This window comes from Mobula hypostoma, chromosome 4, assembly GCF_963921235.1.
Source record: "Mobula hypostoma chromosome 4, sMobHyp1.1, whole genome shotgun sequence".
In the NCBI taxonomy this organism is placed as follows: domain Eukaryota; kingdom Metazoa; phylum Chordata; class Chondrichthyes; order Myliobatiformes; family Myliobatidae; genus Mobula; species Mobula hypostoma.
The window spans coordinates 172374046-172446134 of NC_086100.1; positions in this window are offsets into that span (position 1 = coordinate 172374046).

Here is a 72089-nt window from a genome sequence, read left to right on the forward strand (position 1 = left end):
CTGAATACCAAATCAGTGCCGCGACAGTGTTTTAGATGATTTACTTTTCCTGCTTAATAATGGTATTGCAAATGAGTTTTACAGTCAATTACTATGTTAGTGCAGCTAGAGCAGGCCAAGTAGTCTGGGTGTCTGCAAAACTTTCCTCATGGGAGAGTTTTATGCAATAATTATTTGCACTGTAATAGTTTCCAAAAAATAATGAGTATATTTACATTTACTGTTTTGTTAATGTATAAACAGTAGCACGTTGCCGGATATAGCAACACTGAAAGGTTTGAGCTACTTTGCCCTTGTTGTGATTCACCAGTACTGCAGTGGAACTCATTGAACAGTGCTATATTTGGCATCTGTAAGAAAAAGAAAGGCAGCTTTCCCTTCTCAGGTGAGGGTCATACAGTTCAGTGGTCAAGTGGCAAGACTCTCAGCCAACACCTCGCCACATGGGCTATAAGGACCACACGTGACCAGTCCTTTACTTAGCCAGAGAAAGTTGCAGTGAAAAAGAAGGGTGTATACTTCATCATAACAATTTTTTAATTTCAAAATATACTTTATTCAAAAATAAAATTATGTACAATAAACCATTCAATGACTCTCAATCCTTTACATATGTTTCCCTTAAAGGCATCCGTTAGTCTTGCAAGACCATGGATCTGCGCCTGGAAAGTCTTCACTCTCCAGGGCGCAGGCCTGGTATGGAAGGCCAGCAGTTGCCCATGCTGCAAGTCTCCCCTCTCCAAAACACCAATGTTGTCCAAGAGAAGAGCATTAGGACCCATACAGCTTGGCACCAGTGTCGTCACAGAGCAATGTGTGATTAAGTGCCTTGCTCAAGGACACAACACGTTGCCTCGGCTGGGGCTTGAACTCATGACCTTCAGGTAGCTAGTCCGATGCCTTAACCACTTTGCCACGTCCCCACTTTTGTAACTGGTGTTTCCCTTATGGTCTGCATATATCCATACTTTTGGCCACCCACGTGGCACTCTGTTGGTTCACCTTACCACACCATTGTTGAGGGGTACACTTCCCGCCACAACCCCTCCCACTCCCGCGGGAGAAGAACCTTAAACCATGCTCCTTTCCACCGGGCCCTTGCGGTGGCTGCACCGAGTTTCAGTGCGTCCCTCAGCACGTACTCCTGCAGCCGAGAATGTGCCAATCGGCAGCATTCTCCCACGGACATCTCCATGTGCTGGTAGATCGTCAAGTTTCGGGCCGACCAAAGAGCGTCTTTCACCGAGTTGATGATCTGCCAGCAGCACCAGATGTTGGTCTCCATGTGTGTCCCGGGAACAGCCCGTAGATCAGAGAGTCCTCTGTTACGCAGCTGCTGGGGATGAAACGTGACACTAGCCCATCAATGAACTAGAAAAGGGTCTTTCAAAATTGATCGCACTTTACAATTCTGGGACAGCAGGCCATGCTAGGTGATCACTTATGTCCTTTTCAGATATGATTAAAGGTTTCTCCCTTTATTTGCTTTTCTTGCAAAGTTCCAACCCCGACTAGATTTGAGTGAAAATGTTTGCCTCTTCTATTCCTTCTACCAAATCTACACAAAGTGGCCACTTTGGTACAGTTGTACATCTGCATCTTAATATAACTATCTATCAGCCAATCATGTGGCAGCAACTCAACGCATAAAAACATGTGGACATGGTCAAGAAGTTTAGTTGTTTTTCAGACTAAACATCAGAATGGGAAAGAAATGAGATCTAAGGTACTTTGACCATGGAACGATTGTTGGTGCTACATGGGGTGGTTTGAGTATCTGAGAAACAGCACGTCTCCTGGGATTTTCACACACAACGGCCTCTAGAGTTTACAGAGAATGGTGTGAAAAACAAAAAAAAAGTCCAGTGAGCCGCAGTTCTGTGGGCAAAAATGCCTTTTTAATGAGAGAGATCAGAGTAGAATGGCCATACTAGTTCAAGCTGACAGGAAGACAACAGTAAGTCAAGTCACCATACATTACTACAGGGGTGTGTAGGAGAGCATCACAGAATTCACAACACGTCAGACCTTGAAGTGGATGGGCTACAGCAGCAGAAGACCATAAACATACACTCAGTGGCCACTTTATTACCATAGGTGCAGGTATGTTACCTGAGTGAACTGTATGTTACCTGGTTATTTTTCTCTTTGTTAAATGAAACTTATCCCTTTTATTCATCCTATCTAAGTGAATCATAATTTTATACTTCCCAGTTAAACCTTACCTCTGACTATCCTATTCCAAAAGAAACAGCCCCATAGTAGTCTCTCCCAGCAATAATTCTCCAACCACGTTTAGCAATGAACAGGAGCTGCTGATCGATCTTGCCGTAGCCTTTGAATATTACTTGCCTCACTGTACTTTCTCTGTAACTGCAGCATCATATTCTGTTCCCATTTTACCACTTTGATTTTATTACGTAGGGAATGATCTGTCTGGGTGGCATGCAAAATAAGACTTTTCTCTGAATGCTGGAGAAGTTCAGCAGGTCAGGCAGCATCTGTGTAGGGGAATAAGCAGTCGAAATTTTGGGCTGAGACCCTTCATCAGGACTGAGAAAGAAGGGAGCAGAAGCCAGAATAAGAAGGTGGGTGAGGGAAGGAATACAAGCTGGCAGGTGATAGGTGAGGGAGGTGAGGGAGTAAGAAGCTGGGATGTCATAGGTGGAAGAGGTAACGGGCTGAAGAAGAAGGAACCTGATAGCTCAGGGCAGTGGACCATGGAATAAAGGAAAGGTAACCTGTCTATATGCTACCTGCTATCCTGCTAGGGTTGGCCACCAAGATATGAGAGATAGCCAGTCAGATCAAGGTTCCACCTCACTCTTCTTCTCTGCCCACAGATGCTGCCTGACCTGCTGAATGTCCCCGGCATTTTTTAAATTTTTATTTCAGATTTCCAGCACCAACGTTTTTCTTTTATTTTCATGGTGCCCACAGGCAGTGGTCACAGATCTGTCATCCTGTTATATATTTCTCTGTTTTAGTCATTATTTTATAAGCTGCATCCCATTCAGAGCTGCACAGTATAACAGGAGGTTACTCTGTCCACTAAATCCAAAGCAAATCCTAAAGCCTTGCTCACTTTGCACCATATTTTCAATTAGTTGCCCAATTTTCATTCATAGAGAACAGTGCCTCAAATGTGTCAAACCATGCTGTCCATGAAACAAGAATGTGTCCTAATGCCTCTCTGCGCTGGTTCATTGGTGATTTTAAACTGATTTTCTAAGTTAATTTAATCATCTCAAGTGTTGCCTGACTCTGACCCTGCCTCATTATTTTTTAAACATTACCTTTACTTGTTACATGTGCATCAGAACATACAGTGAAATGTGTTGTTTGCGTTAAATCAAATCAGCGAGGATTGTGCCGGGGCAGCCCACAAGTGTTGCCTTGCTTCTGGCGCCAACATGGCATGCCCACGACTTACTAACCCAAACTGTACGTCTTTGGAACGAAGAAGAAAAATGAAGCACCTCGAGGAAACGCACACGTGCAAACTCCTTACAGCAACGGGGATCGACCCTGATCTTGCAGCTGGTGCGTTGTAAAGTTTTGCATTGCCTGCTACACTTCTGTGTTGCCCTATGTTATTGAATCCCTCATCCACAGGGCTTTGTTTCCTTTAGATGACCATTCCAGTGCCCTTCCAGCTGAAAATTGGTCCTCTACTTAAATAGATGGTGGTCTTCCAAATTTCTGCTCGCTTTATGCTTCCTTCACCCGTTGCATCGTTCAATGCCTCCACTCTGAAAACATCACAATACTAAAATCTGTCTCCTTTCTTTTCAAATCACTACATTCCCAGCACTTGCCTCCCAACTGCTCACCTTCCTTTCCAATCTCACCTGCCACCCCCGCACACCTCACCTACACCACTGAGGAACATCCTCCCATCCTGCAGGCCTTTCAGAACTCACTGCTCCTCTTACTGTAGGTGCTTATATTCACTTTATTCTAACTGTCCTAGCGGTGGTAGACTTGCCTTCTGTTAGCCCTAGGATGTGGGCTTCTGACCCCAAAACTCTCCACCTTTCTAACTCCCTGTCATCTTTAAGACACCTTCTAATACCTAAGTCATGTTTACTGATAGCTCCCTTTGCTTTTAAACGTTCGTCTGACCTGGCATGCCAGTGATGCAAAATAATACAACTTGTTATTACTTTTTTTCCTTTTGGCTTCACAAAATCAGTTAGCCTTTTCTTCACATTGGAATTAAGCTGATGAGAAGCTTGAAATTTATTTTCTTGTTTCCCTTATATTTATCATGTTTGGGAGATGAAAAATAATGGGAATAAGATTGAAAACAGACAAGGAGAGTTAGTCAAATTTGGACTGTTTTTTCTGGAACAAGAGAGGCTGAGGGGCAACCTCACAGAAGTGTATAAAATGACAAAAAGGATTGACCGTGTGGATAATGTTGGGTTAGGGGACAGAGTTATTAATTTTCTTGTTGTTAACTTTTTTATGCTTGCTTATAGCTTTTACATAATCACCTATACATGTGTAATTATTCAATAAGTTTTCTCAAAGTTGTAGCATGGATCATTCTACTTTTTTCTGGAAGCTTCTCCGTTTTTCTGCAGCAGGCATCATGCCACTATTTCCCAGGGTGGAAATGTTAAATACTACAGGGCATGGCTTTAAGGTGAGAGGGGGCGTGTTTGAAGGAGATTTACAACCAGATTGTTTTTCAATCCCGAGAGTGCTGGGTGGCTGCAATGCTCTGCCAGGGGAGGTGGTAGAAACAGATGCAATATCAGTGTTTAATAGGCATTTGGACAGACACATGAACAAGAGGGAATAGACGGATATAGATCATCTGCAGGCTGATGGGATCAGTTTAATTTGGCATCATGTTCAGTACAGCCATACTGAGCTGAAAGGCATATTCCTGTGCTGTACTTTTCCATGTCTAAATATTGAGAGCAATTTTTTGACAGCATCTCTATGCTTTATAATATGCTGAGGCTAGAATAGAATTCTGCTTTTTTCCCCATACTACAGTTATTAGGAAGACTGGTGCCCACTAGCATATGGCAGGATTAAGTGAGAGGTGCAAATGCAAACTATTTTACTGTACAGTACAGAGCAATGCAATATTCTCAGCATACTAAGAAATATTACATCTTCAGTTAGATGTACTTCTGGCTCCTACTTTGAAACAGTTATCAGGTTGTGCCTGGTATTTTAGGAGACCCTTCAACTGAACCTCAGATTTGGGCATGAATGTGGTTCAGTCTGTTCACCAGTTCCAGCATCTCTCAGTTCTGGTCAGTCTGGTCACGCACAATAGCTGCTTGTTTTCTTTATCTGGTCATGGTAAAATGCTGCTGCAAGACGCAAATACCAGGCTTCCATTTGCTCTGCGGTAAAATTGAAACAATTCAGAAGGAGCTCCCCAAGCCTGCCGCAAGCACGTGGAAACGTTGGAGCCAGTCCAAAGTGTTGTCTTTAGACTAAAATGTCTTATCTTAGGTCTATCTCCCCTATACATCTTCATTTGACAATCCACTCCCCCTCAGACGCAATGACCAATAAAAACAATGAAGAGACTAATAAAAATGAATTGGACTGCTTGTTTTCACAAGGGCTTACAGAGATTTGGCTTGGCTGAGTGACAAGAATCTTAGACAGAAAATGTTTAAGCACAGTTCCTTTTTCTCACAGCCTGAGAGAGAATAATTAGCAATTCTGTAGAATTTTGTTGACGCAAAGTGTAAAAATCAAAGTGACAGCTATTGTTGTCAAATGTAATTACAACCAAGCCGTCAAGCACAATGCTCCCAACAAAAGCACTTTCTCACCCATGAATAATAGATAAAAATGTATAAATATAGAATTGTCACTGAGGCAACAAAAATCTATTCTTGTTTTTGGGGGATCTTGCCCTGATACACGGGTATATGACAGGAACCTTTATTCTAATTCTCTGCTTATAGGAGTGACGGAAAGAAAATTCATCAGCACTTACAAATAGGAATTGGATTGGCATTTCAGAGGGAGTTCTTTGTAAAGCTATGAGAATGAGTGGGAGAATGTGTTTTACAAGACTACAGTTCTCATCTTGGAGCGAGCATAGTCTCAGTGGGCTGAATGGCCTTCTGTGTAGTATATCGGTGAGGAGGTCAAAGGGCCTCCCAGCCGGTGCTGTACTGCCAAGAAACAGTGCAGTTTGGGGATTAATGGGTGACCATCATGATCGGAACTCGTCTGAAGCTGCTAAAACAGAACCCTTTTGCTTCTGATTACAGTCATTTCCTTGCCATAGTTAAGCCTCCCCAAACTGAAAAATTGCAGTCAGGGTGTGACTGCCCATGACATTATGGCACTGCGTGCAATATCAAGATCCCCACTAAAGTAGAATCACTGGGAATCAGGGGGAAATGCTGGAATCGTACCGAAGCACAACAAGAGGATGGATGTGATTATTGGAAATCAACCACTACGTCATTGCAGGATGGTGTCCAAAGTCCAACTAATATCAATTGCCTCTCCTGGCTCTTTCCATCATTATGTTTTAAATTGACTAATGATTGTAGCGTATAAGTCAGTTTAACAACTCTCCAGATAATAAAGTGATCTGTACCCATAAGCAGCAAGCTGCAACCTGGGCTAATTGTTAGCAAGAAGCATGAAAATATAACATAAGAGCCAGGCAATGATCATCTCCTACAAATAGGCAACACAAGTTAAACTGCAAGTGCTGTAATCCAGAGCAAAAGAAACAAAATTGAAGAGGCACTCAACAGATCAAACAGCATCTGTGGAGGCAGAGGGACAATCGACAGTTCAAATCAAGTCCCTCCATTATAGACCTCATGCAGGGTCGTGGCCCGAACAATAACAATCCCCCTTGCCTCAACAGAGCTGGTCCAATCCTGCTCAGTTCTAACATTTAATTTTTTTACAAACAAGAGAAAATCTGCAGATGCTGAAAATCTGCAAATCCTCCAGCATTTTGTGTGTGTTGTTTTAATTCTTTTTAATCTCCTGTTAATAACCTGTCATTATCATTACTGTGTCCCTTACCATGAAATTCCTGGATATTCCCCAGAAAGACTTTTCTGCTGTGAATGACTCACCTCTTGTCATCTACTAGACACGTCAAGAATCTTTAGGAGTATTTTCCAATTTTCTGCATGAGTGCATATCCAAACCCACTCAAGAAGCTCGGCGCCATCTAGAACAAGACAACTGCTCGATCGGCTCTGCTGACTGCTTTCGCAAGAAGTGCCACCTACGTGATTCCCACTGCAATGACTAACCAAGAATTATGGAAATTAACCCCCGACAAGTACATGCTAATGCACTACAGTTCAGCATTCAACACCATAATTCCCTCCAGGTTTGACAAGAAGCTCAGAGACCTTGGCCTTCACCCTGCCTTGTGCAGCTGGATCCTGGACTTCCTGTCAGATCGTCGGCCAGTGGTAAGAGTGGGCTCCCTCACCTCTGCCCCTCGGACCCTCAACAGAGGTGCCCCTCAGGGCTGTGTACTGAGCCCCCTCCTTTACTTTCTCTATACCCATGACTGTGTCGCCACCCACAGCTCCAATCTGCTAAATAAGTTTGCTGATGACACTACATCGATTGGCCTAATCTCAAATAATAATGAGGCTGCCTACAGAAAGGAAGTCATCACCCTGATACAGCGGTGTCAAAACAACCTCCCCCTCAACGTCACAAAATCAAAGGAGTTGGTTGTGGACTACAGGAGGAATGGAGACAGGCTAACCCCTATTGTCATCAAATGATCTGGGGTTGAGACGGTGAACAGCTTTAAGTTCCTTGGCATAAACATCACCGAGGATCTCACATAGTTGGTACATACCGGTTGTGTGGTGAAAAAAACACAACAGCGCCTCTTTCACCTCAGAAGGTTGAAGAAGTTTGGTATGACACCCCCCCAAATTCTAAGAACTTTCTACAGGGACCCAATGAGAGCATCCAGACTGGCTGCATCACTGCCTGGTATGGGAACTGTACTTCCCTCAATCGCAGGACTCTGCAGAGAGTGGTGCAGACAGCCCAGCACATCTATAGATGTGAACTTCCCACTATTCAGGATGTTTACAAAGACAGGTGAGTAAAAAGGGCCCGCAGGGTCATTGGAGACCCAAGTCACCCCAACCACAAACTGTTCCAGCTGCTACCATCCGGGAAACAGTACTGGAGCATAAAAGCCAGGACCAACAGGCTCCGGGACAGCTTCTTCCACCAGGCCATCAGACTGATTAATTCATGCTGACACAATTGTATTTCTATGTTATATTGACTATCCTGTTGTACATAATATTTATTATAAATTACTATGATTGTAGATTGCCCATTTGAATGGAGATGTACTTTAAAGGTTTTTATATGAAGGATGTAAGTAATAAAGTCAATTGAATTCAATTAGTGAGGCCAAACACAGGACAGTACAATGGTGTGGCCCTAGGGAGTGTTGATGAACAGAGGGATCTTGTCCAGAAGCCCATAAATTCCTGAAAGCAGCAGTACTGACACCAAGGATAATTTAATATAATGCTTTAATATATATCTTTCTTATTGTATTTTTTATGTATTGCTGCCACAAAACAACAGATGCTCCTGGGGACCACTTTATTAGGTACGCCTGCTCGTTAATTAATTAATTTATTTAGCAATAGAGCATGGACTAGTCTCTTCTGGCCCTTTGAGCACGCCGCCCCAGCAACCCCCGACAAACCCAATGAACCATAATTACGGGATAATTTGCAATGGCCTATTAATGTACCCGGTATGTCTTTGGACTGTGGGAGGAAACCGGAGCACCCGGAGAAATCCCATGCATTCCACAGGGAGGATGCACAGAGACAAATTACAGAACAGCTCTGGAATTGAACTCCAAACTCTGGAATGCCTCGAGCTGTAATAGCATCGCACTAACAGCTAAGCTACTGTAACGTCCAAATAACTAATCATGTGGCAGGCAATGCATAAAAGAATGCAATCATCATTAAGAAGTTCAGCTGTTGTTCAGACCAAACATCAGAATGGGAAAGAAATGTGACCTAAGTGACTTTGACTGTGGAATGATTGTTGGTGCCAGACAGGGTGGTTTGAGTATCTCAGAAAATGCAGCTCCTGGGGTTTTCACACACAGCTGTCTCTAGCATTTAGAGGGAATGGTGCAAAAATCAAAAAGCACCCAGAACAAGGCATACAAAATGCTGCAGAACTCAACTGGTCAGGCAGCTGGAAATGAATTAGCAGCTAACATCTTGGTTAAGATGGCATCTGTGTACAACGCTCCCACAGTCAACATCTTCTGGACAGGACACAAAACTATTAATTTCGATTCTTTTATGTCATCTACATCAGTCTTTCATCCTGAATGTGAATCTGGAACTGTTGGAGCCGGCGATTTGCAGTTTGGAGATCGTTTGGGTGATCCAGCACTGAGCTATCTCCGAGAGGATTTCCGGAGCACGACCCTTATGGAGAGAAGACTGCGGGACGGGGTGCAAGCCAACGTTCGACTTCAGTTCACCGATTAAAGTGGCAAGCGAGATTGAAATGTCGAGGTGAGCGCCGGCTGTCTGCCTTTTGATCGCTGGTGAGATGGGCAGGGAATGTCGCTGTGCCTGGAGGACATTACCCAGGTTTTCTGTGTTTCGGATATGGATGTAGAAATGGACTATGGACAATGGACTTGTTATTCCAATCTTATAGTTTTTTTATATTCTGTGCTTATCGCCCAATCTTTCTCATTTTTTTTATGCAGGGGAGGGGGATTTTGGGGTTAATGATTGTGTTGCTATTCTTTACTTTCTTGGTTTGTGGGTATCTGGAGAAGAAGAATTTCAGGGTTGTATACTTCGATAATAAATGAACCTTTGAACCTTTGGCCGCGACCCTTCGTCAGGACAGGGAAGGAAGAGGGAAGACGCCAGAATAAAAAGGTGGGGGAAAGGAAAGAGAGGAAAGTGGAAAGTGATAGGTGAAGCCAGGTGGATGGGAAAGGTAAAGGGCTGGAGAGGAAGGATCTAATAGGAGAGGAGAGTGGACCATGGGAGAAAGGAAGGAAAGGGGGTGGCACAAGGAGAGGGGAGTGATAGGAAAGTGAGGAGGGGTAGAGTGGGAATAGAAGAAGAGGAAAGAGAGAGAGAGAAAAATTACCGGAAGGAGAAATCAATGTTCATGCCATCAGGCATCAGATTGGAGGCTACCTCAAAAGAATGTGAGATGTTGCTCCTCCCCCCGAGAGCAGCCTTATCATGGCAAAAGAGGAGGCCAAGGACCGACATGTCGGAACGGGAATGGGGACAGGAATTAATATAGTTGGCCACTGGGAAATACCGCTTCTGGCGGATGGAGTGGAGATGCTCGGCAAAGTGGTCCCCCAATTTACATAGGTTCACTCATAGATTCTGTGTCACAGCTGATAGAGGACACTTACTGTTATCAGTTGTGACACAGAATATAAGAGCTGAGATGTCGTGGTGCAATTTTATCAAACATTGGACAATAAGCAATCCGATGGAGGAATGCAGTGGGTCACTCAGCATCTGTGGGAGGAAAGGAATTGTCAATGATTCAGGGTGAAACTCTCCATTAGGACTGAGAATATACATAAGTTATTTTATAAAATACTAGTTAGGCTGCACTTGGAGTACTCTGTGCAGTTCCGACTGCCACACTGCAGGAAGAATGTGACTGTGCTGGAGAGGCTGCAGGGGGGGATTCTCCAGGGTGTAGCATGGATTAGAGCATTTCAGTCATATGGGAAGATCAGCTACGTTAGGTTTGTTTTCCCGGAGCAGAGGAGGCTGAGGATGACTCAGTAGAAGTACAGGAAATTATGAGGGGTCTTGTGCTGTGTATGACTATTGGTTCTGTGTTTTGTACCTTGGCCCCAGAGTAACACTGTTTCATTTGGCTGTATGCATGGGTATTCATGTAAGGTTGAATAACAATTAAACTTGAATTTGAACTTTTCCCCATTATTAGGGTGACTACAATAAGAGTGAGAAGTTTAGTCATAGTAGTCATACTTTATTGATCCCGGGGGAAATTGGTTTTCGTTACAGTTCCACCATAAATAATTAAATAGTATGAGATTAAATAGTATGAGAATAATTGAATAAGATGATCGTTGAGAAGACTGAGGGCAATACACACCTGAGAGCAGCAGCCATCACAATTGCCCATCTATCTTAACTTTGAAATCTATCTGAATTCTTTAACTGTCAGCGGGCCAAAATCCTGGCACTTCCCATCCAACAATACTACGGGGGTACCTTCACCAGAGCACTTCAAGAAAGCCATCTTTTTAACACCTAGTCTAGGCTAACTAGGAATAGGCCATCAGTTTTCTATATTCTGTGAATGAATAAACAGAAAAGATAACTAAGGATCTGCAGGTTTGCACTTTTAACTGATAGTTGAACAAATTCATTGAACAAGTCTCCAACATGCTAGTGAAAATTTCAGAATCCCACACAAAGTAAAATGAGATTTAATTTATTTGGAATTTAATTACGGAATTAATCAGTACAGGTATTTTGTAATAATACATTATAATAATAATTTACTCAGTATTATTAAAGAACACTGTAATACAGTATTCTAGGTCATTGCCAATTGTGTCAATCATAATGTAAGGATGATAGCAAATAAAATGAATTCAAAGTTTCACACATTTGTGTTCCATCAAATTTATTCAGTAGTTATTAATCATAGCATAATCTTATATTTCTTTCACATTAAGCAATGCTGACACATTCCAGGCATCAGTTCAGATATCATACTTGAAATCATAGATATAAAGTACTCTTCAAAATGCATTCAACAAATGATAAAGAATGTACGAGCGAACAAACTCCCATTTATATAGCACCTGTTAACGGCCACAGAATGTCCCAAAGCAGTTCACAGCACATGGACTTTTGAACTCATTGCAGCAACCCCACAGACGGATTAAAGAGAAAGAATATGCACTGAAATTAAACAGGGTGTATCAAGTTGCTCATGGTTACTCCTCAACAAAACAGAACAAAGCCAACCAAGTTTGTTGCCAGCTTCTCTGCCTCCTCCCAATCTGCAATGAAAATAATGGACAAAATCAAAACTGAAAAAATTAGAGAAGAAGAATTCATAGACAAAGATAGTGGTGCTCAGTGCCCCAGTATGTGCATGATGCAAAGAATACAGAGATTTTGTCCCACCACAACAAACGAGCTTTATCCATTAATGTACAGCTGACTTAGAAATATTATAGGGGAAACCTTGAGTCATGGAGAGCTCTGGGAACACAGAGCAGAAAAAAAATCACCTAAGTAGGGCACAGGAAACACATGACGTGTGCGGAATTATTCTGAAATTGTCCATGGTAACCAAATTTTTCAATGGTAAGTAAATATTTGGGTGTGGAGTGGAAGACTTTGGACATCTTTCACCCAGTACCTCTGATCAACACGTTATTACTTCTGACTCTTGGGCAGCAGGAATGAACACTTGCTGTCCATGCCCTCAGTATCACCTTCTCCTACCAGGGTCATGCACCACCCACCTTTTGACACTGAGTAAGAACAACAGCTTTGCTACTGCTGCAGGTGATAGGAGGACAAAGAAGTCCCAAATTTGATTTGTAGGAATAATTTTAACCCGTTTAGACCATAAGACAAAGGGGCAGAAGTCGGCCATTCAGCCCATCGAGTCTGCTCCACCATTTTATCATGAGCTGATCCATTCTCCTATTTAGTCCCACTCCCCCACCTTCTCACCATAACCTTGATGCCCTGGCTACTCAGATACCTATCAATCTCTGCCTTAAAGACACCCAATGACTTGGCCTCCACTGCTGCCCGTGGCAACAAATTCCATAGATTCACCACCCTCTGACTAAAAAAATTTCTTTGCATTTCTGTTCTGAAAGGGCGCCCTTCAATCCTTAAGTCATGCCCTCTCGTACTAGACTCCCCCATCATGGGAAACAACTTTGCCACATCCACTCTGTCCATGCCTTTTAACATTCGAAATGTTTCTATGAGGTCTCCACTCATTCTTCTAAACTCCAAGGAATACAGTCCAAGAGCGGACAGACGTTCCTCATATGTTAACCTTCTCATTCCCAGAATCATTCTAGTGAATCGTCTCTGTACCGTCTCCAACGTCAGCACATCCTTTCTTAAATAAGGAGACCAAAACTGCCCACAGTACTCCAAGTGAGGTCTCACCAGCGCCTTATAGAGCCTCAACATCACACCCCTGCTCCTATACTCTATTCCTCTAGAAATGAATGCCAACATTGCACTCGCCTTCTTCACTACTGACTCATGTACCCCATGTAAATTCGGCATGAGTCCCCAAATCCTAAGGACTTTCTACAGGGGTAAGATTGAGAGCATCCTGACTGGCTGTATCACTGCCTGGTATGGGAACTGTACTTCCCTCAATCGCAGGATTCTGCAGAGTAGTGCAGACAGCCCAGCGCATCTGTAGATGTGAACTTCCCACTATTTAGGACGTTTACAGTGACAGGTGCGTAAAAAGGGCCCGAAGGATCATTGGGGACCCAAGTCACCCCAACCACAAACTGTTCCAGCTGCTACCATCTGGAAAACTGTACTGCAGCATAAAAGCCAGGATCAACAGGCTCATTGACACAATTGTATTTTTAAGCTATATTGACTGTTCTGTTGTATATCTTACTGTATATACTATTTATTATAAATTACCATAATTTGCACATTGCACATTCAGACAGAGACATAACGCAAAGATTTTTACTCCTCACTTATGTGAAGGATGTATGAAATATAGTCAATCCAATTCAATGTTGAACCAGCTGGCATCTTCCCCATTTTCAGTGAGGTGCAAGCAATCCTAGTGACACTACCTCTGTCAGCTCTTAGATTGATCTTAGAGCAGGTTAAAGGTCGGCACGATTCATGGACCAAAGGGCCGGAATGGTGCTGTAATGTTCTGTAGCTCTCACTTGTGACTTTTTCAGAGAGCAGTGCAATGCACTTGGAAATGCTCTGTGTGACTATCAAGTTGATGGTTGCAGCCAGAATAAACTTCACAGGCTTCAGAAGATGTGCTAACTGTTTATTGTCAGCAATTAACAACTAGCCCCTAAACTTAGACCAGATAGAATAGTGGAGCACATTACAGGCCCTTCGGCCCACAATGTTGTGCTATCATTTTAACCTCCGCTAAAATCAATCTAACCCGTCCCTCCCACATATTCCTCTAATTTTCTAAGAGTCTCTTAAATGTCCCTAATGTACCTGCCTCTACCCCTTAAGATCGTTAGGTTAAATAACGGCCATAAATTGTCCCTCTTGTGGGTGGTTGATACTAAAGTACGAGAGGTGATAATGGGTATGTGTACGAATGGTTACGGGGAAATAAGTGCAAGAATGTCATTATGAATTAACTATATCATGAATTTGCTTTTGGTTCTCTGTTAACCCTCCTCTCGCCTTCAATCTGGAAAGCCATAAATTCAGGTAAGTGCAAAACCTAAGATGCATCTGCAAGAGGTCTGTCGGATCTGTCAGATGAACTCAGCGGGTTGGGCAGCCTCTGTTGGGGGGATGTTGGCAATTATTTTCCCACACCTATGATGCTATTTTACCCATTGCATTCTTCCCACGGGTTGCTTGTTGATGAGACGACGTGCTTGAGCGGGTAGAGGGAGACGGGAATTCCCACAACATTGAATAAATAAGTAGACATGTACTTGGGTTACCGTATATAGAATGGGACAGACCAAGTGGTGGTAAATGGGATTTGAATTTGGATGGGTACTTGATGATTGCTGCTATGCTTTGTAACTTCAAAACATTAAACAATTTCTAAAATGTTAGTTAAACTTCATGTTTTACTTTAAGTGAGGCACTCACGTATCACATGGTAGCGTGATGATGTAAGCAATTCATGTATTTTTACATATAACCAAAATGAATTATGTAACCAACATAGAATGCTTATTCAAACAATATATTTACAAGAGTACTCAAATCTTGCTGAAATATTAAGTACACTATGGTCAGCATGGACTTGATGGGTGGAAGGGCATTTTCCTGTGCTGCCTGACTCTGTTACTCTGTATTTTTACCTTTGCTGGGTGAATTTGGCATTGTAACATACTAGAGCAAGTTTGCCAAATGATAACAAGTTTCCAGCATCTGCAGAATTTCTCCTGTTTATGATTTGCTAAATGATAATCATTTTTGTTGTTTTTACTGCTGTTGTTTGGTTGTTAGGTGTGTTCTGCTTCGTTGTGTTCTGGGCTGTTCTGTTGAACATTGTGGGCATTCTATCTTGGCACTGGAATGTGCGGCAACTCTTGCAGGCACATCACTAGCTGGGTTGGTTGCAAACACAGATGACGCATTTCACTGTAGGTTTCAATGTTCATGTGATAAATACATCTGAATCTGAATGTGAATCTGAAATCTGAATATATAGTCAAATCCAACTATCTTAGAAATTATCTTGTAAATTATCCCACCACCAAACACATCTTTCCCTCCCCCCAACTTTCTGCTTTCAGCACGGATCTCTCCCTATGCAACTCTTTTATCCATTCGGCCCTTCCCACTGATCTCCCTCCTGGCACTTATCCTTGAAAGCGGAACAAGTGCTACATCTGCCCCTACACCACCTCCCTCAATACAATTCAGAGCCCTAAACAGTCCCTCCAGATGAGGAGATGCTTCACCTGTGGGTCTGTTGGGGTCATTTACTGTAGCTGGTGCTCCTGGTGTGGCCTCCTGTATATCAGTGAGACCCGACGTAGATTGAGCGACCACTTCGCCACACACCTACCTTCCATCCACCAGAAAAAGTGGGATCTCCCAGTGGCCATTCATTTTAATTCCACTTTCCATTCCCATTCTGACATGTCGGTCCACGGTCTCCTCTACTGTTACGATGAAGCCATGAGGCCACACTCAGGTTGGAGGAGCAACACCTTATGTTACATTTGGGTAGCCTCCAACCTGATGGCATGAACATTGATTTCCTGAACTTCTGGTAATGACCCCCCTCTCCCGCCTTCCTTCAGCATTCCCCATGCCCATTTCTCTCTCTCACCTTATCTCCTTACCTGTTCATCACCACCTTCTGGTGCACCCCCCCCCCCCTTTTCTTTCTTCCAAGACCTTCTGTCCTCTCCTATTAGATTCCCCCTTCTCCAGCCCTGTATCTCTTTCACCAATCAACTTCCCAACTCTTTACTTCACCCCTCCCCACCTCCCGGTTTCACCTATCACCATGTGTTTCTTCCTCCCCTCCCCCCTCATTCTTACTCTGACTTCTCATCTTTTTTTTTCTCCAGTCCTGAAGAAGGGTCTCGCCCTGAAATGTTTACCGTTTACTCTTTTCCATAGATGCTGCCTGGCCTGCTAAGTTCCTCCAGCATTTTGTGTGTGTATCTTAGAAAACGTGTCTCTTCTAGAACACAGGCAGATAATCAGACACACCACTGGAGTCTGGATGGATGGGGAATTAATGAAGACACCATTGCACATCACGAGGTGCACATAGAAATATTACTGGAACTGAGACATATAAATTTACTCCAACTCTTCAAGTATAACATGGTCACAGAAATCAGTTTCAGATCCTCAAGTTCATTATCCTACATATTGAGCTTCAATTCATTTTAGAAGGAATGTTGATGAAGGCAACAAAATTGTGATTGCCTTTCTGTCAAAAGCCCTAACGACAGAAAAGTCAACTATTTATTTCCCTGCATGGGTGCTACCTGACCTGCTGACTTTCTCCAGCATTTTGTGTGTGTTGCTGTCAAAGATCACCTGGCAATAATCATGTCAGCCACTTCCATATCTGTACTGGTGTCTGTGTTCTGCATGCCTGTCAGGCTGTACCTGTTGACACTAAATCTTTTTGATCTTTGTTAATGCTTGGCTGATACATCAAGCCTCTGGCAACAGCCTTAATATTTACAGTGCTGAGATAATAATGCTAGAGTCATCTTCTCAGGGGATGATTAACCTTTGTCCTTAATCCAGAGATCCTTAATCAGCAGACAATTCAAATTTTCTGTTGTAAAATAGTTGCAACTTTGCATTAAGACACGGATCTGAATTGGTCCAATCTTTAGCAACGTGCTGATGAATTTGTTTCAGAAACATAACTTTCTGTGCAGTCTCTGATTTAGTAACTAGAAAATCATCAGTCTAGAGAAAGTATCTGTGGTTTATTTGGAAGGCAAAAACTCAGTGGTGTAATTGAAAAAAAATTGACTGGTTAACAGGATACAGAGAGTAGACATAAATGAGCCTTCTGGTTGGCCAAATATAGTGAAGTTTTAGCAACTTGGCTGAAGGCACAGAGGTACAGTCACTAAATTTATTGATGACATATTGCTAAGTAGGAAAATAATTTGTAAAGAGGATGTGAGGAGACCACAAAGGGACATTAATGTGTTTAGCTGGAGGGAAATGATCTGACAAATAGAGTATAATGAAACAATATGAAAAATTATTAGAGAAAGTTAAAATAAAAACTTATCTAAATATTAGATTAGGGACTGTTGAGATGCAACAAGTGGAAAGTAATTAGGTTCAAAGCTTCATTTATTATCAGATCATGTATCCATATACAACCCTGAAATTTGTCTTTTCCAGATAGCCATGAAACAAAAAAGAACATGAAAGTCACTCAGAGAGAAACATCAAACCCATTCCCTCATACAAAAAGAATGGCATCTCGATCATCAACCCCACTCCCCCCAAAAAACACAACAGAACCATTGATCCCCCCAAAAAAACAACCCCACCCCACACAAAGAAACTAACAGAACACAGCAAAACATCAAATCCCAAACACCCTCTCCTCGCACAACAAAACGGAAAAGGAACAGACGGTAAAAAACTGAGAATATAATCCCCCTGTCTGAAAAAGTCCACAGTCCATAAATACAATAGTCCAATCCATAATCACAGAACCACGATACCATCCTCCGATATCACCAACATTCATTGAAAGAAAGGGACACGATTTGAGGCAGAGAGGCCTACCCATCTGCTACAGCAAGCCACACAGTGATAGGCCATTCACAGGTTCCTTCTCCAGCAGTGACCAAAGTGAGGGACAACGGCACTGGCACTCTTGCTCACCTCCTGCATTTGCATTGATTCCTCAACCTTCCTCGATGCCTTAATCAGTGATTAATGGATGCTTTAAAATGAAGGCAAATATCAGCTTGTGCCCCAACTCAAAGACTTGTGCATTGAAGCTGCCTGAGTACGTGCTCACTTCCCTGAATTTCTCGGAGACTGCAAAGCACTGGATTACTCAAATGATCTCCAAGCTGTAAATCGCAGGCTCTACAGTCCCAAAAACACATTTAAAGTGAAAAGCAGGTGTAAAAGAAGTAAAAAAGACATTTCCGTGAGCTCTCTGAAAGATATTGACTGAGGGAGTGGTGTATGCTGGCACCATCTTGACCAGGGGTGAATTATGGAAACATTTACTCTTCTCTTTACATTTACAATTCCTTATTTTTTTGTTTCAATAGGGTTGTAACTTCTTCATGTCCTGTATTGTCTCACATAGATAACTTCTGGTTGGATAAAAATACATTTTCTTCATTCAAGGTTTATGCTAGAGGGACATAGTCACTTCAGAAGCTCTTCCGGTTCACATATCCCATTGCACAGGCGATGGTCTAGGCCATGCAATATCTTGTCGTGTGTTGACTGGAAATTTTTCAGATGATGGCTTCATTTATTATGGCAACTTGTGTATAAAACTACAAACACATTTACTTAGGTGGAGGGTATGCTGATTCTCTTCAATGTTTTGAATTAGATTAATCTTGGAAAGAAGCAGATTTTTTTCCTATTCAGTGTTAGGATTTTGAGATATCAGCAACGTATCCTGTACGGACCATCTGCTGAGAGTCGCAGTATAGCCACAGTATAACATCCGTATCGTATCAACATCAACATTGGGGTCACTCATTTATTTTTCAACAAACGTCCATTCTTCCCAGGCTTCTTCAGCTTTTCTTCCACCTAATCTTATAGGAAATTTGCTGTGGACAAGGTTTACAAATCACAAAATAAATTAGATTGTGGATGTGTGCCTTCGATTTGGTAATGTCGGCATAAATATTTTTAAACACTTCTTCATATTTACTTAATAGCCTTCCCAACCATAATTTCATAGCATCTGATACGTACTAAACATGTCTTTCTAACTGATATTCCATTTTCTTAGCCTACAATTTCTGTTGCTCTGGATTGACATCACCATTTCTGATCATTGGCCATCATAAGCCACAGCTCAAATAAAATGAGGTAACGTGCGTCAGTGGCTTTAACAGCTAACATCATGAAGTACTTTGAGTGGCTGGCCATGGCACACATCAGCTGAATCTTTCCAGACAACCTCCACCCACTCCAATTTGCCTACCACCCAAACAGGTCTGCAGCAGACACCATCTCCCTGGCACTACACTCATTTCTGGAGCATCTGGACTGTCAAGACACTTAAGTCAGATTACTGTTTATTGATTACAATTCAGCCTCCAAACTCATCACCAAACACGGGACCCTGGGAGTCAGTGACTCCCTCTGCAACTGGATCCTTGCCTTTTCTGACCAAGAGACCACAATCAGTACAGATAGGTAGAAACACCTCCTCCACAATTATTATCAACACTGGTGCTCCACAAGGTTGTGTCCTCAGCCCCCTACGCTACTCTCAATACACTCATGACTTTGAGGCCAGATTCTGCTCGAATTCCACCTATAAGTTTGCAGATGATACCATTGCAGTGGGCCGTATCTCAAATAATAATGAGTCGGAGGTGAGAGAAAGATTTCAGCAGTTCATCAAGGTATCCTTTGATGACTATTGTGCTTTCTGTCAAAAGCAGACAACTGACTTCCCTGCTGTGTGTGCTTCAATCTGCTTTGTATCCATGTCCATTCCGACTGATTGGGCACTTATCAAGTTATATCTTGAAATATAGCCTCTTCCCACTATAAACCATGCAGGAGCTGCACCTGTCTGGCTCTACTATGGCGGAAGTGACTGCAGTGTTATCCAGCCTCTCTGTAATTCGCTGGTGGAGTGCAGTTCCTCTCTGTGCAGGTACTGAACAGGTAGTACCGTTTAGGTCTTGGATTCCAAGCTCCCGTCAGATCTCCTTTCCTTTTACACATCCAACACTTGGGCCTTCTTAAAGGACCTGCCGTCGTAGCTGTAGCAAAATCTCATCCCACTCCCACTCACGCCGTGACAGATGTTACTCAGGAATGGAACCGTTGCTGCTGCCTTCTGATGATTAGCTCCAATCAAGTTTTTGACTCACGATGGATACATTTCTTTGGCATTTATCCATCAGGGCTGTAATTTTGCAGGCTATGACGAAGCTAAGACAACACCTGTTGTGAAACTTTGGACCAAATTGATTCATCATTGAAGCTACGTCTATTTTGCAGTGCACGGCTTAAGTATTCTCCAAAGTTCCACTCTCTACAGTTATCCTCCTGTGAAGCAATGCACTCACTGATTGATCTCCCACGATTTGATTCTTTATGCCTAACTTGTGAGTTTGAACTGTTTCCCATGGCTTTGGGCTGAAGTAATCCTCCAAATCTTGTGAAATGGGTTCTTACTCTGTCCATGAATTATAATAGTTCTCAGAAGACAGAACTGCCTATTCACACTCTTGAATAGCATTCTAAGGTGTCTGCACACTTTTAGTACGTTGCCCTACTTTAAGAGCACAATCACAGATAAATCCATCCACTTACACTAAGAAGGACTCACTTGCTCGGCAGTACACTCTGATGCTACCTGTATATTCTGCCTGAAGTTGGGGCACTTTGTCTCACTTTCTTTATGAATAGTGGCCCTGCTCCTCGGCACCGAGCTCAGTGACCCCTGTGTGTTCATTACTCCAGTTATCAGCAACACCCTGCCTTTGTGGTGTTGTGCATAACAAACAGGAGTGTTTGAGGCCACAGCATGACATTGATCATTTGGAAAGTTGGAACGAATTACTTTTTATTTATTTTTTATTGGGAGATACAGCATGGTAACTTTTCCGGCCCAAACTAGTCCTTGCCATCTGGTTGATCAATTAATCCACTAACCTGTCCATTTTTGGAATGTTGCAGGAAAACGGAGCACTCAGAAGAAACCTACACAGTCATGGGGCAGGTGTAGAAATTCCTTACAGACATTGGTGGAATTGAACCCGGGTTATTGGCACTGTAATAGCATCACACAAACTCCTATTCTACCGTGCTGTCATTATCTGTAGGTAAGACATTCACGGTAAATGATCGGGCCCTGAGGAATGCTGATAAGCAGAGGGATTTTGAGGGATCTTGCCTCTCGAGGTCCCTTCAAATCTTTCTGCTTCCTGCACCTTAAATCAATGCCCTCTAGTTTTAGAATTCCTCGCCCTGGGGAAAAGCCTGAGACTTGAGACTATCCCCTTCATTTATAGCCCTCGTAATTTCATAAACCTCTAGAAGATCACCCCCCAGTGTTCTTCGCTCCAGGGAGAATAGTCAAGCCTGCCAGTCCTGACAGGGTCCTTGTGAATCTTTCCTGCACCTTCTCTAACTTCATCACATCTCTTCTGTAGTATGGTGGCCAGGACTGCACACAGCACTCCAAGTGCACTCTCACCAATGTCTTGTATAGCTAATGTGATATCCCAACTCTTGTACTCACTGCCCCAAACAATGAAGGCAATCAAGCCATCTGCCTTCTTCACAAATCTGTCACCACTTTTAGGGAACTATATACATAACTTACCCACCACCCGAGAAATCATTCTCTATAGCTTCTGCTGTCTCCAAAGGGATCCTATGATTAAGCACGTTCTCTTCTACCCCATCCCTCCACCTTCCACAGGGATCGCTCCTTCCGTGATTCCCACTTGTCCCTCCCCACTAATTTCCCTCCCGGAACATCCCTGCAAGTGGCCAAGATGTTACACCTGCCCATTCAACTCCTCCTTCACCTCCATTCAGGGTCCCAAGCAACCCTTCTGGGTGAGGTAACACGTTACCTGTGAATTTTCTGGGGTCTTCTGTTGTGTCTGGTTCTCCTGCAGTGGCCTCCTCTACATTGGGGGATTGCTTCATCAATCACCTCTGTTTCATCTGCCAAAAGCAAAACTTCCCGGTAGCCAAACATTTTAATTCCAATTCCCATTCCAGTTCTGACATATCAGTTCATGGTCTCCTCTAGTGCCACAATGCGCCACTCTGTGGAGGAGCGACATCTCGTATTCCATCTGGGTAGTCTCTAACGTGATGGCATGAATACCAATTTCTCCTTCTGGTAAAAGAAACATTTTTCCCCTTCCCTCCCCTCCCCTCCCCTCTTCTTCTATTCCCCACTCTGGCCCTTTACCTCTTCTCACTTGCCTATCACCTCTCCCAGATCCCCTCCTCCTTCCCTTTCTTCTGTGATCCACTCTCCTCTCCTATCAGATTCATTCCTTTCAGCCCTTTAGCTTTCCTACCCACCTGGCTTCACCTATCACCTTCCAGCTATCCCCCTGTCTCTCCTCAACCTTTTTATTCTGGTGCCTTCCCCCTTTCCGGGCCTGAAGAAGGGTCTCAGCCTGAAACATCAACTGTTTATTAATTTCCACAGATGCTGCCTGACCTGCCTAATTCCTCCAGCATTTTGTGTGTGTTGCTTTGGATTTACAATATCTATAGAATTTCTTACGGTTACTATGTACTGTACCCCTTGGTCTCTGTTTTATAACACTCTCCAGGGACCTGCTATTCACCTTTCACCTCAGTCCTGTCCTGGTATAACTTCCCAACATGCATCGTTTTGCACTTGTCTGTGTTAAACTCCATCTGCCCTTCCTTGGCCCACTTCCCCATGTGGTCTTGATTCTGTCATAACTGTCGAAAACCTTCTTCACTGTCAACTATGCCACCAATTTTGATGCCATTCACAAACTTATGAATCATAACACCGTTTCCGAGCAGCAGAGGACCCATCATCAATCCCAACAGCACACTACTGGTCACGGGCCTCCAGTGAGAAAAACAGCCCTCTACTACTGCCCCCGACTCTATCACCAAGCCAATTTTGTACCCAATTGGCTAGCTCCTCCTGCGGTACACTTAGTCAGGCACTGGGTATTAGTGACTGCCAGCGCCTCCTCTTTTGTAATATCACATTGTTTCAGTTCTTTTGCCTGAATTCACTAGTTTCCATAACTTCCTCTATTGTAAACACAAATGACAAGTATCTGTTTAAACCCTCGCCGATCTCGCTCTACACACACTGATCCTTAATCTCTCGACAGTTACTCTTTTATTGTTAATACACTTCTACAAAGTTCTAGGATTCTCCTTATTTACTAAGGAAATCTAATGTCCTTTTCCCAACTGATTTCTCTTTTTTAGTACACACAACATTTAAGAAGTTCCTGGACAACTAATTGAATGGCTAAGGCATTGAGGATTATGGATCAAATGTGGTTAAATGGGACTTAAGTACAAAGGCCAATACTGTATAGATGTGACAGGATAAAGGACTGGTTCTTTGCATTATCGCTGTATGACTTTATGATTCTATGGTGTCTTTTTACTTTACCACTACCAGTGCAGGTTCATTGACTCACCATACACCCAGGAAAACGTTGATGCCCAAATAGTTGCCTTCTCTGACTGTGGAGTTTTGAGATCCCACAGTTCATTTTATCATCCATAACACCATAAGAAATGGGAGCAGAATTATTGTGTCCGCTCCAGCACTCCACGATAGCTGATTTATTATCCCTCTCCTCTGTACTCTCCATAACCTTTGACACCCTTACTAATCAAGGACCTATCAATCTCTGTTTTAACATACCCAATGACTTGGTCTCCACAGCCCACTGTGCCAATGAATTCCACAGATTCACCGCCCTCTGGATAAAGAAAATCTTCCTCACCTCTGTTCTAAAGGGACCTCGGTCTATTCTGAGACTGTGCCCTCTGGTCCTAGAATGGGTCTAGTCATGTTGAATGAGTCTGGGCCTGATATGTTTCAGTAATGTAACGTAAACTATCCTCATTACCAGCAGTATATATTGTTGTTGTTGCTTGTGTTGTTGCCATAATAAGTGGCAACACTTGTGGGCTGCCCCAGCATATACTTAGGTTCAAAGTTCAAAAAGTTCAAAGTAAGTTTATTATCAAATACATGTATGTCACCATATACAACCCAGAGATTCATTTTCTTGTTGGCATGTTCAATAAGTCCATAATAGAGTAATAACCATAACAGAAACAATGGAAGACTGAAACAACTTGTGTGTCCAACCACTGTGCAAAAAGCAGCAAACTGTACAAGTACAAGCAGTAGAGCTACTAGGACGATGTTTCAATCCCTATGGTAAGTTGGCACTCTTGATGTTGGCAGTGGGTTTGGAGTGGTGACAAGGAGGGAGGGTAGGTATGTCATCGGGGTCATCAGGTGGGCACCCTCCCTCTTTGATGTTTCGTTGATAAGCCCACGACATCTCCAGAGGGCTCAACGGTGCTACCTGGCGTCCCAGATACACCCCCCTCAGTTCCATACCCTCCTGTCTTCATCTTGCAGCCCAGTTGTTGTCTTTCCTTTTAATCCAAATCCAATTGCTGCTTTCTTCTGCTGCAGTTGACAAGGACTTGATTGATTGCTTGTTGGAGGGAGTGACCCCTCACCCCCATCTTCTTCAATAGACTGGTCATAGATGTAGCAACGAATCCCCTGCATCTCACTTCTACAGGGAAAATCTTGGCCTTCCAGCCATTCTGGGCAGCTTCAGTTGGAAGTTCAGAGTACTTGGTCTTTTTCCTCTCATAAGCTTCTTCAACACCATCTTCCCATGGTGTCAATTCCACAACATATGCCAGCTTGGCTGTTGTGGACCACAGGACCATGTCTGGCCAGAGTGTTGTAGCCACAAGAAAGAAATAGTAATAATAAATAAATAGGAAATAAATATCGCAAACATGAGATGAAAAATCCTTGTGAGTCTATTGTGGGAACATTTCAATGATGGGGCAAGTGAAGTTATCCCCTTTGGTTCAAAAGCCTGGTGGCGAGAGTCCTGAGGCTCCTGTACCTTCTTCCTGATGGCAGCAGCGAGAAGAGAGCATGACCTGGGTGGTGGGGGTGTCTGATGATTTTTGTGTTGGTTGTTAACGTATTTCACTACATTTAATAAATGAATCTGAGTCTGAATCTGACACTTTCAGATTGGAAGGGCAGTAGATGTAATGAATTCCACAGGTGTGCCCATGCACATTATAACAACTTAAGTAACCTCAGAAGTGTACTTGGTCACTGATACAATGCAGGAAATGAAATCACCAAGTTATGCATTGCAGGTTCACACCACCAGCATTACAACTAGTGACTTAAATATCCGCTTTAGTGATTTGGGTAAGGTACACATAGTGGCAGAGGAGAAATCAAACCAACAGTGGTAAGAGAGAGCAGATAATTCCTCACATAAACGCCGCATGGAAAAACAGTACCACACATTCAGTGAAGTTCCAACCAGTCTCAACATCCATTAGTATGGGTTCTTAATCTACAACAGGACCATCCTAAAGTCATAATATAGACAGGAACTGATTAAGAAAATCACAGAGGCAATACTGTTCAACCCTGTTGAGGTAAAATTTGCAATTTGGCCTGAAGTTTCTCCCTGCAACTAAACAGTGGCACCTAGTGGTTTTGTAGTGCATCGCAGCCATGCAAGTTCTGCTGCAGATTGTCAAAGGAAAGTTTTGAGTGCTTCTCACGGTATGGAATGAAAGAATCGAATGGCCAAAATTCATCACTCTCAGCTTGTCCAGAGGAGATATTTATGTTTGGATGTGCATGAACATTTTGGGGTTTTTTTGCCAAATACTCAAAGCTGCACAAAGTGAAGAGGTGGTTTTATTGAGTCACGCTCTTATCTATGGGATTAATCAAACAGTTTTGATGGTTTGCTCCAGGCCCCAGCCATCCTGTTAATGATTCTTTCTCAGTCGCTTCATCTTCAGCCTTGGGAAGCTCTCACACTCAGCCATGCACTTTTGTAATACCGTAACCTTTGCTGCTCTTTGCAATAACGCATTAATGACTTGGGAGTAATGGATTAAAATACTCTTCAGTAGAGGGCAATAGGTGAGCTGTAAGTCTAGACCAGAGATACAGAGTAAATCTGTTATAAAGCCATCAGACTTTTATAGGCTGCTTTTGACTACTTGTCACTAAATGAAAAGCAGGACTTCTGGGAGGTTTCTTTGCTGACAGCGTCTGCTAATTGACTGTTCATTAGTTATCCTTGCATGTGGCACATCTTAATCAAATCAGTCACCGTTTGCATATAACTTAGGAACCTGGGTGATATAGTGAGCTGCAGAGCGATTTTATGTAGGGAGCTGTGCGTTTAAATCCAGTCCCACTAAACAAAATAAACCTATTCCTCTAAATGATTTTACTCAGCAAACCAGTTACTCAGATCCTTCAACCATCAGGCTCTTGAATCAAAGGGGATAACTTCACTTGCACCAGCATTGAAATAGTCCCACAACCTATGGACTCACTTTCAAAGACCTGTCGTCTCATGTTCTCAATATTTATTGCTTATTTATTATTATTATTTCTTTCTTTTTGGATTTGCAGCTTGTTGTCTTTTGCACACTGGTCAAACACCCAAGTTGGTTGGGTCTTTCTCTGATCCCATTATAGTTATTATACTATTATGAATTTGTTGGTCTGATGTTCTTATTAGTATTTCTGTGTGGGTAATCTGTTGGTCTTTGTGTGTGGGAGAGGGAATTGGGGGTTTGGTGCTGTTCTTTTTTGTGGGGGGGGTGTTGGGGGTTTGATGCTGTTGTCACTGTTCTTTTGTGTGAGGGAGGGGTTGGGGATGTTTGGGATTTGGTGCTTCAGCTGCTGTTTTCCGTGTGGGTAGTCTGTTAGTTTTTTGTGTGTGGGGGGGGGGTGGTTTGTTTCTTTTGTCCTTTTCATGTGTGGAGGGGGTTTGATATCTTTTCTTTCAACAACACCCATGGTTTTTCTATATTTTATGGCTATCTGGAGAAGATGAATATCAGAGTTGTATTGTACATGGATATTTTGACAATAAAATGAACCTTTATTAAATAAGCTCACAAGAAATTTAATCTCACATATATTTTGACATATATGTACTTTGATAATAAATTTATTTCAAACTTTGAACAAGCCCCAACGCCTTCACAATATTCAGAATCCAGTTACATGTACCCATATGTACTGTGCGATCTCAAACAGAGTATAAAGATGACTATTGTGGGAATTGGAAACCAGAGAATGATGCAGCTTCATACACCCATGCATGAATTACTATCAGGTAAGATATAAACTCACACACCCACACTCACTGAAACTGGGCAAGTCGTGGCCTCAGATACTGATAGGTAGGATGACTCATACATTCACACAATAACATACAACTGAGAATTTTGGAGGCTGCATATTACAAAAAAAGACAAATTTTCCATGAGCCACCCCAACACAGCACATCAGAGAGAAAGCAATATGCTGTCTGCTGATAAAGGAATAATCTATGGCTTAAGCGCTGATATCTGAATGAAAAGAGAAAAAGAAAAGGGAGAGAAATACAAATAAAAAAACTGTTACAGCATTTTATTAGTGCCATAAACCCTCACATGCTCTTTTGTGAATCTGATTTAAATTGCCTTATGGTAATTTTGTTCTCATGAGGTTCTGACTTGCATTTATAATCAAAGTTTTATCTAAAAATTAATCTCATCAGAGTTTTGAAATCGTGCTAACCAGGGAAAGCGACTGATTAACTATGCAGGAAAGTGTTTTCCCAAGCTTTTCATACAGATGTAGAATAAATAAATATTCTTGCATGTATAAGCAACAGAATTCCAGCAATAGAAAACTGCAGTGTGTTTTTTTGACAGAGGACTTTGATCTATTGTGATGTTTAGCAACTTAGTTAACGGATGACTCGTTTGCCTGGGACCAAACGGTAAGCGAGATGGGGTGTGAGAAGAACATTATAAGCTAAGCATGCACGTTTGAAGTGTGGACACTTTTACTTGGTTGATGTCTATGGGTAAACGTACACCACAGAAGCACTTGAACACTGAGTGTGTCTGATCTCAAACTACAATTTAGGCGTAAGCTAATGCTAGGATATATATCGGGTTTTGGCATAGGTTTGGGGTGGGGGGGACTACTGCACAAGATGAAAGAAAGCTGCAGAGAGTTATAAAATTAGTCAGCTCTTTCATGGGCACTAGCCTCCGTAGTACACAGGATATCTTCAAGGAATGGTGCCTCAAAAAGGCAGTGTCCATTATTAAGGACCCCATCACCCAGGGCATGCCCTCTTCTCATTGTTCCCATCAGGAAGGAGGTACAGAAACCTAAAGGCACACACTCAGTGATTCAGGAACAGCTTCTTCCCCTCTGTCATCCGATTTCCTAATGGACATTGAACCCATGAACATGACCTCACTACTTGTTTATTTCTATTTTCTTTGCACTACTTATTTAATGTAACTATTTAAAAAATATATATAAACTTACCGTAATTTGGAGTCTTTTTATGTATTACATAGTACTGCTGCTGCCAAGTTAATAATTTTCACAAAATACACCAGTGATATTAAACCTGATTCTGATTTTGTCAACTTGTAAGTTAACAATACTTAAAGCTGGTTAATTATCAATGTTTCTCAATCTGCATAGGTTTTGCAATTCTCTGCAGTTCCAGAAGACTTAATGACACTCTGCTGTATCTGCAAGGGATGGCACAGGAGCTGGAGCTACAGAGTAACAAAACCTGTCCACGTTGCATCGGGACACTGAAATGTAAAGAGACCTAATAGCTTAGCCAACTTTTTCCTTCAGTGTAGAAGACTGAGAAGTGACGAGGGGTTCAATATCTTGAAAGGATTTAATAGTGTAAGTACATCTGAACTATTTGCTCAGGTGGAGATAAGGAGAGCATCAGGACAAGTTAGTTCAAATACGAAAGTGCTAGAATTCGGAACTTTCTGCCCAAGTATCAGTGGCTGCTAGGCAAATACTTTGTGGTTAATTTACAAGACTATTGATCCTGTGATATGAGATCGTATCCCAGCACGGTTGCTGAGGAATTAAAGCTAAGTGGATTAAATAAATTTTAAATGAAAAGCTGGTTTGGTGACCATGCATCAGAATGTTGCTGAAAACTCTGTTCGCTGATCTCTTTCCTGTTAGATTGAACCAGTTCCATCATTCTCTTTTTAACAAGGTGCTTTTGCCCACAGAACTGCCACTCAGTGGATGTCTATTTTTGCACCATTTTCTGTAAACTCGAGAGATGATTGTGTGTAAAAGTCCCAGGAGATTAGTGTTTCTGGGATACTCAAACCAACCCATCTGGCGCCAACAATCATTCCACAGGCAAATTTACTTAGATCACATTTCTTCCCCATTCTGATGTTCGGGCTGAGTAACTATTGAACCTCTCAACCATATCTGCAACCTTTTATGCATTGAGGTGCTGCCACATGATTGGCTGATTAGATATTTGCATTAACAAGCAAGTGGGCAGGTGTACCTAATAAAGTGGCCACTGATCCTACATTTCATTGACTCTTAACTGCATTGTGCACAGTTAAGGGGCCAAGGGTAATTAGGGATGGACAATAATGCTTACCTTGCCTGCAAAGTCCTCATCCCCTGAATGAATGTACAAAAATGGGAGACTTTGCTGTTGAAGTTGCTAAATTTCAGGTATGATGAGACAAGAGGAATGACAGAGGAAGGAGGTTCTGACCGAATGACTGTGCACTATTGAAGGCCGTACTGCCCCACTCCTCTGCCCAATGCTTCTGTAGTGCAATTCCTATTGATATTTAAAGCTCAGTCGGTAATGAACAGCCTGCATTGTAGCAGTCTCTGACTTGGCAGAAGGAGGTAAAAATTAAATTAGATTTAGTTACGTGTCCAGAACATTCAATGCAATCACAAAGCTGTCTATTACTGTTCAGAGGAGTCAAGAATCAGAAACAGTTGTAGTGCCGAATAAAAGCAAACTCCAACTGTGAGTAGAGATTAAGTGCGCAAGCTGTATGCGGAGACAAAGCGTCTTTTGTTGTAGCAGCCTTTTTCTTCAGGCAGCTTGTTCAGTGCAAGTGCGGACTCAACTAACTGAGTGTTGGTGGAAACATGAAGATGGTACCAGAGAACTTTTTACATCCTGCTTATATAAGGAATACTTGGAAGTCTTACGTAAGTTACAGAGGCCACCAGTTACTGTAATCATAACATTTAGTCAAAGGGAAAGAAATATTACGTTATCAAGTAACCACACTGAGCTAATGGCAATTTTTAGCTAATTGTTAGACAATTTTTGTGCTACTTATTATTTTACTCACTGCCGTTTTCTAAATTAGGGGAGAGCAAGCTATAGTTTTTGGTTTACAGGAATCCAATGGTTATTGTTGCTAAAATTCCCAGGGAAAGATTATTCCCTGGCCCTGAACTTCCATGGAATCACAGGTCCTTTAACATCTGCCGGACGATGCTGAGGATGTTCTACGAGTCTGTGGTGGCCAGTGCTATCATGTTTGCTGTTGTGTGCTGGGGCAGCAGGCTGAGGGTAGCAGACACCAACAGAATCAACAAACTCATTCGTAAGGCCAGTGATGTTGTGGGGATGGAACTGGACTCTCTCACAGTGGTGTCTGAAAAGAGGATGCTGTCTAAGTTGCATGCCATCTTGGACAACGTCTCCCATCCACTACATAATGTACTGGGTGGGCACAGGAGTACATTCAGCCAGAGACTCATTCCACCGAGATGCAACACAGAGCGTCATAGGAAGTCATTCCTGCCTGTGGCCATCAAACTTTACAACTCCTCCCTTGGAGGGTCAGACACCCTGAGCCAATAGGCTGGTCCTGGACTTATTTCATAATTTACTGGCATAATTTAAATATTACTATTTAACTATTTATGGTTCTATTACTATTTATTATTTATGGTGCAACTGTAACGAAAACCAATTTCCCCCGGGATCAATAAAGTATGACTATGACTATGTACAGAGGCGTGTGCGGCTTGAAGCCAATACTCTCCTGTGTGTTTCGGACAAGAAGTGAATTTTACTTCCCTCAATAGTAATTGCAGTTAAATCTGCAGGCTCCAGCCTGGAAAATAATCCTGTCTGAATCTTTGTTAAAAATCCATCAGTCTTTATAACTGTCCCTGCCCTAACCTGACATGGTGTCACTTGAGGGATCTCACAGGTGAAATGAGAAATTTACTTGTGACAGCATTGCCGGACACAGCATCAAATAAGCAGCATTAATGAGAGAAGTATAAATTATAAGAAAGAAGACAATTAGAACAAAAAGAAGCATTGCTCATTGGTGTACGAAGTGATCAAAGTGGTCATAAGTAGCTGGACTGATACTGAGTTAGTGATTAGTGTTGTGCAGGGTGGTTCAAGAAAAGAACGATTGAAGGGAAGTCGCTGGTTTTGAATTTGGTGGTATGCGACTTCATGCTTCTGATGGTAGCTTTGGGAAGATGGCATGGCCTGGATGATGGGTTCTTTGGTGACCAATGTTGCATTGAGCCATTGTCTCATGTAGATAGTGGGAGGTGTGTATCGGGATGAGTTCACTGTTCTCTGCTGTACCAGGCCTTGATGCAACCAGTGAGGACACTTTCAGCAGTGCATCTGTGGAAGTTTATTAGAGGGCTTGGTGAAGCTGTACCTGAAGATTGCGTCACACCTTCCTTTTAACTGTAGAGGTCAGCCAATATGTTAACGCTCATGAATTCTATCTTATAATTTCCAATAATACTGTATTTTTTCTTATACCTGCTCCACAAAGATTTACCCTCTTCCCCTTCACCTTTATGATTGACATGGGGAAAGAGCGTGGAACAGCCCCTTTTGGCCCAATGAGCCATGACAGCCAGCAGCCTACCTATTTAACCCTAGTCTAATCGCAAGACAATTTACGATGACCAATTAAACTACTAACCGGTATATCTTTGGACTGTGGGAGGAAACTGGAATTGTCAGAACAGAAACATACGGTCATGGGGACAGCATATCAATGGCACTGGAACTGAACTCTGGGCTTCAATGCCCCAAGCTGTAATAGCATCGCACTAACCGTTACATTAACCGTCGTGTCCATGTTCCTTGGCATCTCAGCATCTTAATCAAGTCCAGCTTCCTTCACAGAAATCATTTACTTCCACCTGGGTAACATCTCCCACTTCAGCCTCATGCAGGAAACCTCATCATGGGTCTGACTCAACCAATCTTGCCAGTTCCTCTCTTAACCTTCCCACCAGATCATCCTGATCACCTTCCCCTTCACAATCAACTACACCACCAATACTCGTGTCACATATTCATCTCATGTTCAACTTACAATTATACCTCTTTCCTTCATATCCAGATCTTTAATGTTTATAACAAATACTAGGGTTCCAGTCCTGATCCTTGTGGTACATTACTGGTCACAGTCTTCAAATCACAATCAAAAGCCTACATTTTCATCCTCTGTCATCAATCACCAAGCCAATTTTAGATCCAATTTGTCAAACTGCCCATGTGCTCTGAACTTTTGTACAAATCTCCTATGTAGGACATGCCAAAGGCTTCAGTGAAGTCAACATTGCTGACATCAAATACATTGTCTTTATTGATATACCTTGTCACTTCTCAAAAACTACAGCCAGCTTCATCTGTCAGGACTCCCCTTAACAAAACCGTACAGACTATCCATGATTAATGTTACCTCTCCCAAAGCTGATTAACCCTACCTCTCAGGATTAGTTCTGATAACTTCACCACTACAGATATTAAGCACACCAGCCTCTAAATTGCCTGGATTATCTCTGCTGTTCTTATTGAATAAAAGTACCCCATCCACTGCCCTTGACTTGGCTGTAGCCAGGAAAGATTTGCAAAGTTCTGCCATCTCCCAGCAAAGTACCTATAATTCATTGTATAATTTCCCAGTTAAATTAAAACAGTTTACTCTTATCCCATAGATTAGAGACCTTTATGCTCACTGGATAATTTATACTGTACCCTACAATATTTGATTTTGTTTATCAATGCATAATTCATTTGTAGATTCAATTCTTACTTTCCTAAGTCATTGTGCTTACACCCTGCTTTGGAGAAACATTGTCTCGTTTCATGGCATACATGTATATAGTTAAATGACAATAAACTTAACTTGGTGCAATGCAGATTTAAATCTGTTTTAAAATGAAGGAAATTTCTCCTCTTTCCCGAGCCCCCTGCATCTGGCATCAAGTGAAGTAAAGAGCAGGGAACGAGCGGTGTGTGAAGGAGCAGTAAACCAAGTATTGACAGTGGGGATGGGGGATGGGTGAATAACCTGCAACTCTGCTTGATTCAGATTTCGGACCGGGAAATATGTATGCAATGCTTTCCTCAGCAGCAACAGGGTTTACAATTGGTTTTGTTGCATTACTTAATGGCTTTGTGTGACTGATGGACAGAAAAGCTTTTTCTCAATTTATACTTTCCACAAAGCACTGAAAGTAAAAGCCAGGATATTTTACTGCTCTTTTCCAAATACAGCACCCAGGGTTCAACTTACCATCTTGTCCACAAAACAGTATCTCCGTCGATGCAAACTTCCTCAGTACTGCTCTTTTCATTTTTTTACCTCATCTCCATTGGGAGTTGAAACAATGACTTCCCGACTCACAGATAAAGTCTGGCATCTTCCCTCTTCCTTTCAGTCCTGAAGAAGGGTCTCAGCCCAAAACGTCAACTGTTTATTAATTTCCATAGATGCTGTCTGACTTGTTGAGTTCCTCTGGCATTTTGTGTGTGTTGCTTTGGATTTCCAGCATCTGCAGACTTCCTTGTGTTTAAAAGGTGTCACTTAAATTTGTCAATAAAACGGTTGGTCAGGTACATGGGTAAGAGAGGTTCAAACACGGGCAAATGGAGCTACAAATCATAAACACAAGAAATTCTGCAGATGCTGGAAATCCAAAGCAACACACACAAAATGTGTCCTGAGAAAAGGTCTCAGCCCGAACAGTTGACTATTTGTTCATTTCCATGGACGCTGCTGAGTTCTCCCAGCCTCTGTGTATGGTGCTAGCATAGATGGGCAACTTGGATCACATGGTCAAGTTGGGCTGAAGGGAGTGTTTCCATGCTCCATAACTCTACAAGTACATCAAGGGTTAAAACCACATGTAGTAGCAATAGTTCCTGAGAATTTTCACCTGCAGATATTGCTATGAGTATAACATTACAAGCATTAACACTAAATGACTCAAACCAAAAATATGGAACACACCTTCATGACCAGGCAAGGAAGGATGAATGTTATTTTTTGGATGTTTTTACTTTTTAAATGAGTTCTTTTAAAAAGATAAGGAATCTGGTTAAAAAAAAATACTTGCATGATGCTTACCACTGATTCCCCTGCAACTAAAAATGAAAAAAAATACATTTATCAGCTCCGTTCTGCTCATTTCCCATGGCTGTCTTTTGGTGATGGAAAAAGTGAAAATTCAAACAAATCAGCCCCACTGAAGCAAAATTTTCATGATTTGCAATATCCATAATTTGAAGGGGGAAACCCACTGAATTTCTCAGAGGGGTCTAGATATGATTTGCAGAGTTACCCAAGAAGTGAGAGTTAGCTTTATCACAGAGTTAATGTAATGAATGAAACATAGTCACTCTCACTTTTATGTTAATTCATTAATACTGAAAGTTATTGGCCAAAGAAAACCTTATGATACTTCCCATTTTCAAAGTTCGGAGTGATAAACTTTTGATATGTTTAGGGAGAGTTAATTCAGGGAAGTTTAGATATATTCAGCTCATGCATGTTGGCCTCAAGGCATGGTGAACACACAGCAGTTCATACCTTTGGAAAATGGAGCAGCAGCTAAAAATCTTGTGCTTTGATCGAAATGCATACACCTTCACACTGGCAGAATTGTTTGTGGAGCTCCTCTGTTATCACCCCCACCCCCACGCAGACACTCATCTATGCATCTACTTATTCACGTGCACATGCAGGCACGCGCACACACAGAAAAGGCACTGGCCCAAATATACATTCTCTCTCTCGCTCTTTGTCAAACACGCACACAGAAAGATGCATGTCTCAGAGATCTCCATCTCTCTCTCAACACAGTGTCAATGACCTGGTTTCAATTCCGACCTTGGCTGTAAGGAGTTTGTATATAACCCCTGTGACTGCAAGTGTTTTCTCCAGGTGCTCCGGTGTCCTCCCACATTCCAAACTTGGAAGGGTTGGGGTCATACAGTCATAGAAAAGTACAGTACAGAAACAGGCCCTTTGGCCCATCTAGTCCATGCTGAAACCACGTAAGCTGCCTTCTTCCATCGAACAGCACCAGGACCAAGCTTGCCATACCCCTACCACCCTGCACCTATCCAAACTTTGCTCAAACGTTGAAATCAAGCTTGCATTCACCACTTGTGTTGGCAGCTCATTTCACACTCTCACAATCCTCTGAGTGAAGAAGTTTCCCCTCATGTTCCATTTAAACTTTTCACCTTCCACCCTTAACCTAACCTCAGTGGGAAAAACCTGCTTGCATTTACCCCGTCTATACCCCTCATAATTTTGTATACCTCTATCAAATCTCCTCTCAATCTTCTATACTCTAAGGAATACAGTCCTAACCTATTCAATCTTTCCTTATAACTCAGGTCCTTCAGACCTGGCAACATCCTTGTATATTTTCGCTGTACTCTTTCAACCCTGTTTTACATCTTTCCTGTAGGTAGGCAACCAAAACTGCTCACAATACTCCAAATTAGACTCACCAACATCTTACACAACTTCAAGACAACATCCATCTCCTGTACTCAATACTATGATTTATGAAAGCTAATGTGCCAAAAGCTTTCTTTGCAACACCATCTATCTATGATGCCACTTTCAATGAATTATGGACGTGTATTTCCAGATCCCTTTGTTCTACCACACTCCTCACGGCCCTACCATTCACTATGTAAGACCTACCCTGGGTGGTCCTACCAAAGTGCAATATCTTGCACTTGTCTGTATTAAATTCCATCTGCCATTTTTCAGCCCATTTTTCCAGCTGATCTAAATCCCTCTGCAAGCCATGATAGCCTTCCTCACAATCCACTACACAGGCCACCAGCGTACTACCACTCTCTGGCTGCTCCACAAAGCCAACGTTTCATCCAAAATACTACCTCATCTTGAATGCCAGGTGACTGAAACTTCTTGACCAACCTCCCATGTGGGACCTTGTCAAATGCTTTACTAAAGTCCATGTAGACAACATCCACTGCCTTGCCTTCATTCACTTTCTTGGTAACTTCCTCGAAAAACTCTATAAGATTTGTTAGACATGACCTACCGTGCACAAAGCCATGCTGACTATCCTTTATCAGTCCATGTCTATCCAAATACCTATATATATGGTCCCTTAGCATACATTCCAATAACTTCCCCACAGCAGACTTTAGACTATAATTTCCTGGTTTATGTTTAGAGCCTTTCTTAAACAGCAGAACAATGTTGGATATCCTCCAGTCCTCTGGTACCTCTTCTGTCATTAAGACTGATTTAAATACCTCTGCAAGGGCCCCTGAAATTTCTACACTTGCTTCCCGCTGGGTCTGAGGGAACACCTCATCAGGCCCTAGGGATTTATCCACCTTGATTTGCCTCTGGACAAACAAACACCTTTGTGATCTGCCATTTTGTCTCACTTTGTGATCTGCCATTTTGTCTCACTTCTACAGACTCTGTGTCTGTTTCCTGCATAAATACAGATGCAAAAAAATTATTTAAGATCTCCCCCTATCTCTTCTGGCTCCACATATGGATTACCATTCTGATCTTTCAGAGGACCAATTTTGTCCCTTGCTATCCGTTTGCTCCTAACATATCTGTAGAATCCCTTAAGATTCTCATTCACCTTGTCTGTTAGAGCAACTTCATGCCTTCTTTTAGCCCTCTTGATTTTTCTTCAGTGTTCTTTTGCATTTCTTACACTCCATAAACACCTCATTTGTTCTCACCTGCCTACACCTGCTATATGGATTAATTGTTCACATGGGTGTAACTGGGTGACGCAGGCTCGTTGTGCTGGTAGGGCCTGTTATGGTGTGGCATCTCTGAATGAATAAAATGCACACACACACATTGATAGAGAAAGATGTGTATCTCTCAGGTATATAAATCTCTCTGTGTATCTCAAACAGCACACACATAACTTCAGTGGTAGTTCTCAGTGGTCAATAGATTCATTTACTGTGGTATATTGCTCCCAGGGTAACTATCTAGCAGAAGGATAGAGAGGGGAGATGGAGTTGAAGGGGATGAAGTTGAGAGGAGGTGTGTGCGTGTTGTATATGTATGTATATTTGTGAGTTTATGGTGTGTCTATATCTATTGATGAAACCCTTCTATCTGGGTAGGCCCATTCTCTCTGCCTGCTCCTGACCCAGAGAACTTGTGTCCTCATACGTCAACTCCATTCTATCCCCCCTGGTTTAGTCCTTTCCCACCTATATCTGCGAAACTTCTCATGCTCTCGATCACCTCATCAGTATTCAATTCCCTGGCCCTGACTACCTCATTTTCACCATTGGTGTTGAGTCCCTATACACTTCTATCCCCCATCAAGAAGGCCTTAAAGCTCTCCGCTTCTTTCTTAGTAAAAGAACCAACCCCATACCCTCCTCCACCACCTTCCTCCATCTAGCACAACTGGACCTCACCCTTAACAACTTTTCCTTCAGCTCCTCACCCTTTCTCTAGACTCCAGGGGTAGCCCTGGTGCGCACATGAGTCCCAGCTATTCCAGCCTTTTTGCTGGCCATGTAAAACAGTCCATATTCTCCACAACTCTTCCTCCATTACATTGACAACTGCATTGGTGCTGTTCATGGACCCATGCTGAGCTCATCAATTTCATCAACTTTGCCTCCGAATTCCACCATGCCCTTAAATTTCATTTGGTTCATTTCTAAAACTTCCCTCCATCTCAATCCCATTCCCATTCCCATTCCAACATGTCAGTCCATGGCCTCCTCCTATACCAAGATCAGGCCACCTCAGGGTGGAGCAGCAACACTTTATGTTCTGTCTGCATAGCCTCCAACCTTATAGCATGAATATTAATTTCTCCTTCGGGTAAAAAAAAATTCCCTCCCTCTCCCCTCTACTTCTATCTCACACTTTAGCCCCTCACCTGCCTATTACCAACCCTGGGTCCTGCCCTCTCCTATAGTCCACTCTTCTCTCCTATCAGATTCCTTCCTCTACAGCCCTTTACCTTTTCCATCCACATGGCTTCACCTATCACCTCCTACCTAGTCTCCTTCCTCTCCCCTCACCTTTTCACTCGGCATCTTCCCGCTTCCTTTACATTCCTGAGGAAGGGTCTCAGCCTGAAATGTCAACCGTTTGGTCATTTCCACAGATGCTGCCTGACCTGCTGAGTTCCTCCGGCATTTTGTGTGTGTTGTCAGTGTGGATATGTGTATGTGTGTCTGTGTCAGCAACTGTTGTTTGAGTGTGTGTGTGTGTATCAGTGTGAGTTTGAGTGTGCAAACGTGTGTGTGTGCGTGTGTTGTCCATGAGTGTATGGGGTGTCAGGGAGGGGTAGCACCTCTGGTGGGGGAACATGTCGCATCCTTTTCAGGGCGGTTTGACCACCTTTGGTCCCCACCTGGCACTCAGCTCTCACCTGTGGCTCCCCGTAGCTGTTTGCATGCGACAGCGGCCACACCCCGGGCAATGGCTTCGACAAGCCGGCTAAACCAGGTGAGGGTAGCCGACGGGTCTCAAATCCTCGGTGAGATAGGGAGTTGCCTATCCCAGCACGTGAAGACAGACTTCAGTGGATTGAGTAGACGAGACCAATGGACGGTCCAACGGTCAAGAAGGCGGTCTCTGCAAGTGTCGTGGAACGTGTAGAGCACAACAAGACACAGAAGACGTCCTGGTCATCCACTGCGCCTAGTCCCATCTCCAGTCGTCTCGACTCTGTCTTGCCACTGGATCCAGATGGGATTTGGGAAGAGAGAGTGAGGCTGACGCTGTGCAACTCTCCCTCACTTAAATCCAAATCACGCGCTAGTCTCGACACCATCACGATGGTGTCGAGGTCCTCATCGACCTCGATGATGGACGAACACAAAGTGTCTGTGAGTGCATGTACTTCAGCCATTGACTGGATCTCCTGCCACAAAATGTGATATTAGTTAGGCAAAGGCAGCTGTAAGAACAGGAAGAGTGGCCACCCAGACATGGTGCAGGGGCACTGGCTAAACATGAGTAGGCCGCTGTAGAGCCATGATTCCCTTTGATGTCCTGCCAAAGCTTTGCCCTCTTACTGACCCAAGAATGGGTAGAAAAATATCCCAAGCCCACAAGCTGATGCTGTTGGCTATCATTAGTACAATATCAATCTACTCCTCCTCAACCCCATCTGGCCCAAGGGACCAATATTACTCCCTGTCCTCTTGGGTCAGTTACGCCTTTCATCATTAATGTTCACTGCTGTGCTTCTCCGTGCTATTTGCGTCCTCTGTTGGAACCTGTGCAGGAGGGCTCAAGACACCAGGAAAGCCTGGGGCAGCCCTGTCACTTAAACCTGCAGCCAGCAAGTCTTCCAGAGTATTCAATGAGAAATTAGAATTGCCAGAAGAGAATGGCATGAGAAACTCGGGTGACAAGGTACTTTGTTACATTAGGAATGCACGGAAAGGCAGCCGAACATCCGGGATGGAAGAGTGCCTGGCTCATTCTGAGAATCCTTCAAGAGATGAAAGTTCAAAGTTCAAAGTAAATTTATTACCGAAGTATGCATATGTCACCAAGTACTACCCTGAGATTCTTGCATTTTCTCACAATCTTGATGATAGATGTTACTGCTTTCAGAGTTGCTGTCAGGTCAACTGGATAAGAAACTGTGCTGTATTTTGTGGAACCTGTTCTTTATTCATTTATCTTATTTTTATTTGTTTGGCGATACGGCACAGAACAAGCTCTTCTGGACTAACAAGCCGTGCCACCCATCAACACACTATTTAATACTGGCCTAGTCACAAGGCAATTTACAATGATCAATTAACCTACTAACCAATACGTCTTTGAACTGTGGGAGATGCTACAGCACCCAGAGGAAACTGACACAGTTACGGGGAAAGGGTACAAACTCCTTCCAGGCGGCACCAGAATTGATTTCCAAACTCCAATTCCCCAAGTTGTAAGGGCGTTGAGCTGACCACGATGCTACCGTGGCCACCTAATTCTCATTCTAAGGGTTAACGTCGCTCACTTTCCGACACACATTGTTTCTGCATTGGCAACGTAACAGCATTTATTAACAATGCATGACCTTTCACATTAAGAGCATTGTCTTCATACCATCCATTTACCAGATACAGTTAATTACACAATTAATTAGTCACACAATGCTATTTCAAGACAGATCTAGTGACTCCACTACAAAGCAGACCACACCTGCCTCCTGTCTATTTCAAGAACGCAAATGTAACGAAAACAAACTGTGAACTGAAATCTGGTACCCAGAAGTTCTGATGAAAGGTGTCTTTGCTAACAACTGTTGGGGCATTGTTACTTTTTGTTTGCATGTGATATTGCTTTCTTAGGGTGAGGTGCGATCTTTTAGGCGGGCTGGGAAGCAGAAGGTGAACAACACTGTGTGATAGATGGGCTTGAGACACTGCCCATGAAGCACAGTACATTACTGTGTGAGATCTGTGCACTGATGTCTTTAGGCTTCCTCACACGGTGAATGGTAAGGCTGCAGAATGTATCCCATCAACAAAGAGAAAGGCAACAATTTAAAATGATGACTCTCAGTCCTGAATCTCAAACTTTGTTCTGCTTTCCACAGTGTGTTTCAAGAATTTTCTGCTTATTGATGCACACTGACCTGAATTGTCCCCATGTTTTCTAGAAAAACAGCATTCCAGAATCTGTCACAGGAGAATCCAATCTGGGCCGTGGTTTTACGTCATTGCAACAAAGTGGGCCTGTTTAGTGTTGATCATTCTGGACTATCAATCATAGATCAGGAGAGCAATATAAACTGACTCAATGCTGGAATTGTGAAATGGAACTGGGAGCTTATTTTATTTATTTCACCTTTCCATGCGCATGGAGGTGAAATGAAACTTTCATTTTTAAACTTTCTACCTTGCTTAAGGCCATATTGTAAGTTGCAGCAGGTCTTGAGGTAAAGTCCTCACAGACGGTTCTGACTCAAAACACAAACACTCCCACACCCCACACCCCGTGAATGATTTTGGTTGGCTTGCTGAGCTCCTGCAGCAGATAGCTTGCTGTTCCAGCATCTGCAGTCTCTTGCTTCTTCCTCTAGTTTGTAGGTGAGATTTTGTCAAATGCTCAAGAAATACGTTTAAAGCAAAATTTCTTTCTATAAAGTGTCCAAACATCTTGCAATAGAATAGGAAGGAACATTAAGGAATGCAGAGTTCTTGCTTCGGTCTTACAGCACAGAGCAATCAATATCTGTATTATAAACAGCTTCAGGCTGTGTAGATCAGACTCCTGATATAAACAGTGTGTGAAATACTAGTATACAGGACTTGACAATCAAAGCTGACAGGCATGGCATTCACAGAATAGTTTTGGCTAGCCAAAGCACTGTAACAGAATACCAAATCTACAGCATAAACACACAGTGTTGCTTTTGTGAATCAATTAATACTTTGAAACCATTAAACTCAATCTCATATAAACCTTTGCCTCATTCACAAAGCTATTGATGTTTGGGGAGAAAATGAGTTCTGAAAGCTTATGGAAGGCTGATTATTTTTCTCCTTCATTTTCAAGAGATTTTTGGACACCTTTTCAAAGTTATTTCCAGGCAGAGATAAATGGACTGCATTTAGTTTCCAAAATCTCAGTTTAAGGGGTGTGGAAGTCATCCAGGTCTTTTTATGCTGTAAGTGGAAATGGATGCAGTGGTCCGAAATTCCATTACCTTACCAGCGCTCACTACTGAGGCTCCTGTGTACATTGCGTTCAAAGACTCTGGAGTATCACTAGCATCTGTTGACTATATTCCAGTGACGTTTTCAACAGCTCCAGCAGAAGAAGAATAAAGGGGCTACTGAGATCCCGTTGAAAGTGATCTTATGGTTGTGTTGATGAAGAAACTGTCAGCATGATACTCCAAACTGATAGGAACTTGCACTGTTCAATAAGAACATTTAAAAAACAGATGCTGATTTTCTTTTCTTTCAGAGGTTTTACTCTTAGCAGCCTTCTCTCATACAGTTGGTATAAATCATCAACTTTTCTCAATGTGAAAACTTTGAAAACATAAGCATTTTCTAAGTGTGTTTTAATGCTATAATTACAGAATAACTAACTTCCTGGTTTTAAGAGCATAATTTTATATACACGTGTACTGTATGTTGGTATTCCCTCAGATTTCAGATTTCTCAGCATTTAAAATGATAAAATTTAATTTTATTGATATCCTCTACAGCATTCAATTTATCAGATGCTACTTTAATCTGATATGGCCCAATCTTTATCTTGCACTTGTAAATATTTCAAGTGTTCATTGTATCTTCACTTCCAAAATACCTGCTCCAAAAAATGACACTTATTTGAAGACAAATTGAAAAGATTAAAGAATCAGCTGGTTGCTTTGAAAGTAGTGCTGCATTGTCATTGTGGGTGCAAACTTTAGACACTTCACTAAACATTGTGATGGTTTTACGTTGACCATTTAATAATAAGTCTGTCTGTGCCTTACCTTGCTCTCAGGGATGGTGCTATGTTATAAACCAGAAATAATGCCTTTATTCTTACAGAGGCACACAAGCATAGCAAGAAGAAAGTAATAACTTGCTTTCACATTGACTCCTTTTGCTATCTCAGGACAAGTCACTGCTCATGACACTTCCTCTTGCCAACCACCCCATGAGCCTCTGCATCCAACACATCGCTCTCCACAACCTCCACCATCGCGAAAGGGGTCCTACCACCAGACATATCTTTACCTTTCTCCCTCTCTCCACGTTCCACTGGGATCGCTCCCTCTGTGATTCCTCTGTCCATTCATCCCTCCCCACTAATCTCCATCCTGGATTTATAACATTGAATCCCAGTGGATTTAATTTGGCTTTTTTGATACTGATCAACAGAAAAAGACTATTTTGTGTCAAAGTGAAAACGGATCTCTACAAAGTGATCTATATTGAGTTTTTGGACATCAGACTAAGCACAATGTTTGGCATATGCCAAGCACCGCACATTATCAAAAACAATAAAACATGAAAACTTCCAAGGGGGTGGGGGGGGGGGGAGATAGGCACTGTATATGTAGTTTGAAAATCATTTTATTTTAAACTTTGAACAATAAGGTGCAAGATCATTACAAGGTAAATTATGAAGTCAGAGGTCTAACTTATCGTAATATTTAACAGCGGGGTAGAAGCTCTCCTTGAGCCTGGCTTTCAGGCTTTTTCCTATCTTATTCCTGATGGAAGAGGAAAGAAGAGAGAATTTCCAGGGTGGGTGGGTCATTGATTCCTCTGGCTGTTTTACTGAGGAAGTGAGAGACGTGTGGACAAAGTCCACGGAGAGGATGTTGGTTTCCGTGATGTACTGATCTGTGGTCTTGGATAAGCCTGGATTCCAGGTGCACGTCCTTTCTCAAGGGATCATCTCTACTCTTTGACATTGAGATTCTACCTTGGCTCCACGGAGGAGTCAGTAGTTTTCATCTCCCCACCCACTCCCAACCCGTTGGTCTGGCTCCCTGTCAACAAGTGCTGACTCAGGCAGAGGACGCCTACCCAGGAAATACTTTGGTGGCTCTTCAAGTATATCAGATGGATGTCACCCATTCAAAATCCACCCCTCACTTATCACCTAGGCATTTAAAGTGTTGAAAATTAATCATTAGGTAAAGTCAACAGTGCCTACAATTCCAGACTTGTAATCTCAAGGATTTGGCATGCTGGTGCTGACGCAGTGAATCTGTATTGTTGGAAGCCATAACACAAATTACATGTTGAGATATTATATAAACTAAACTCACCCAATAGCCTCCCAGATATTTATTTAAGGTATAATTCCTGAAGGTTGAGCATAACTGGATCCTACCCTACACCAGCAATGCCATTCACAGAAGTCACTTTCTTAAACACTGCTGTCTCTCGGGGGAAGGTACTCTCACACTGCAATGGAATCGGGAGCCCCAGGACTTTGGCTCAGGGCAACAATGAAGGATCAGCAATGTATTTCCAAGTTAAGATGGCCTGCATGTTGGAGGGACCCTGTGGGTAATGAGATTCCATACACCTGCTGTCCTTTGTCCTTTCAATTTCCTCCCATATTCAAGTGTTAGTAAGTTGAGGCAGGCTATGGTGGTGCTGGAAGCATGGAGGCACACCAAGCTGAGTACAGCACATCCCTGGACTGTGTTGGTAGCTGACACAAGCAACGCATGTCACTGTATGTTTCCACGTACGTGCGACAAATAAAGCTAATCTTCTAAAATTCTTCTGAATAGTTAGGTTGGTTGATGGGGAGTCAAGCATGCAGGCTACTTTGTTCTAGATGGTATAAAACTTTATGCAAGTTTTCGGAGGTACATCCATCCAGACAACTGGAAAGTATTCAATCATATTCCTGATTTGCACCTCCCCGGGGGGGCGGGGGGGAGAAGATGATGGCACAACGGCAGTGCGCGCGGCCACTTCGGTGATGATATCTTGTTATCTGTCAAGTAGGGGACCGTGCGCAATTCTGATTTGATGGAGATAGACGTGAGAGCACGGAGGAACACCTAGAAAGTTTCTGAAATGCCCGCTTCGCTGCCACTGCTACTGTGCGGTAACCAGAATCTCCGGAGCTGAAGGCCTCGAAATCCTCGGCCTTGCATGTTTCAGCGGCCGGGGAGAGGTTAAAGGCGCTCGGCAGAGGATGGCGCTCGGGAGGCTGTATCGGAGAGGCTGATCAGAAGCTCGAATTTTTTCAGACAGATGGACTCAGTGTCGGCTGCTTCCAAGGTATTGGCAAGTTGACAGTGCCTGGAGGTTTATGGCGGGGAGTTTCTCCCTTTTGCCGCCTGCTATTGGGGACTCGGGAGTCGATCAACTCGGGACTTTGAGACTTTTTTTTACTGTGCCAATGGTCTGTTCTTCATCAAATTATGGTATTGCTTTGCACTGCTGTAACTATGTGTTATAATATGTGGTCCTGTCAGTGTTAGCCTTTGGTCTGCCTGTTTTCTGTGATATCACTCTGGAGAAATGTTGTATCATTTCTTAAAGCATGTATGCACTTCGAAATGACAATAAAAGAGGACTGAGTGTTCTCATAATCTAAAATGATGGAAGGAGCTTGGGGTGTCAGGAGGTGAGTTGTCAACCTATAGGATATTTGTTTGTAGTCACAGGTTTATTGATTGATATAGTGCAGTTTTGGTTCATGGGTGATCCCGAGAATGTTGAAGGTGGGTGATACAGCAATATTAATGTCATTGAGTTTCAAGAGTAGCTGGTTGCACTCTCCCTTGTTGGAGTTCGTCATTCTGTGTTATGACTTCTGTTGAAATATCAGCCCATTCCTAGATGTTGTCCGGATCTTCATTTGTTGAGGAATTGCATATGCAATTGAAAGTTGTAAAATCATTAGCAAGCATTCCAAATACCTGCCATGAACAACAAGGACAATTATGGATGAAGCAGCTAAAGGTGGTTGGGTCTTGGACCTTGTCCAGAGGAATATTTGCAGTGATGTCCTGGCACTGGGATGATTGACCTCTGACAACGACAAACCACCTTCCTTGCAGTATAACTTCATCTACTGAAGTGCTTTCCACTTGATAAATGGATTTTCTCCATTAAAACATTTTGAAAAAAATTCTAATGTTGAAAAACCAATCACAAGGGGCATGGACAGTGCTAAAGCAATGAAGGGTTTCCAAATGAAGGGTTCTGAAAACAAGACAACAATGAACCCAGGTATACTACCTTAATTTTTTGCTCTCTTTTTAACACTTATTTAATTTAATTTTTAAATATATTTCTTATTGTAATTGATAGTTATTTTTTTAAATATATATTTCAACGTACGGCTGCCACAAAACAAGAAATTTTATGACATATGCCAGTGATATTAAACTCGATTCTAATTCCTTGTCTTCATTGTCCAGAGAGATTGGTACTAGAGCAGGCAAAGCTGTTACAATGGGCGGCTGAGGAAGCGGAGGAAATGGACCCTAGAACAGGACACAGGCACAGAAACTTGACACGCAGACAGATTTGGACTTGGACTCAGCACTTGGACTGGACTAGGAACTCGGAACCAGATCCTGGACTTGACTTGGAACTTGGAACCTGGACCTGGACTTGACTTAGACTTGGATTTGGAGCCTTGACTTGGACTGGGACTTGACCTGGACACGAAGCCTTGACTGGACTGGACGCAGAACCTTGACTTGGACTGCACACTCGGAGCCTTGGACTGGGACTCGGCTCGGACAGACCACTTGAGTCCCAGCTCAGACCAGCAGCAAAATGCCCGGCAACACTCAGCAGGAAACGAGGCGACAAAAACAAACAACGACAGACCACTCGCATCCCAGCTCGGAGCAACGGAAAAACAGTCAGACCCACTCAGCAGGAAACGAGGCGACAAAAACAAACAATAACAGACAAAACATATTTTGACATGGAGGAGTTCATGAAGACGGTCCCTAATCCTTGGCGGCTCGGAAGATTCATCGCTGCCCTGGCTACGGTGACTAACCAGCCTCTTGAGTCTAAGCAGGAACAGCGGATGACAGGCTCTCAACTCGACTGGAATCATTCTCGGCAGCCCTGAACAAGCATAGCCACACTGTTCAGGTGACGAACCAGCAGCCAGTAGATGTAAGCCGATGCTTTTACGCTGACCCGTTCGAATAAGGGTCAGGTGCCCTAATCAAGGAGCCCAGTGAAACACGGGGAAAAGGAAATTAACTGAAAGAAGGAGTCAACGGACCGGACCGTGACAGAAGCAGGTAACTATGGCATACTTTACAGTGGTACAGGATGCACTAGTGGGGGCAGAGAATGAATGCTTGGGATTATGGTTGAGGTGGTTTTCAAGCAAGTTGCTTTGTCTTGAATGATGAGGACCAACAACACAATGATTCAGACAGAACTTACCCTCCTGAATGGGACATGAATTCTTGAAATACTAGCTCATTATTCCTCTTTCATTTGCGCTATTTATTTATTTTGTGGTTTATAGTTATTTTATGTCTTTGCACTGTACTGCTGCAGCAAAGCAGCAAATTTCATATCATAAGGCAGTGATAATACACCTAATTCTGGTTTTGGTCCTGAGTTGTATTCATCCAGGCAAGTGGAGAGTATCCCATCACATTCCTGACTTGTCGTCTTGCTGTCAATGGATGGACTTCTGAGGTGTTAGTAAGTGAATCACTTGACTGGAATGTTCTAGGAAAGTGAGTGTTTTCCTGGAGATCTGGGTGGGAAGTTAAGAGCTGGCAACCTTTGATCTTCAGTTCATGAGCATCAGAGGATGGTGGCTGCAACTCAGTGGTCCCGACATGTGCATACCCTCCCAGGGCCAACATTCTGTTGTACCTGCCTTAGCAGTTCCTTCTTATTAAACAGCAGAAGTTTAATCTCTGATTTAAATTACACTTTGCCTCCTCTATTGCCACAACATGGCTACTCTCAGGTTGGTGGAGCAACACCTCATTTTTTGTCTGGGTAGCATCCAACATTGATTTCTCTCACCTCAGGTAATTTTTCCACCGTCCTCCCGTCTCTCTTTCTCCATTCCCCTTTCTGGCTTCCATCTTACCCCTTCTGTTCACCTCATCTGCTTATCAATTCCTTTTGGTGCCACTCTTCTTTCCTTTTCTCCCATGGTCTACTCTCCCCTCCAATCAGATTCTTTCTTCTTTTCCACCAATCACTTCCCAGCTTCTCACTTCATACGCACTCCCCGCTCACCCACTCACCTTCCCCCTTACCTGGCTTCACTAACCACCTGCCGGCTTGTACTCCTTCCCCTCCCCAACCACCTTATTCTGGCTTCTTCCTCCTTCCTTTCCTGTCCTGTCAAAGAGACTCAGTCTGAAACGTCAACTCTTTATAGATGCTGCCCGATCTCCTGAGTTCCTCAGAATTTTCTGCGTTGCGGTACTAAGTTCTGCACTTGGACATTTGATTGTTGAATTTTAGACTGCCCTTTACAGCTCTGTGAAGTTGAAAGGCCTGGGTCCTTCAGAATAAGACTATTTAAACCTGGGTGTGGTGCTATTGATAATCTTTCATTCAATGTATGTTTTATGGATAGTTAAATAAATTTCCCTCAGGGATGAAAAGCTCAAAGTAGAGGGTTGCTGTTCGGACTTGCAGGTGATCTCATACAAACTGGCCTTAAGATAAGCAGCTGCTTTTATTGTATAATTATTTTAGGGTAAAGCTATTGGTGTCAGACAGTTGTAATTTCTCATCCTGTCAACTAGGCTTTGGCTGAATATCTGAAAAAAACCTGCAGATGCTGGAAATCTGAAATAAAACAGAGAATGCACTCATCATGTAAGATGAAAAGAGAAAGAAAGGTAACATTTCAGATTGGAGATCCTGCGTTATAACTTTTTTATCACAAACTGAACGTTGACTATATTTCTCAGTCAATTGATGCTCTTTGATCTGAAGTATTTGTAGCAATTTCTGTTCTGTTTGTTTTTTACCTGGCCCCCTTAGACTCAGTTACTTCATTGTAACATTTGTTGAAAAATGCCCATCTATTGACCAAGAAACTATAGTACTGTGCCTAAGACTTTTTGCACAGTACTGTAGTTATTTTACGTATTGCACTCTACTGCTGCCATAAAAAGAAAGCAAATTTCATGACGTATGTGCATGATGATAAACCTGATTCTGACACGGGTCTCTGTTGTGGACTGAAAGTGGAAAGTGGGGAGGGAGAAGGGAACCATGGTTGGAGAAAGGGAAAGGGAGAGGGGAGGGAGCACGAAGCAATGGAGAGACATTCTGTAATGATCAATAAACCAATTGTTTGGAGTTAAATGACCCTGCCTGGTGTCTCAGGGCTGGGTGTGTCTGCATCCACACCACCTCCCCCACCCCTGTCACTCCTTCTCTGTCACCTGTTCCTCAGCACTCCGCTCTCGCCATTCCCAACATCCTTTGCCACTGCCAGGTTTACAAACTCACTCTTCGCTGCACATTGACAAATACAGTACCATGCAAAAGTCTTGGACACCTTAGCTGTGCTACAACTTTTGCACAGTACTGTAATCCCATTCTTTCCTTAGCCAATGATCTTCATGATGATTGTCTGTGAGTGCCTGGACCCTGCAGCACAGTTATAAAACTATAGACAAAGGATCAGAATTAGACCATTCAGCCCATCGTGTCTGCTCCACCATGCCATTATGGCTGATTTATTATCCTTCTCAACCTTATTCTCCTGCCTTCTATCCATAACCTTTGACACCCTGACTAATCAAGAACTTATCAACCTACAGTTTAAATATACCCAATGACTTGGCCTCCACAGCCAGCTATGACAATGAATTCCGCAGATTCACCACCCACCAGCTAGAAAAAATTCCTCCTCATCTCTGTTCTATAGGGACATCCTTCAACTCTGAGGCTGTGCCCTCTGGTCCTAGACTCCCCCACTACAGGAAACATCCTCTCCACATCCACTCTACCTAGGCCTTTCAATATGCAGTAGGTTTCAATGGGATCCTCCCTCATTCTTCTAAACTCCAGCGAGTACAGGCCCAGAGCCATCAAACGCGCCTCATACATTAACCGCTTCATTCCCAGGATCATTCTCATGAGCCTTCTCTGAACCCTCCAGATGTGTAGATATGTATTCATTTCTATATTGCAGTTCACTAGTTAAGGATTTTTATGTTCCCTATACATTTATTACCATATGAGAGTCATGCAGCACACAAGCTTTATTAGTTCCATTTACTGGCACTTGGTGATTCAAATATTGTGTAGAATATGTTGCTAATTTAGGTACATTAGTATGATAATAACTATATAACAGTTATAATGATTGAGCTGGGTTAGCAAGAAAAGATTTTTATCCCTCTTTGAAAAGAAGCTTTCTTGGAGGACAGACAGAGCCTCAGACTGAGGTTAAATTTGGATTTTAAAAAAATGTACTTTTGTCTTCTTCATTGGATTCTTTTCAGGATGAGGCACTCAATTGTCTGCAGTGAGTCTTAATTTCATGACTTACTGATTCAGAATTGCAAATGCCACCGATTCATTTGTTTATTGAGATTAGGGTTGCCAACTTTCTCATTCCCAAATAAGGGACAAAAGTAGCAGTCAAATACGGGACACGTGTTTACCCCGAGAAAGACTACCGTGACCATGAAGCCTTGCGCGGGCACATGTGTGCGCATACGTGACGTGCAGATACGTGACGTGCGCATACGTGTACATGCCGATTGTTTTCTACAAATTGGTTTTGGCTTAATCTTCCTGATTCTGATACATTGTACATACATTATTTCTACTTTATATAGGCTGTGTATTTATCATATCATTCCTGCTTTTACTATATGTTAGTGTTATTTTAGGTGTTATGTGTTATTGGTATGATTTGGTAGGTTATTTTTTGGGTCTGGGAACACTCAAAAATTTTTCCCATATAAATTAATGGTAATTGCTTCTGCGCTTTACGCCATTTCGGCTTATGAACCGTTTCATAGGAACGCTGCACCTTAGCGGGGGAAATCTGGGACAAGGGCGGTCCCATATGGGACAAACCAATTTAGCCCAATATACGGGATGTCCCGGCTAATACGGGACAGTTAGCAACCCTAATTGAGATACAGTGAGGAATAAGCCCTTCAGGCCCATCAAGACATGCCTCCCAGCGACCCCTGATTTAACCCTGGCCTAATCATGGGGCAATTTGCAATGGCCAATTAACTTAGCAACCGGCACGTTTTTGGACTGTGGGAGAAAATGGAGCACCCGGAGGAAACCCATATGTTCACAGGGAGAACGTATGAACTCCTTCCTCAGTGGGAGGATCTGAGTAACAGCTGACCAAATGTAACATGAAATTAACCTGGAATTAAGTCAGATAGGCTGAAAACGCTCAGCAGGGTCAGGCATTATCTGTAGAAATGGGGTCAGAGTTAACTCCTTAGGTCAAAGACCATTCATCAGAATTGGAATGAGAGGAAGTGTGTGACATGTTCAATCTAAGTTAGTACGTTAGTAAATTAATTTCAATTTGCAGGAAGGGTGGGGAGGGATGGACAAAGAGAATAACTCTGATAGTGCAAGGCTAGAGTTGCCTTGGAAATAAGCTGTAAAAGAGGTCCTTTGGTCAATGGTTCTGTAGTATTTGCAGATACAAGGGACTACAGATACTGGAATCTGGAGCAACATACAAAGTGCTGGAGGAACTTAGCAGCTTAGGCAGCATCTATGGAGGAAAATGGACTGTTCTTGTTTCAGGTTGCAAACCCTTCATCTTGGCAGCATTTGCATTTTTTTTAAATTGTTAACACCTTTCAAAAAATATTTTTATTTGTTGAGATATAGCACAGAGCTGTGCCGCCCAACAGTCCCCAGATTTAAGCAACATCCAAATCCCAATCCCTTACTCACTCTTCCTTCAGTTAGTCCTGACAAAGGGTCTCGGCCTGAAACGTCGACTGCACCTCTTCCTATAGATGCTGCCTGGCCTGCTGCGTTCACCAGCAACTTTGATGTATGTCCCCAGATTTAATCCTGGCCTAATCAGGGGACAATTTTACAATGACCAATTAACCTTGCAACCAGTAAACCTTTGGACTGTGAGAAGAAACCGGAGCACCTGGAGGAAACCCACGCAGTCATGGGGAGAACGTACAAACTCCTTACAGGCAGTGGTGGGAATTGAACCCAGGTCGCCTGTAAAGTGCTGTGCTAACCACTATGCTATGTGTAGTGTGTATCATAATAGTAAAGCAATTTTGAAAAAACATTTACTGTTGTAATAAATGGATTGTGACGCTGTGATAGAGTAGCTATCTTTGCGCCTTTTCTAATCTTTATTTCCCCCACAAAGTTCAGATCTGTTTTTCAGAAATGCACTTTGCTCATACTGTACCAGAGAAACATTTCTAATTTATTTAGCTGTTCTTTATCGAGAGACTTCCAAGAATTAGAGGGCCTCCTCAGGTCAATTACTGCAACTTAGTGGTATATTTGTGGTTTGGATTGACACCATTTGGGTAACTCCAATCCAATCCAACCACAAATCTTACAATCTGAACTAGATGGTTGCCAGTAGTTCAGATTAATTATCTTAATAAGGAAAATCAACTTCAAATCAAAATCTACTTACCATTACAATCAGATATAAAACTTAATTCATCAAGAATTCAAAAAGAACAGTGCTGAACATGGACACTATGTAAAAAAAAATGAATCTGCTGGTGGGACTCAGTCAAGCAACATAATTGGAGGGAGAGGCATGGCTGACATTTCGGATCAAGACCCTACTTCGGAACTGAAAAGTGTGCATAGGGAGGGCGGAGGTGGAGACTAGTAGGTGATCAGTGGAAGTGGGTAAGGAAAACAAGGCATGCAGACAGAGGCAGCTGGGCAGAGGGGAGGGGATTGGTAGTGATAGAGAATGGAAGTAATTTGGAACAGATAAGGGAGGGATGGAACCAGATGGGAGAAGGGCATAGGAAGGGGTGGAGAGAGGAGATGAAATCGAGATGGACGTGCATGTGGGTTTGGGCATTGTGGGAGGGTGATGAATCTACACAGATAAAGGGAGCAGAGAAGGGAACAGAAAAGATAAACAAAGGGAGAATGAACTTCAATAGGCCAGTAGAAGCAGGAAATGAACATAGGGGTTGGTTTAACTGAAAATGTAAATAGTAATGCTCATACCATTGGGCTGTAAGTGGAATATGAGCTCCTCCTTCCCTTTCTCCTTTCCTATGAGATTCATTCCTCTCAGCCCTTTACCTTTCCTACCCACCTGGCTTCACCTATCACCTTCCAGCTATCCTCCTTCCCTCCCCTGCCTTTTTATTCTGGTGATTTCCCCCTTCCTTTCCAGTCCTGATGAAGGGTCTCGGCCCATAGATACTGCCTGACCTGCTGTTTGCAGGAGAGAGCATTGATTTTTTAATATATATTTCTTAATTACTTTATACATGCAGTACTTCCTACCGTAATTTGTAGTATATTTTATGCATTGCTGCAGCAAAACAACAAATTTCACAACGAAAGTCAGTGACAAGAAACAGATTCTGATTCTGGAGGGAATAGAGGGGAGGGATGAGCAGACAAGGGAGTCGTGTAGATGATGACCCCCACAGAAAGCAGAAATAGGGATGACGGGACGTTGTGACACATGGTGGGATCCTGTTGCAGCTTGTGGAAATGGAGAAGGATGATAAGCTGCATGTGAAGGGTGAAAAGCGAGGACCTAGGGGACTCTAACGCTGTTCTGTCTCATGAGAGGGAGGGAAGGAGAGCCGACAGCTGGAAAATGGAGAAAACATGATTAAGGGCTTCACCACCTACAGTGAAGGTAAGCCACTTTTTTTGAGAAAGGAAGAATGGAATCCTTCACGTTGAAGATAAAGGCAGTAGAGATAAAGAAACTAAGAGAAAGGAGCGGTGTCCTTAAATGGAAGGAGATGTGGCTGAGGTGATTGATCTGCAAACCATGTATCTTGTTTAACTTCTTATCGAGTTTTTGTTCCTTTTTCTTTTCATGTGGGGAAGGGATTACAACTAGAGGGTGAGGGGCGATTGATGTCTTTCTTTTAGCTACTTCTATGGTTTTCTTCATTTTATGGCTATTTGGAGAAGACAAATTTCAGAGTTGTATTCTGCAAATGACTAGATTTCAAAGTCTAGAAATAGAATCTGATGAAGGTGATAGCAATCATGTAGAAATGAAATCTAGCTCTCTAAAGGGTGCCTTGGTAGAATCAGCAAAGTCAGTGATTCCTAAAAAAGGAAAAAAGCACAAAGAATAATTGAATGACAGATGAAATCAAAAATCTAATGGAAGAAAGGAGATGGAAGAAAGCAAATCCTATAGAATATAAATCCTTAGATTAAAAAGTTAAAAGTTTATGTCAAAAAGCAAAAGAAGAATAGTTAAACCAGGAATGTGAGCAAATAGAAAGAATCCCTATTATTAATCCAAAATGGATACATCAACAAATTAAGAATATCACTGGTAAAAAGCTCCTCTGTTCTTCAGGTGGATGTTTGAAAGCAAAGGACGGTACCATTATCATGGAACAAGATGAGATTATGTACAGATGGACTGAGTATATTCAGGAACTGTTTGAAGACGATCGAGGGGAAAAACCAGAAATTAAGAAAAACATTGAAGATCCAGTTATTTTAAAATCTGAAGTTCGTAATGCAATAAATAAGAAGAAGAAAGGAAAGGCAGCCGGTCCTGATGAATTAGTAATAGAACAAATTATCGCCCTTGAAGATTATGGAATTGAAAAACTTACTGATTTAATCAATGACATTTACGAGACTGGAATAATACCAGAAGAGATGAAAAAATCACTTTTCCTAAGAAACCTGGAGCAATAGAATGTAAATTACATAGGATCATAAGTTTAATGAGTCATATCACCAAGATACTTCTCAGAATTTTGATGACAAGAGCTAAAAGTAAGATACAAGCTGAAATAGGTAAAGAACAATGTGGTTTTTTGAAAGACAAAGGTACAAGAAACGCAATATTGATGTTAAGGATACTATCAGAACGAGCTATTCAAGTCCAAAAAGATTTGTTTGTTCGTTTTATTGACTACACAAAAGCATTTGATAAAGTGAAGCACAATAAGTTATTTGAAATATTACAGAAAACTCTAGATCTAGAGTCGAAAGACCGCCGCCTAATCAGAAATCTGTACTGGGAACAAATTGCTGCTGTAAGAATAGATGGAGAAGTGAGTCAGTTTACAAAAATCAAGAGAAGCATTAGACAAAGGTGTGTTTTCTCCCCTGATTTACTTAACGTGTACAGTGAAACAATATTACAAAAAATAAGAGACATCTTGGGAATCAAAGTTGGCGGTGAAAACATCAATAATTTCAGATATGCAGATGACACTGTGTTAATTGCAAGTACGGAGGAAGAACTACAAAACTTACTTAATATAATTGTTGAACAAAGTGCAAAAATGGTCTACCTATCAATTGCAAAAAGACAGGATGTATGATGATATCCAAAAAGCAGGAGAATCCTATCTGCAGGCTGAGAATAAACGGGGAAGACATAAAACAAGTACAGAACTTTTGCTACTTAGGAAGCTGGGTGACATCAGATGGCAGGTGCGACATGAACATCAAAAGAAGAATAGGGATGGCAAAAGACACCTTTACGACAATGAAGAGTATACTGACCAACACTAAACTAGGCATGACAACCCGCCTCAGGGTACTGAAATGTTACGTTTATCCAGTTATGTTATATGGCTCAGAATGCTGGACAATATCTAGTAACATGAGGAAATGAATTGTAGCAGCAGAGATGTGGTTTTTGAGGAGGAAAATTTTGAGGTAATTATGGGAAAGATTGAAAGGAAGAAAGCAAGAGGAAGACAAAGACAAATGATGATGGAGACAGCAGCCAGAGGACTGAAAATGAATACCAATGAATTGATCCACTTGACCCGAAACAGGAGTGTGTGGGCCATGGCAGTCAAAGCTCAAACTGGGCACGGCACCTGATGATGATGATGATGAGTCTGCAGATACTTTGATAATAAAATGAATCTTTGAACCTTTTCTTAAATTTTGTATAATGCTAATTATTTTCCAGTACATACCTGCTTTGTTGAAATTTGTAACATTAAAAGTTGTTGCGCAGTTGCAGCAAATTATTTGGGAAATTGGCCTTTATTGGGGGGGGGGGAGTGGTAAAATCGAGAAGTTTTGATGAAGGTTTACAGAGCACTTGTGAGACTGTCCCTGCAGTACTACATCTCGTTTACATCTTCATCTCAAAGGAAGAATATATTGGAACTGAAGTCAGTGCTGAGAAGGTTCACCACATCGGTTCCTGGTTTGTTTTCTGAAGGGTGGTTGAGCATGCTGGGCCAATTCTTGGTGAGTTCAGAAAAAGAACTAGATGCTTAAGATTTAGTTCTATCAGGCGACATCTATGGAGAGGAATAAGCAGTTGACATTTTGGGCAGAGACCCTTTATTCCCCTCCACAGATGCTACCTGATCTGCTGAGTTCTTCCAGCATTTTGTGTGTGTTGCTCTGGATTTCCAGCATCTGCAGAACCTCTTGTGTTTATAAGTTTCTGAGCGGATGGCCCATTCTGACAAAGAGTCTTTGCCCTGAAGCATGATATCTGTTTCTTCTCCCGCCAATGTGGCCTGGCTTGATGAGTATTCCCATCATCTGCAGTTCTTTTTTTGGAGGAGGTTCTGAGAGGATATTTCATCTGTTGAGGGTAACCGGACCCATTGGGCAGAATATCAGATTAAAGAAATGTCTGTCTAATGCAGAAGTTAGGAGGAACGACTCCCTTTTGAGTTCTCTATCTCACAAAACTGCTTAGACCGAATTCTTCAATATTTAAAGATCATACCAAAACAAACAAGCCTGCCTGCAGCAAACCCAGACAAGCACTTTAAAATCTACTAAGAAAGGCAAGTGACTTTCACACCACAGAGGTGTCATCAACAATGGAGAGTCAGGAACATGAGAAAATGTTCATCTCTGGTCCAGAGCTCCGATCCCACAACACTGAAGAGGCTCCATGACAATCAGGAAAAATCTGTCTACTTAACTAGCACCCAATCCCTCTCTTTAATCTTTCATCCCCTCCAGCACAGCTGTAATGTGGATTCACAAAGTATCATTTACAAATTGCAGCAACACACATCAAAGTTGCTGGTGAATGCAGCAGGCCAGGCAGCATCTCTAGGAAGAGGTACAGTTGACGTTTGATGTGTGTTGCTTGAATTTCCAGCATCTGCAGAATTCCTCGTGTTTACGTTTTTAAATTTACAAATTGCACTGTATTTACACACTTCAGTGAATCCAAAGGCATTTCCCAGTTCATAGTGTCCACCTACAAGAAGGATAAGGTGGGTACACCACATTAGGAACACAGCACCCTGACTTGGAAATATATCCATTTTAATTCAACTTCACAGTCCCATTCCAATAGGTCAGTTCAAGGCATCTTCGACTGCCACGATGAGGCCACTCTCAGGCTGAAGCAGCAACGCTTCTTATTCCTTCTGGGTAGCCTCCAACATGACATCATGAGGATCGATTTCTTCAACTTCCAGTATTTTTGCCTCACCCCCTTCTCTTTTTTGCCTTTTCTTATCATGGCTCCCTGCTCATTGCTTCTCTTCCCCTCATCTGCCCATTACTTCCCTCTGGTACACCTCCTCCTTCCCTTTCTCCTATAGCCCACTCTCCTCTCTTATCAGCTTTCTTCTTCTTCAATCCTTTAGCTTTTCCACCCATCACTGCCAAGGTTCTTACTTCATCTCCCCCTCCCACCTTCTCCCTTACCTAGCTTCATCTATCACTTGCACTCCTTCTCCCCCCATCTTCTGATTCTAGCTTCTTCTCCCTTCTTTTTCTGTCCTGCTGAAAGGTCTCAGCCTAAAACATCCACTATTTGTTCCTCTCCATTGATGCTGCCTGGCCCGCTGAATTCCTTCATCATTTTTTGCGTGTTATTCCGCACTTCCAGTATCTGCAAAATCTTTTGTGTTTGGAAATATATCACCACCTACCCTGGATATGGAAAAATATTATCTGTCGATCTATCTTGATCTTAAGACCATAAGGTCATAACACATAGGAGCAGAATTAGGCCATTTGATCAATCAAGTCTGCTCTGCCATTCCAGCATGGCTGATTTATTATCCATCTCAACCTCATTCTTCTTTCTTCTCCACCTAACCCTTGATGCTCTGACTAATCAAGAAGCTAATAACCTCCCTGGGAAGTGGGGTGGAGGTATGTCTTCATCAAAGGAGATATAAGGCACTCCTTCCCTCTGCTAGCCTGCAGGTCACCCTTGGGTAAGGTGTAGAACCTGCTTAGCCCCCCTATTCGGGGGTCACATGAAGCCATCAGAGCAGGTGGTGGATGGTTGTATGAGCAGCTGGTGCATACCACGTCCTGGTTATGCAACCACTGACGCCAGGTAGACAATCTCTGAAGAGTAATGATAATGGCTGGGGTCACCCGTCTTGTAAAGACACTACCCAGAAGAAAGCAATGGCAAACCACTTCTGTAGAAAAATTTGTCAAAAACAGTCACGGTCATTAATAGACCATGGCACATAATGAGGATGGTGATGATTAACCTCCGATTTAAATGTACTCGATAGCTTGGGCTCTATAGCCGTCTGTAGCAATGAATTCCACAGATTCACTACCCTCAGGTTAAAGCAATTTCTCCTCATCTCTGTTCTAAATGGATGTCCCTCTATTTTGAGGCTGAGCCTCTGACCCCAGAGTCACCCTCAATAGGAAACATCCTCTCCACATCCACTCTCGGCCTTTCAGTATTTGATAGGTTTTAATAAGGTCCCCCCCAATTCTTCTAAACTCCAGTGAATACACGCTCAGAGCCATCAAACATTCCTTGTAAGTTAACGCTTTAATTCCAAGAATCATGCTCGCTAACCTCATCTGGACCCTCCCCAATGCCAGCTCATCTTCTTTTAGGTAAGCAGCCCAAAACTGCTCACAATACTCCAACTGAGGTCTGACTAATGCTTTATAAAGCCTCAGTAATATACCTTTGCTTTTATATTTCAGGCCATTCAAAATTAATGCAAACATTGCATTTGTCTTCCTAACCACCGTCTCAACCCGCAAGTAAACCTTTAGGGAATCCTACACAAGGACTCCCAAGTCCCTTTGCACCTCTGGCTTTGGAATTTGCTCCCCATTTAGAAAATGGAGTATGCCTTATAATGGCGTATGCCTTTACTCCTTCTACCAAAGTGCATGACCATACACCTCCATACACCATATTCCATCTGCCACTTCTTTGCCCATTCTCCTAATCTGTCTGAGTCCATCAGCAGCCTCCCTGCTTCCTCAATACTACCTGCCCCTCCACCTTTCTTTGTATAGTCTGCAAACTTTGCAATAAAGCTATCTATTCAATCATACAAAGCATTGACATAAAGTGTGAAAAGAAATGGTCCAAATATCAACCCCAATGGTCCCCACTAGTCACCAACAACCAACCAGATAAAGCATCCTTTGTTCACACCCTTTGCCTCTTGCCAATCTTCTATCCATGCTGGTATCTTTCTAGTAATACCATGGGCTTTTATCTTGTTAAGCAGCCTGATCTGCAGCACCTTGTCAAGGGCCTTCTAAAATTCCAAGTAAACTGCATCCACTGACTCTCCTTTGTCTATCCTGTCTGTTATTTCCTCAGAGAATTCCAACAGATTTGTTCAGCAAGATTTCCCCTTAAGGAAACTATGCTGACTCTGGCCTACTTTATCATGTGCCTCCAAGTATATGAAAACATCATCCTTAATAATAGACTCCAATATCTTCCCAATCGCTGATGTCAGGCTAAATGGCCTATAATTTCCTTTCTTCCTTTCCTTCTCTTCTTAAAGATTGGAGCGACATTTGCAATTTTCCAGTCTCCTGGAGCCATTCCAGAATCTATTGATTCTTGAAAGATTACTGCTAATGGCTCCACAATCTCTTCAGCGACCTCTTTCTGAAACCAAGTGACTTATCTACATTCAGACCTTTCAACTTTCCAAACACATTCTCTTCTGGCTCCTGATGCTCTAATTTCTGGCATACTGCTAGTGTCTTCCACAGTGGATATTGAAGCAAAATACTTATTAAGTGCATCTGCATTGTTCCCCCATTACTACCACTCCAGCTTCATTTTCCAGCGCCCCAATATCCACTCTTGCACCTCTTTTACTCTTTATATATTTGAAAAAATCTTTTCTTATCCTCTTTTATATTATTGGCTATTTCATCTTTTCTCTCTTTAAGGCTTTTTAGGTTCCTGTTGTTGGTTTCAGCCTGTCCTGGTTTGGGTGGAAGTGTTCAAAAGGATTACATATTTTGGTGAAAAAAGATGGTTAGGACTAGGGAACTGGATACTTTGCAAGTTGTTGAATTGAATTGAATTGACTTTATTACTTACATCCTTCATATACATGGGGAGTAAAAATCTTTATGTTAGGTCTCTGTCTAAATGTGCAACGTGCAATTTATAGTAATTTATAATAAGTAGTATGTACAACAGGACAGTCAATATACAATAGAAATACAATTGTATCAGCATGAATTAATCAGTCTGATGGCCTGGTGGAAGACATTCTCCCAGAGCCTGTTGGTCCTGGCTTTTATGCTGTGGTACCGTTTCCCAGATGATAGGAGCTGAAACAGTTTGTGGTTGGGGTGACTTGGGTCCCCAATGATCCTTTGAGCCTTTTTTACACACCTGTCCTTGTAAGTGTCCTGAATAGTGGGAAGTTCCCATCTACAGATGCGCTGGACTGTCCGCACCACTCTCTGCAGAGTCCCGCGATTGAGAGAAGTACAGTTCTCATACCAGGCAGTGATACAGCCAGTCAGGATGCTCTCAATCATGGCCCCTTTTGATGATGATAAGGAGCACAGACTGATCATTTTCACATTGAGGCCCGCTGTAAATCTCTAATTTCTGCATGTCAGAAGGACATTATTTGATAATAATTTATACAGCCCAGTCAGCCCAGATTCTGACACCCTCCCCCAACCAGGTTACTTTTAAAGGACTGACGCAGATAAAAAGGTTAGTCGGTGATTTGTATAGTCTGGGTTCTGTACAAGAATTACTAATATGATCTCAGGTCAGTGTAACACTCAAGATGTTGTGGCTACACTGGTATCTGGAATTTAAGCTTCAGCAATGTGGCTATTAGGTTTCCAGGCAAGGACAACTTGGCACCACCTAACAAAAACATAATGTAGTACTTCCACAAGAATTTCGTGCTCTACATTAATTTTCTTAAAGGCACTAATTTAACAGTAAGAGAGGGTTAGTGAGAAAGCAGGCCCACAAAATATTAGCATTGGGGTTACAATCAATGATCCCAGTTCTTAAACACCTTTTCTCTAACCACCCAACTCCATTCGAGGCTTTAGAGTGCCCAGCAGTGTTGTGCAGCGGCTCTGCAGTAACGGTTTCATCTGGTTACCTGTCATAGAGCGGGAGAGCCACTGCGGCGAAACAAGTCCTTCAGCCCATCTTGTTCATGCCAATCGTGGTGCTGAACAAGTGATTCCTATTTGCCTGCATTTAGCCTGTGCCCTTCTAAACCTCTCTTATTTCTGTACTTACTCATCACCTTCGTAAATCTTCTCTGCACTTTTTCCAGTTTGATGATGTTTTTCCTACAACAGGGTGACCAAAACGATACACAATACCCTAAGAGTGCCCATTGGGAAACTATGTAGATTAGAATAGTTATTATACACTAGCAGATTGTTCCATCTCACTCAAACCTGTAATGCTTGGGATCTAAGCAGCATGATCACGGTTTGATCTTTTTCTATACTTTTTGCTCATTATTGCTCTTTATTTTAGGGAAAGTTCTCCAAAATCACGCTTTATTCATAAAATTGCCAATATGTATGTCACCATTTACATATTGTTTTATTTATGTAGCCTACAGAATGTCTCTGTGGTTCAACGGCGTCATTTTGCATCTTTCATTGACTCTGTTAAGGTTGTTGGATTTACTGAGTATGCCTGCAAGAAAATGAATCTCAGAGTTGTATATGGTGACATACAGGTACTTAGATAATAAACGTACTTTGAACTTTGAACTGTTTAATAATATTTACATTAGGTTAGTATATTTTTCTTTTCATGCAATTTATGACAAGAAGTCCAAGGACGATCATAAAGATACAGTACTATGCAAAAGTCTTAGGCACAAATATATAGCTAGGGACCTAGGACATTGCACACTACCGTATTTGTCAACATGAAGCAGAGAGTGAGTTTGTAAAACTGCTGAGAGAAACAGATGCTGGGAATGGCAAGGTTAGAATGCCATGGGAGGGGTATGGAACGACTGGCAGAGAGGAAGTGTCAGGGACAGAGACTGGCACATTTGCAGACACACCCAGCCAAGCCCTGAGACATCAGCCAAGGTCATTTGATTCCAAACAGTTGGCTTATCAATCATCACAGAATGTCTCTCTCTGTCATTTCCCACTCTCTCCCCACTCCGTTCCTTTTCCAAACCATAATTCCCCTTTCCCTGCCCCCTTCCCATTCTCAGTCCACAATAAACACCCATATCAGAATCAGGTTTATCAACACCAACGTATGTCATGACTTTTTTTTGTGGTAGCAATACAATGCAATACATAAGATTACTATAGTACTGTGCCAAAGTCTTAGACGTCCTCGCTATATATATATATATATATATATATGTCTAAGGCTTTTGCGCAGTACTGTATAGAGTGACTTCATATGCATTCCAGCCCAGTGAACAAGGCCAGCAGGACCTTAGAATATGACTTTTCCCCTGAGAGTCGTTGTTGCGGCTGCACTGAGCTTCAGTGTGTTCTGAACGTTGGGAATGTGCCTGTCCACAACATTCTGGGATGGACAGCTCCTTGTACTGCAAGACTAGTAAACTTCAGCAAGACTGGAGGCATCTTGATGGGCGTCTGGCAGCAAGTGATGTTCAGCTCAGTACGTGTCCCTGGGAACAGTATGTTCAGCACAGAGTTGTGTGAAACGCAGCTGTTCAGGATGAATCCTGACAAAGAACGTTGCATCCCTTTCCAGATCTTCTTGGCAACCCCGCCTTCAAGGGCAGAGTGCAGTGGTGCTGAGACGTTGGCTGTGCGTAAAACATCTGAAAAGGAGGGCCCTTCTCAACATTAGCAACGCAAGTTTAGCATTTGATTGTGAGTTTTAATGATGAGGCATTCTGCCAAAGAATAGTCCTGCAGGATCCACGCTCTTCTTTTCCCAAGCTAGCCACCAGGATCAGCTCCATTTTGTGTTGCCCCCTTTTCTCTGGAAGTTTGTACATTGAGTCGCTGTAGACACGTCCCATTTGGAAACTGGCTCTGGAGTCTTCTGTGGGGAAACAGGAAGTGGGTCACTCCTGTGCTAAATGCAGCAACACTAAACAGATCACAGATCTGATGGGCAGGCCCACCACGTTTTTTTTTTAGTTTCAAATATATACTTTATTCATAATATATACACTAAATACAATTGGTACACTCCTTCTCTACATTCATCGTACAAAAATTCAGAACGTTTTCCTACTTAAACAGTGTAACACTGAAATACATGAGAGACCTTTGCATATGGCCCAGTGCCTCTATGTCCAGTGATGACAAGTCTTTATTTCTCTCAACACATACTGCACCCTGAACTGTCACTTTAGAGGCAGGCCTGAACCACAAGCATTTGGGCCAATCTGACAACACTAACATTAAACTGGCTGGCAAAGTCACAGGTGATGACAGCATACATTCACACCTGTGGTGAACAAGTTGACATGTTGTTTTGTCTTAATAATTAGTTTGCAGACTGCATTTGTAATCACCAATGAATGAAGCGGATATAAAACTGATCAAGATCAGTGAGATCAGCAGAAAGAATCAAGATAATTCGCTATTAGATAGCAACTTTCACAATCCCCAGAATTTAGAATCCACAAAATGACACAACAGCAACCAGTCTATTTTACAGGACTTACAGCGTCTGCCAGATACCCTGCAGCAACTTGTCTTGGTTTTCTCGGGAGCATCTCCCAAATCTGTACTGTTCCACACTTAGAAGGACAAGTGGGAACATGGTTCACCACTACCTGTAGATCCCTGCTAGTCTGAGAATATCTTAGAAACTTCCACTCGTTTCATTTATTTAATTTGGAGCTACCGTACAGTTACAGGCTATTCTGGCCCAACAAGCCTGTGCCACACAATTACGTCCAAGTGTGACTGGTATATTGTTGTTAGTTGTACTGAGGTACAGCGAAAAGTCTTCTTTTGCTTGCCATCCACACAGATTATATATCAAAGTATTACAAGGTAAAAGTAATAAAATGATACAGAATATACCTTAGCAGTTACAGCGAAAGTGATGCACAAGCAGACAGTAGGATACAAGGCCATGAGGAGGTAGATTGTGAGGTCAAGTGTCTATCTTATCATACTAGAAGTCCATTCAATAGTCTTATAACGTCAGGATGGAAGCTGTTCTTGAGCATGGTGGTAAGTGCTTTCAGGCTGAGCTTCAAAGCCACAGTACGTTGTACAATGTGATATAGTTCTAGTCTATGGAACTCCCTATCCAACAACACCATGTGAATGTCTTATCTCTTCTTCTCAAGAATTCCTTTAGGAACAATGTCAAATTGCTTGTATTGTGGGGGGTTTTTTTTGAGGTAATTGGTGAAGCCAGAGTAAGAACTTCAGACTCTTCAGCAGATGGTCAGAGGGTGATTGACCTGTGAGGTAATTCATTCTGATGCTTACACTGGGCTCCTGTGCATTTTGATGCATGGACTCTCAGTTCTCGATAATATCCTTAACAGTCCTTCTTAATTTTGAACCATCATGGGCCAGGGTTTTCCAAAAGTCAGTGGAGGTATTGTATTATTTTCAAGCAAGCTTTGAGCACATTTCTGCTGCTCACTTGCTAATATTTTCCTGTGACAGACCTGGGAATAGAGTGTCTGTTTCAGTGCTCTTGCATCAGGCATGTAAACATGGTGACCTGCCCAAAACCACTGACTGAGTTTCACTTAGACATCAATGTTGTGGACGCTTCTGGCACCGACGTAGCATGAGCTAAACCTAACTGTGTGTCTTTGGAATGTGGGATAGAATTGCAGCACTTGGAGAAAACGCATGCAATCATGGGGAAAATGTACAAACTCTTTACAAACAGCGGCAGGAACTGAATCCTGATCTTACGGTTGGTGCTACACGACCATTCCAAATAATCTGATTTCTCAGAAGCTGTCAATCCAATAACAAATATAGTTTCAGAGTACTTGCACCATTAAGGCCAAATCTTAATAGTTCTGTATCAAGTACTGTTTTTAAATATATGGATCAGATAAAAAAAAGCACACAAAAATAGTAACGTGCTTTCATTATATCTGATGATGGTGCACTTAACTTCAATCATATTTTACTTTATTTCACTTTCTTTCTTTGCATCTTTCTTTCTAGTTGAGGTGTTGCTGACTCTAACCAGTAAGTAATAAAGCTCCAACACGTTTGGAGTTAAAATTTCAGCCTTATTTGGAAAAGCATTTCACTTCAGTCTATTTCATAGGAACTTCACTAGTTGCCCCTTGTCACTTGGGGTCAACACAGATAGCTTAATTTAGAGATTTTCAAGGCAGACACTTTACCATTAGCTTCCACAGCTAACACTTTTCATCTGATGCGTCTTTTTAAAAACATGTTCTGGAAAACTGACATCGATTTTGCCTTCTCTGGGCTTGTCAGACAGTCAGACCTAATGACATTTATCTTAAATATTATGTTGTGATTACCAACAATGGAAATTAGAAGCAGAGTAAGTCTATTATGTGACTAAGCCTCCCACAAAATAAAACATATAACTTATGATTGAATGATACATTATAAACCATCACAAGTCATACACATTCTAAATTTATTGCTCAACTGACATGATTTAAAAAACTGACATGTATCATTTAAGAAAAACATTTGATTTAAAAGTTGGTAAAAGACTGTCGTCCTACGTCTGAAGGTATAGTTTCTACTTTAGTCCTGATGTCAAAATAACTTGATATTGAATCTATTTATGTACTCACTGGGAGTTTATAATTGTGAACATATGTTTAAGTTGAAGGATAGACATTCTGGTTCTCAGTGTTTACCTTCCTGACTGTTTTGGACAGGACAAGTTTTAAATGCGGATCTGTGGAGAAAGATATTTCCTTGAGCACTCACGGGCTTTCGCTGGGTAATGTTCACAGGGAGAGGTGGCAAATTGTGTTAAACATGTTGTATAAGTTGTCACGTCACCTTCATTACTATTGGGGTGACATTTTCAAAGTACAATAACTGGATGATTTGAGAATTTGAAAGGTTTTGTATACATTATTTATTTATTGAGATACAGCATGGAGCAGACCCTCTGGCCCTTCGAGGAACACTGACCGTCAGTCCCCCAATTTAATGCTAGCCTAGTCATGGGACAATATACTATGTCCAATCAACCTACTAGCTGGTACGTCTCAGACTGTGGGAGGAAACCAGAGCACTCACACATACAAGCTCCTTATGGGCAGCAATGGGAATTAACCCAGGGTCGCCTGGACTGTAAAACATTGTGCGAACCACTACACCACCGTGCCACCCCTTATTTGTTTCCTTACATTTTTTTAATTCTTCTTCTCAACTGAGTGGCCTGAAGGAGGCAGCCAGCAAATAATACATAAGGCAGGGCCCTGTGGAGTGTGAAAGAACAGAGTGACCTTGGAGGACAAATACATGGGCCCCTGGAAGTGGAGTCACGGGTAAAGGGTGCTGAGGAAGGCTCTTGGAACCTTCACAAGTCAGGGCATTGAGTATAAAACTTAAAAGATCATTGTGAGGTTATACCAGGATACTGGTGAAGTCACACTTGGAATATAGTGTTCAGTTTTGGTCACACTGCGATGGGAAGAATGCTATTAAATTATCAAGGTACATAAAAGATTCACAAAGTTGTTGCTAGGACTTGAGAGATTGAGCTTTAGAGAGAGAGTGGACAGAGTTAGACTATAAAACCTGAAGATATAGGAGCAGAATTAAGTGATTCAGCCCAGTTGGTCTGCTCTGCCATTCCATCATGGCTGATTTATTATCCTTTCCAACCCCATTCTATTCCCTTCTCCCCGTAACCTTTTATTCAAAGATTCAAAGTACATTTATTCTCAAAGTATGTATATCCTTACTAATCAAGAACTTTATTCTTTGGAGTGTAGGAGACTAAAAAGTGATCATATTTACAGAGCTGTATAAAACTATGAAGGGCATGGATAGAGTAAATCAACTCAGACTTTTATCAGGCTTGGGGAATGAAGAAAAAGAAAGTGTATAATTAAGGTGAGAGTAGAAAGATTTAAAGGGGAACTTAAGAGGTGACTTTTTCTTCAGAATCTGGTGCGTCTGTGGAATAAGCTGCCAGAGGAGGTGGTTGGGACTGGTACAATAACAACTTTTAAAAGACTATTAGACAGGTACATGGATTGGAAAGTTCAGAAGGTTGTGGGGGAAATGCTGACAAATGGACTAGCTTGGATGGGGCATCTTGGTTGGTGTGGACCAAATGGTCTGAAGGGCCTCTTTCCATGCTGTATAACCCTATGAAGAAATAAGAGCAGGAGTTGGTCACATAGCCCCTTACAATATGGCTGACCTTGACTTTCGCAAATAACTCAAAACACCCTATTCACATAAAAATCTACAAATTCTGCCTTGAACGTACTCAGTGACAGAGCTTCCACACCATTCTTGGGTAGAGAATTCTAATGGACCACTTCCATCTGGATGAGAAACTTCCTTCTTAATTCAGACCTGAATAACTGACCACATACTGTGTGATCACTGGTCCTAGACACCCCAACAAGAGAACATATCAACCCTGTCAATCTGAACGGGATCGATCACTAAGCAGAATAGCCAATTCTGCACTCAAAAAGAGGAAATACCAGAGGCTGCATCTACCATTTGCCCTATTTAGGGTACAAGAGAAGAAAGTGACATTGGTAAAAACAAAACTATTTCTATTGCATGGAGCATTATTTTGGAATCTTATAGAGTCAAATTAGATGAGGGAAAGTATTCTTATAATGCCAGAAAGGTAAGAGATCTGAGTGAGATTCTGCAGGAGCTGTAGAGGAGGAAAGGGAGCGGGGAATGTGAGCAAATTACTGTTAAAAACTGTTCTGCTAAATGCATGCACTGAACTTCCAACAAACAACAAGATATGGCTAGGTTTCTTCTTCATATTTCAAGGAACAGAAGATCATTTTGAATTGTAAATGGCCTAATGTATCTGGCAGATGGTCACACCTGTTTGACGAAAAAAATATTTTATCACCAAGATCCAAAAGGCCACATCTTAACAAGGGCCTACATTGTTCTGTACCCCAACAATTATCTCATGCACACTCTACTCCACAATGTACACAGACTGATCAAAGAAAGCCAGTGAGATTATATCTGAGAGGCACACCACTCACAAGAGTAGAGGGGACATTGTTGTGAATCAGTTTCAGAGATACAGTAATATGAGCTTTCATTTGGAGAAAAATAGATTAATCAAAGATTGCCAACAGGGATTTAGTAAAGTCAGATCATGAGTGACTGTCTTGATTAAGTTATTGTACAAGATTATAGAGGAAGGTTATCATTGACATGAAGTAGGTTTCATCCATCAATGGTCTTATGAAGAGGTGCATTTTGAAAAGACCAGTAAGGGTAGGACATGCACGTACAAAGAATGGCAAAGAATATTTAGGAACAGGGGGACCTTGGTGCGCAAGTCCAAGGATCTTTGAAGGTGGCAAAAAAGACTATAAAGGCAATAAGGGTTCCTACTTTATTCAGAAAAGGTCTAGCGTATAAGATCAAGGATGTCTCACTAAAACTTTATGAAAAATTGGCTAAGCAACAGCTGGAGTACTATGTATAGTTCTGATCACTGTACTACAGAAGGATATTATTGCCCTGGCAAAAGTACAGAAAATATTCACAGGGATGTTTCCTGGGACGGAGCATTTCAGTTAAAAGCAGAGACTAGAGAAATTTGGTTTGTTTGTCCTTGAAAGCTGGAAGGGGACCTGATTAAGTTATAATGAATTATTAGGAATATAGGTAGAATAGATAGTGAATACTTCTCCCAATATATCTAGTAGTTAAAGGGGATCTCTGGAAGATTTTCTTTTCACCCAGACTGGTTGCAATCTGGTACACTGTCTGAGTGGGTAATGGTTAAGGTTTTCTCATAATGTTTCATAGTATCTAAATGAGCACATTTAGATTTAGGAAACTACAGAGTGTAAGTGCTGGTAAATAGATTCATATTGATGGGTAATTGATGCTTAACATGGACATAGAGTCATAGAACACTCCCACACAGAATTTAGTCTGTGTTGATCTATTAATCTGTCAAGCTCCATCAGCTTGGACCTGGATCATTGTACTCCAAAACCCCAATCCACGTACCTATCCAAATCTCTCTTAAATGTTAAAATCAAACCCACATCCAGTACTTCTGCTGGCAGCTCTTTCCCCACTCTCACCACCCTCTGAGCGAAAAGGATCCCTCTCATGTTCCCTTAAACATTTCACCTTCCACCCTTAATCTATGACCTCTAGCTCTAGTCTCACCCAACCTCAGTGGAAAAAGCCTGTTTGCATTTACTCTATCTGTATCCCTCATTATTTTGTATACCTTCATCAAATCTCCCCTTAGATTTCTATGCTCTAGTGCAGGGGTTCCCAACCTTTTTTATGTCCGTAGACCCCAGATAGAGAACACCAGCTCTGGAGAATAAAGTCCTAGCCTATTCAACTTTTCCCTATAACTCAGATCCTCAAGTCCTGGCACCATCCCTGTAAATTTTCTCTGCACTCTTTCAATCTTATTGACATCTTTCCTGTAGGTAGGTGACCAAAGTTGCACACACAACTCCAAGTTAAGCCTCACCAATGTCCTATGCAACTTCAACATAGCATCCCAACTCCTGTACTCAATACTTCGATTCATGAAGGCCAATGTGCCAAAAGCTTTCTTTCCTGTCTACCTGCTCTAGCACTCACCATGCAAATCCTACCCTGGTTTGCCATCCCAAAGTGTAACACTTCACACTTGTCTGCCTTAAGTTCCATCTGCCATTTTTCAGCCCATTTCACCAAGCTGGTCCAGATTCCAGTGCAATCTTTTATAGTTTTCCTCATTGTCCTCTACATCCCCACACTTGGTCTCAACTGCAAATTTTCTGATCCAGAATATGCATTATCATTTAGATCATTGATATAGACGTCAAACAACAACCGATGACCCAATACCAATCCCTGTGGGACACCACCAGTCAGAGAGGTCCATATACTACAACTCTCTGGCTTTTCCGCGAGACCAATGGCTAAGCCAATTTGACATGATGCATCAAAGAGTCCGCTCCTGTAACACAAGAGATCCTGCAGACGCTGGAACTCATGAGCAACACACACAAAATGCTGGAGGAACTCAGCAAGGCTATGGAGGGGAATAAAAAGTCGATATTTCAGGCTGAGACCATTCATCGGGATGACTCTGTGCTGTACGACAGCTCTTTCCACTTCTGTGCTGTATGAATCCATGATTGTAAGGTCTGATTAGAAAATTGAATTAAGAGGGAAGTGGTGGAGTGGGTACAAAATTAGCTCAACGACACGATGCGAAGGAAAGTGATGAACGTTCTTCCAGAAGATGGTCAGTATTGAATCTATTATTTTTGGCCATTTTTATAAATCATCTAGAGAAGATTAGACATTTTGCAAATATTGTGAAAATAGTAATGACACTAGTGTGGGACTCAGAATAATGCAGGTTATTGGAAAAAGTGTGGAGATCCTTGTAGACAAATATTAAGTGATAGAGATTGAAATAACTAATATAAACTGAGAGTATGCAATAAAAATCATGTTATGTATGTAATCCCTCTTTCTCTGTTCCATAGCGCACCTCCACAGAGTGATTTTAATGCCCATGTTCACAAATTCTTGAAGAGGGCCAAATGAATTGAAAAGGTGGTTGAAAGACATGGGTTTGTAAGTTGTGTATTATGAAAGTTTGTAAATTAAGGAATAAGATCATGCTCGGAATTTATATGCCACCCATTAGGTTTGGTCTAGGAGATTATATACTGACCAGAGTGCCACATATCAGGAGAAAGGTAAAATCCTTGGTAACAGTATAGCGCAAGACCCTGCAAAGGATTGTGAGAACTACTGAGAGGATCATTGGGGTCTCTCTTCCACACATCCAAGATATTTATCAAGAGCACAACCCACTCTGCACCCTTAGCATTATCAAGGATCCCTCCCACCTATCCCAAGGTCTCTTTGACCTCGACCAGGCAGAAGGTACCATAGCATTAAAACAAGCACTGTTAGGATGGGAAACAGCTTCTGCCCTCAGGCTGCAAGACTACTGAACTCCCTGCTGGCACCCAGGTCTCATCATACATGCAACACCAGTAGCGTTATACAGTTCACTTTTTAATTTGTGCCATAAATTCGCCTCATGCTAAATATCTTCATCTTTTTCTTCTTGAGCTCCTGCTCCTAGTGGAGCATAGGCCATCAATGAACATCCATCTCCATCATCCTCTGTTCTGAGCCAGTTTCTCGAGGGTAAACCGGGCGAGTCCCTATCATCTAATTTCAGCCTTGACATCTCTCCTCCATGTGTTCTTTGGACGTCCCTTTTTCCCTCTTTCCTTGGGAATTCCATTTTAATGCCTGCCTGTTGATATTGTTGGGTGGCTTCTAGATGTGCCCATTTCTGTTTCCATTTGTGCATTTGTAATTGACAGTTAGCACCTTTTCGTCTCATTTGATCCGATGGTGGAATTTCCTGCCTCACATTCCAGGTACCCAAGGTAGATAGGGACTTTGGTGGCAAAGGAGTTGTTGGCTGTGCAGGATCCTGATGACTTTCCCTACACTGTGTCATGTGCTCACTCGAGGATGAGCCTCTTCTCACAAAGTTGATGGTATGGTTGGAGTTCATCAATGTTTCTGTAATCCATTGCATCCACTGTACAGGGGATCTGCCTATACAGCTTCACCAGAGCCCTGTTGGCCGGCCTTACCCGTTTTCACTTCTCACCATGGGGACATAGAGTTGGACTCTGAGAGGCGCGCTAAATGTCAATCTTCT